The sequence below is a fragment of the Ochotona princeps genome, chromosome 2 (assembly GCF_030435755.1).
Source record: "Ochotona princeps isolate mOchPri1 chromosome 2, mOchPri1.hap1, whole genome shotgun sequence".
Classification (NCBI taxonomy): domain Eukaryota; kingdom Metazoa; phylum Chordata; class Mammalia; order Lagomorpha; family Ochotonidae; genus Ochotona; species Ochotona princeps.
The window spans coordinates 65494583-65566671 of NC_080833.1; the positions used below are offsets into that span (position 1 = coordinate 65494583).

The window sequence follows — 72089 nt, forward strand, 5'->3', positions numbered from 1 at the left end:
CCTATTAGTATCAGTAATGAAAGGAAATGAATTTTTTTAGAATATTCCTAATAGTCAACATATGGGATCAATCAAAGTGAGAACAGATAAATTGATAGAAGAAATTGTGGTACATACATACAATAGTATACTATTCAACAATAGCAAGAATGAAATTTTATCATTTGTGGCAAAAGGAATGAAAGTGGAAAGCTTTATGCTAAGTAAAATAAATCAGGCATGGACAGACAAGTATGATATAGCCTTGATCATATGTGAAAACTAAAATGTTGATTTCAAAGAAGAGAATAGAATAGTGCTTATTAGAGGCTTGGAAGAAAAGGTTGGTGAAATAATTAGTAGGAAAATATCTTTAGATAGGATTAAATTTTGATTTTTGATAGCACGTTAGGCTGACTACTCTTTACAGGTGTGGGAGACATTTTTACGCCAACGGTCATAATTATTAATTTATAGTTTAATGTGATTCAGACTTAATGAATTTCTAGTCCTCTCTGTGGTTACTTTGGCAGGACCAAATTGAATGATTTTATGGTCGCTATATGGCTCATTAAGCAGATGTTCTCCATTTCTGGTATAGCAACCATTTTAGATTTTATGAAGAGCTAGTTAAGAAGAGTTTGATGGCTACAAACACGAAGAAATGGTAAGTGTATCAGGAAATAGTGAAATGGAAAAGGTACTTATCCTGACTTGCTCATTATTCACTGCATACATGTATTGAATTACTATAGTGTATTCCATAAATACTTGTGGCTATTATGTGTGCCTAAGAAAAAGTAAAATAGAAATTTGAACTAGTTATCTTCTACTGTCTCTTAACTCTTGAAAGAGTGATTTTTATGAAAGAATGATTTAGAATGGGGATAAAGATGAAATGATTGCATAATAAAGTAATAACTTTCAATGATAATGTTTAATGTAATAGCTTTCTAAACTTAATAATTTATGTTACAAATATATATGTTATCATTTTATGAACTGAGGCTCTAGAAAATCTGCTTAAAAAAGTGATAAGAAATGCAAAGCTATTTCAGAGCTGTGAGCTGGGGCGCACCATAACTATACTTGTGTTTTCATAAACATACAATAGTATCTGCCACATAAAGAACTTCAGACATTCCTCAAAGCAATAAGCTAATTCCCATAACAAATCTGTGATATAGGTAGTATTATTTTGAAAATTATTGGAATGAGGAAACCAAGACACAAAGAAATCAGATAATTTTGTAAAGTTGCTTCATTTCAACTAGGTCTTCCTATTAGGGTATCTATAATTAACTGGTTAATCTGACTGTTTTGAAGAATGGATTGGAGTCCAATAAGACAGGGAACAATGAGGAAGAAGTTGCTGCTGTAATTCAGGTGAGAGATGAAGTCCACTTAGATTTCATCCATTTGTTTACAGGATTAACTAAACATGATTAAAATTCTAAGTACAATTTTTACAATAGGGTAGATAGTCAACAAGTGATAGTTTTCCCTTGCATATATGGAAATTGATTTATGAAAGAAGAATGTTCCAGATTGGTGAAGAAAGAAGCACATATAATTTCCAGAATTGGCCATACAAAATATCACAATTAGTTGAACTGAACAGCTAAAATTTGTTGTCTCATGATCTTCAGACCGAGTTTTGAAATTAACATGTTGACATCTTGCCATCTTCTGAAGGCTATGAAACAAGGGTGTGTTCTAAGCTTCTCTTTTCAGCTTGTTGTTGCCCACATTCCTGTTTACACTGAGTTCTTCCCTTATGAATATCTGTTTGCAAATCCCCCCTCTCTAATAGGCTGTAGTCATGTTGAAGATATCAGTGATCTTATTTGTACTTGATTACTCCTGAAAGAACCTGCCTTCAAGTAATGTTTCATTATGAGGTCCTGGGAATTAGTACTTCAGTATATGAATCTTGGAGGACGAAACCAATCCATGCTGAAGGATCAATAACAGATTAATTTTATTTATCTAAAAGGCAGAGTTTGAGTGAGAGAGAAAGAGATTCCATCCTCTGTTCACTCTGCAGATAGCCACAATAGATTGGACTTGACCAAGAGACTGAAACTGTACCCATCTCTCACATGGGTATCAGGGACTGGAACACTTGGCTCATCTTCAGCTGCTTTCTCAGGTGCATTCTTAGGAACCTGGATCAGCAGTGAAGCAATGAGGCTCTAACAGACAGCAGCCCAACCTATAGTGTCACAATGATGGCACTCATAGTATACATTATCAATATGGAGGCTCCTACCCCACACTGCATTAAAAAAATAGTTATATGAAGTATTACAACTTAAATGTGAATGGTGAAATGCTCAAATATTCAAGGGTTGTATAGTAGGATACCTTTGTAACACGGAATTTGAAACAACTTTAAACTTGCAACATTAAAAATGCAGCCCATATGAGGCTTCAGGGAAAATTGCCCTGCATTGTGGAAGCTACATACCAGACTAGGGACAAGTGGAAAGAGGGGACCATTGAGGGCCATGTGAGCTATTCAGATGGTGGCTAAGGGCTTTCACAGAACAGTTGACTATACTTGCCTGTGAGTGAGAGAGCTCAGGTGGGAGATGGATTGGAAGGAGGAGCAGAGGATCTCTCAAGGTCATCCTACCACACCCATCAATAGATACAGAAATTAGGTTTGAGGGCAAGCCAGTTAAGGGTATCTGGAGGATCTCTCTGAGCTGGGTGGTTGTACCTGCCAGTGTGTGGGAGTGCTGGGGTTTGAAAGCCAAACTGGTAGTGGTTCTGGTAGGTGGTTCCAACTAGGACAGTGTACCTGCTGGTGAACATAAGAGCTAGGTATAGAAGTGGATTAGGCCAGGCCCCAGTACTTCCTGCTACTGAAGCGTATAAGTGCCAGGTCTGGGCACTGCCTGAGCCAGGCTGCAGACAATACCAGTGCTTCTGAAAGATGGATTTGGGGAATGGCCTAGCAGGGAGTTAAGGAGTTTTCTCTGACTGGCCTCTGCACCTATTGGTGTGTATGAGATAGGACTAGGGGTAGGCCAGGCCAGCACACTGGAACTGCTGGTCAAGTGAGTGCAGGGTCTGGGGGCTGACACAGTCAAGCCAATGTACCCAACTGCTAAACTTGGGGGAACTGGAGCTGGGTGTCAACCTTGTAGGGGTTCTGGAGGAACCCTGTGGCCAGGCAGACACATCTGCATGGATTAAGCTGCAGCACTTGCCACAGATCAGAAGTGGGCTCCCTAAATTCCTTTAATGCTTCAGATCTACAAGATCCTAAATCTCAGGGAACATCCTATAGTCATGCAGTGCACCAGGGGAATAAATGTTGTAAGAACAATACACTACATTGCTGGCTCTCATGAAACAATGAAAAATATACCAAGCTACACATGAGAAAGACAGCCTGCTCCTCTAATCCAAAAGAAGGCCTCAAGTACCTCTTTAAAAGGCGGAAAGAAAAGCAAGTGGCACAATACCTCAGGTCAATTTCAAAAGAAAATATATTTAAGCCAGTGAACATTCTGAGGCAGACATGGGCAACCAATAGTTTACAGAACTTACGCAGAAACCCCTGTGAAGACAAAGGAATAGGTCATCTCTTATGCAATGCAGTCAACAACATCTTGGAACAAGTAAGTGATATGTGGAACATGGCCATAGCCTCTAAACGGGAAACTTCTACCAAGTGATAAAAATCCGTGAGACGAGGGTCAGGATCAGGATAATTAGGCAGTAAGCTTAGGGCCACAAGCCAGAAGTCACATCAGACAACCCAATGAAACTATGAACAAAAGAGGTGAACAGATACACCATAAAAGAAACATGAATACAAGGTGAAATGTAATTTAAGCATACCATGTGACATCGCTTTGCAGCCACCTGGTTGGCAAAAATTCAAGTCTAAGCATTATCATGAATGTGGATGAAGCAAACTCACACACCCTGATTAAAGGAATGCCAGTTGGTACTAACATTCTTGCACAATCTTACAAAGTTGGAATTCTCATGTCAGATCCTAACTAAGACTCTAGGATTCAGTCAGAGGTGGACACAGCAGCAGAAACAGGATCCGGAACAGTGTATTCTGTTGTGCTCCTGTTTCAAAGAACGCTCCAGAGAAGCTTATCTTGCCACATTGCACCCAGGAGACCAAACCACTACAGACAAAGAAAATGGTAAGAAAGTCGCCTGAGTCAGATTGTAGGACAAATAGCTATGAAGACATTTGATGCATGAACAGGAAGAACTGTCTCCACCTTTTCCATATCCTGGACACTCCTCTAAACCTCGATTTAAAAAGCCTGGCAAAATGCCTTAGAGGAGGCAATTTCTTCAGGGAATTACCCCTTCTTTGGCTTGTCAAATGTGAAGAAAACTTTTCTATGAACAAGTTTTGCTTGAGACCAAATTACACTCCAAGTACACCATGTTACACTCTGAGTGAACACTAATACTGTGTTATGCTAACTACATTCTAATTATATTCTAATTATATTGCATTCTACATATACATGGGTATATACCTTTGAGAAATTTCTTTAACAGATATTTTCATCTTTCAAAAATGTTTTTATCTTTTTATTATTTTATGATACAATTCCATAAGCTCTAGGATTTCTCCTTTCCTAAATCCCCTCCCTCACTGATTTCTCCTATGTTATTACAATAGTATAGTCCTTCAAAAACAGTCATAAGCCCATCATTTTATTTAACAGTATCCTGTTATTGTAGGTATAGAGAATAGTATAAAGCCCAGCACTCTAGTGTCAAGCTATGTTTAACAGTCTCATTGGGAGTCCGTCTTTCGTTTGGAAATACAGAAGGATACTGATTTCCATCTTCAAATCTTGATATGATAGTCTCTATTATACAGTTCCTCTAGATGGCTATATATATATGTATCTTTATATCTTTACCTATATATCTATTGATCTTTTATTTTGCATGAAGGCTGTCTCATATCAGAGAGAACATTTGGTATTTATCCTTTTGAGATTGGCTTATTTTACTGAGCAAAATGGTTTCCTGCTGGGAACATTTTGTTGCAAATGGTAAGATTTCATTTGTTTTAAAGGCTAAGTAGTAAATCCTAGATGTTAGTCCTTTATTGGTTGTGTGGTGCACAATTTTCTCCCATTCTGTTGGTTGCTTCTTCAATTTGTCGATCATTTCCTGTTTCCTTTGGTGTATGAAAGCTGCTTAGTTTCACCTTTTTCTTTTTTTATCTTTCTTTCTTTCTTTTTTTTTTTTTTTTACTTTGCCTTTGCTTTTGGTGAATTTTCCACGAAGTCTTTGCTAATCCCTATATTTTGGGATTTTGGAAAGTGCTTCCTGTATTTTCCTCTAATAGTTTGATGGTTTCTGGGTGCAGATTTAGGTCCCTGATCCATTTAGAGCTGATTTTTCTGTAAGGTTATCTATAGGGGTTAACCCCCTATTCTTTTACTCACTTAGTCAGGTATTGGGTTTCTGCCTCACTTTGTTTTCCTTTGATTTCACTCTGGTGTCCTCACTGTCCAACAGGTAGTACTGCAACTCTAAGAGGCTCTGGAAAATTTCAACACCAGGCACTTGTTGGAGATTCTTACCCTTTTTTAAAGACAAAATGAAGCAGCATTCTTGTAAGTTGGGCATCCAGTTGGCTGTGTCCTTCAGCAAGAGAACTGTTTCCTGCTTTCTTTCCTGTTATGTTGTCCTCTGAGGGTAAGACTGGCACTTGGCTGGAAACTATGTTGACTTTGGGTTGGTATTAACAAGAAAGAATAACAGATCTGTTCAGCTTAGGTAAACACACAAATTTCTTTATGTTAAGATATATTCATTTAACCATAAAAAGATCATCAATAATAATAATAATAATAATAATAATAATAAAAAATACATTCATTTATTTGAAGCCAGAATTATGGGGAGAGATGGACAGAGATATTCCATCCACTGGTTGGCTAGTAGGTGGCCCCTTTCACTCTCACTTTCAATGGCCAGAACTGGGCTAGGTTAAAATCAGGATCAAGGAACTTCTTGCAGGTCTCCTACAAGGGTTATAGGGGACCAAGAATTTTGTGTTGGTTTTCCAGGACACAAGCAGGAAGCCTAATAGGAAGCAGAGCAGCTATGATTTTAAACAGTGTCCTTATGTGGTGCTGGCTTCATAGGTAACGACTTCACCTGCCAAAGTCACAATACTGGCTCTTAAAAACTCCTTTGTCAGATAATGAGGTACAGATCATTTAGAGTATAATATTTCACTAGAGGGCCCGGCGGCGTGGCCTAGTGGCTAGGGTCCTCGCCTCGAACGCCCAGGGATCCCATGTGGGCGCCGGTTCTAATCCCGGCAGCTCCACTTCCCATCCAGCTCCCTGCTTGTGGCCTGGGAAAAGCGGTCGAGGACGGCCCAACTGCACCCGCGTGGGAGACCTGGAGGAGGTTCCAGGTTCCTGGCATCGGATCTGCGCGCATTGGCCTGTGGCGGCTCACCTGGGGAGTGAATCATCGGACGGAAGATCTTCCTCTCTGTCTCTCCTCCTCTCTGTATATCTGACTTTGTAATTAAAATAAATCTTTAAAAAAATATTTCACTAGAACAAATAACTCGGGAAAATAATTGTAAGTTAACAGAATTTTAAAATTTGCATATCCAAATATTGGGATTATAGAATTTTATTAATAGAATACAACTGCATACCTCAATATGTATGAACTTTTAAAATGTTTGAAAAAAGCAAATGGCAACAGTATAAATTGTATATATTCCATTGTTAACTTGCTATTTAGGTGATAACACAAAATGTACAACAAAGATGATACACAATCTAGAATAGTTACTATCTATGTGAGGGATTTAGAGGAATGGGAACGGGAGAGAAGCACACAGATAGATGTAATATTGATAATGTTCTGGTGTAGTCCAACCCCGAATGCCCTGGTACCATGCCCTAAGCTCTGGTATCTCAAGATGCTTCCTTGTTCGGAAATAAGGCCTTTGCAGATGTAATTGCTTAGATCAGGTCCTTGATCCATTATGACTGAGGTCTTTATAAGAGAACTGCTAGGTGAGAATGAGACAGAGAGAACAAGATGTGAAAATGAAGGCAGGAATTGAAGTGCTGCATCCACTAGACAACAAAGGCCTGGGCTTGACAGTAAATCATCAGAAGCCAAGCAAGAGGCCTGTAAAGACATCTTTCTTACAATTAAGGAACCTGGTTCTCTGACACCTTGATTTCAGACTCCTAAGCTCCAAACTGTTAGTTTATATGACTTAAACGGTGGAGTGTGTGGTACTTCATTACAATAGCCCTAGGGAAACTAATGTAGTCCTTAAATCTGGGCGTAGATTCATGGGTGTTCATAATTCATGAATCACAAATGTATTCATGAATTAATTTTATCAAATAGTTACATATATAACTATTACATGTTAGTCGTGGTATCTCTATCTCAAGATGATGAAATGTAGGTGTTTTAAAATTCTATTTAATACTCAGATAAAATGTGTCTTGATTAAGGAACAAATTTTGAAAGAATTCTAATACATGCAAAGTAGATTTTTTAAAGTAGAGTTTATGTGGAAAATTTGAAAAAGGACGTGTTGCTTTGAATATACTACATAATGAATGCTATGGTTTGACAATTCATTAGTGTCAAAGGGGTCCCCAGTTCCCCCCTTTCAGCTCAGTAACTAGAGCAGCTTATGCTGTTAAGATGCTCCACTGAGAGTTTTCATGATCCTGAGCTCTCAAGCTGGAAATGCTGACTGAGCATTCAATAAGTCAGACCAGAGGCAGCCATTGTCTTAGGTAACAGAAAGACCAGCATGACCTCTGTAAGAATTCATTTCATGGGTGAGACATGAAGAAATGATAACTGCAACGCAATACGGTTAAGTGCTATTATTAAAGGAAAGAGTAATGCTGTGTATAGTTCATGATCAGCGTGGCTTACTGCACGTTTTTATTTTTGGGGGGTGGGTGGTGGGATGACACACAGACACAACATTTGTCTGGCAAGCAAAATATTGAATTCCCTGACCACACCTGAGTAACCTTAATCATTTTGAAGTCCCTTGCCATCTGCCACTGGCAAAAACTGCATAGCCATTCTTTTCTTCCTCCAATAGCCAACTTATTTTGCCTAACTTTTGCATGTGGTGATCTTTTCCAATTTCTAGGAATGTAGAGACCGCTTCTGATTCTAGAATGGAGAATTGGGCTTTATTTTTGAGTAGCACTTTCTCAGATATAGCAACAAATTACTACAATAAAAAAAACTAGTGATAGATTTATTTGTATTTAAATGGAAGAACACATGATGACTAGATACAAGTGAAAGTAATATTGGCAAAATGCAACTGCTAGGAGGCTGGATGTTTCACATAATAATTTCGAATGCAAAAGTGAGATTATCATAAAATGATCTCTACACAATCTTTCCCATGGACAACCCTCTGGGCATACATACGCTAGCAATCCTTTTACCAGCTTGCACCAAAGCTTCTTCATGCTTTGTTTGCTGGTTTCACATTTGTATCCCTCCACCCTTCCCCTTCTCACGTTTTGAAAGCTGGAAACAAAACAAAACAAAACAAACAAACAGCAAAGGTCTGTCCTCTGCGATGGCCAACCGCAGAGCTATGGCCTTTTCTATTCCCAGCATCTGGCTTTGAATACCTGTTTTGAACTCCCTGCAGGTGTCCACCACGAAGTCCTCCCTGAGATACACCAGTTCTTTCTAAGGTTTTGTATCCTTCTGGAGTAGGACTTGGATTGAATGAGTTCAGAGAAGCAAACTTCCACCTGACATTCCCATCCCCCTCAGGCCTCTGCGCTCCTGACTTGTACGTTCAGAGACAGACTCTTGCACTTGAAATTGAGTTTTTTTGTTTTTTTTTTATTTCTTCTTTTTTTTTTTTTTATTATTTAACTTCAGTAATTACATTGTATTATGTGACACAATTACATAGATACTTGGGTTCTCCCCACCTCTCCCCAAACCCTCCCACCATGTGGATTCCTCCACCTTGTTGCATAACCACAGCTCAAGTTCAGTTGAGATTCCCCCATTGCAAGCGTATACCAAACATAGAATCCAGCATCTTATTGTCCAGTCAAGTTCAACGGCTTCTTAGGTATACCCTCTCTGATCTGAAGACAGAGCCAGCAGAGTATCATCCCAGTCAATTGAAAGCTCCAACATACCATCAGCAAAAATTTACATCATTATGGAATTAATTGACATAGTAATGAGTAACCAATATGTTAAAAGTAAATGCGAGTTCCCAGTCACCTTCTGTGACCACATCACCTATACTTCAATTTTAGTTTATACACAACATATAACATTCAAAACATAACATGTTATACATAACATCATATCATCTTAAATTAAGGCAAACATGTGGTATTTAACCTTTTGGGATTGGCTCATTTCCCTTAGCATTATGGTTTCCAGTTTGGCCCATTTGGCCACAAAGAACTGCATTTTGTTTTTTTTAAATCAAGTTTCCCTTGCTGTCCTGGCGGCCGTTGGCAGCTGGGTTGCTGAAGGGGTGCCTTGGTCTGGCTCTGGGGCAGTGGAAAAGGGGGCGGAGAGGAGAGAGAAGAGGAAAGGGCGGAGGGTACCCACGCCCTCCACCCCGCCCCGGCTGAAACGCCCTTAGGTGCAGACCAACCGGAGCTGCGGAGCGCGCCCGCCAGGTTCCGAGCTAGGGGAGCGCGCGGCGGGACAAGCGGAGAGCCTCCAGCGGGAGCCCTAGCAGGGGCGCGGTGCTGAGCTCCGGGAGAACTGCGGAGGCGGTGCGACCCGGTGCGCCATGGCGAACCGAGCGCTGGACTCCTCTGCTCACTGGAGTGCCCAGCCGGCGAATGCCAAGGTAAGCGACTTATCCAGGGGTCAGATTCCCATGCGTCAGCCTCCGAGTACTCTACCAGAGCCGGATCCTTTGGACGGTAACTGCAGCCGGCGGCCACTGGCAGCAAGTTTGGACCAGTTTCCCAGACTGGAGAGACCCAGGGAAGGAGAAAGGCGCTCGGCTGAGCTGTCATCCGAGCTGCGCTGATGCCTGGGGAGAAGGGATCTCAGAGAAGGGTGATAGGCATATAGAGATGCCCTTCTCATTTCCTTTCCTGGGGTCTTCTGCGGGCAATGCTTGGAGTAACAGAGTATGGCTGGCATAGACCTTGGGCGCCCTCCAGGGTGGGAAGAAAAACAACCCTCTGGCGTTTGAGCAACTGTAAAAAGTTTGAGCAAGTTAATAGGTTTAAGGAGGATGTTGCAAGCAGAGGCCTGGGGGCAAAAGTAGTGGTGGTAACCGGTGAAAGTCAACCTGTGAGTAAGGCCTGGAGGAAGCTGATGCCCTAGGGTCAGCTCAAGCGTCCCTAAGTCTGGCTGGTCCCAGGAAAGGCTGGCTCCGAAATCCCCAGCATCCCGGAAAGCGGCTAGGGAAAACGCTGATCAAATTAGTTCAGTCGGGGTGGCTGTGGTCATTGTGTATCCAGCGTCTGTGACTCAGGCTGCAACGCCTAAGGAAGGAGCGAGCGACAACTAAAAACTTTGCCTTGGATGTTGCTACTCGGGAGTTGTGAGCTAAACTCTACGTGCGCAGCTGTACACAGAAGGTTCGCCACCTGCCTTCACCTTCATTTCGCGAAGTGACTTCAGTGTAGGTGGTTAGCTGCATCCTCGCAGTGATTCACCCCTCAGTCTCCCCACGGTCTGTGAATGTAGGATTTGCTATTATTTGAGGTTTTAGAAGCATAGTCATAAAAACACCATTTAGCACCAGTGAGCTCCCTCGTTCCCCTCCCGAAATTTTGAAAGATTGTTAGCTCTGCCTGACCAAACAGGTGCAATAATCTGCAGTCCACGGCCACACCCATCACAGAGGAAATGGCAGTAACTTTGAAAGCTTGGTTGCTTAAAAGCTTTAATATGCTTCAGAAATCCTTATTAGGTGAGAATCTAAAGCTTGTCCACAAACTTGTGAATTTTACAAGTTTTGAGGTCCCTGGTTTCAAAAGGGCGTTTGGAGGGCACCTGTTTGCAGAGGGGACAGAAAGGTCAACTAAGGGGTCTAGGGTGTGGCAGCTTCTTTACCCTCCAAATGAATATAGAACCACAGGCAATGGGTACTGCCTTCAGTATGATGCAACCTTGCTCATGATAGGCTAGATGCATTGAGCCCCACCACAGGATACTGGGGGCACTTCAGTTTTAAATGTCAGATGAGCAGAAGTGTGGTGTTTATAATTCCTTTCTCTTTATGCTACAGATGTCTGGACTGCAAGCCTGCACAGTTTTGAGAGGGAAATGACTGGAGTGTCCAGCTTTTATCTTCACGACAATGTCCATGAACAATTCCAAACAGTCAATATCTCCTGCAGTCGGGCTCCTCTCAAACTCAACCTGCCAGACGGAAAACAGAATCTCAGTATTTTTTTCAATAATCTTCATGTCAGTGGGCATCTTATCAAACAGCCTTGCCATTGCCATTCTCATGAAAGCCTATCAGAGATTTAGACAGAAATCCAAGGCATCATTTCTGCTCTTGGCCAGTGGTCTGGTAATCACAGACTTCTTCGGACATCTCATCAATGGAACTATAGCAGTGTTTGTGTATGCATCTGACATGGACTGGACCCACTTTGATCAATCAAATGTCCTCTGCAGTGTTTTTGGTATCTGCATGGTATTCTCTGGCCTGTGCCCACTTTTTCTAGGCAGTGTGATGGCTATTGAACGCTGTATTGGAGTCACCAAGCCAATATTTCATTCCACGAAAATTACATCCAAGCATGTGAAAATAGCATTGAGTGCCGTGTGCTTGTTTGCTATCTTTATAGCTTTGCTGCCCATCCTTGGGCATCGAGACTATAAAATTCAAACATCAAGAACCTGGTGTTTCTACAACACTGAACATGTCGAAGACTGGGAAGACAGATTTTATCTTCTACTTTTTTCGTTTCTGGGGTTCCTAGCCCTGGGTGTTTCATTCTTGTGCAATGCCATCACAGGAATTACACTTCTAAGGGTTAAATTTAAGAGTCAGCAGCACAGACAAGGCAGGTCTCATCATTTAGAAATGGTCATCCAACTCCTGGCTATAATGTGTGTCTCCTGCATTTGCTGGAGTCCATTTCTGGTAAGAATCTAAAGTTTTGACATTTCTTCTTCCTTGGGTTTCTCAGTGTTCAGTATCATCTGTTGTCTGTTTTGGCATTATTGGTCATGTAGTTTTTTAGCCATCATCTCTAGCTGAAGATGAAAGCTATATATGACACATATGATGCTTTTTTTCCTTACAAGCCCTAAATTGAAATACGTGTGGTGAACAATAGTTTTAAACACAGTTATTTGCTTTGCTATAGTGAAGTTTTATTTGACATATATCTTCACTGTATTGTATATGATTAGTTTATGAGAGAGGGAGGGGGAAGGTGACCTACATTAGGATAGATTCTAGTACATTTTGGTAGAAAGTCACACAGACTTAATCTGTAGACATGCCAGGTTAGTTATTGGATTATGAGCTTGTAATGATTCAGTTTTGACTCACAGATTGGCAATGGATTGAGATGCTTGACTAGTTCCAGTGTACTGTATGGGTAGTTGAAATGAGAAAACCACTAGTTCTCCAATCTAGGAATCATGCAGGGAGAAGTATGATTTCAAGGAGTTCTGGAATTCTTTCCTTTTGTCTTCATTTCTTTTTTAAAAACTTAATTTTTTTTAATATTTTGCTTTTCATGATATGGTTCCTGAGGCTCAGAGATTTCCCCTTCTACCCTCTCCAAACCCTTCTGTGCCACCGTTTGCTGCTATATTGTAACAATAGTTTAGTCTCCCAACAAGTCACAAGTCCATCATTCTACTTTTTAAATGTATCCTGACATTGTAGGTATAGAGGATGGTGTAACGTGTAACAGTTAACTCTATCTTGACACTAGAATGCTGATCTTTTCATTCCTTTTTTTTTTAAAATCATCATAGCTTTATTTGGAAGCAAAGGCCAAGGTTAATGAAATAACAACAAATACAAGTTATATTGCCCTCTAGATAGAAAACAAAACAAAATAAAAATGATACTTACAATGGATTTTAATTTATGATGGAGACATTTGACTTGATGATGGAAAGAGTGACAACATGCTATGAAAGAAGAAAAAATCTTTCTGCATCAAATGTAAATGACAGCAAACTTGGATTTCATGCCTTTTCCTTAACCGTGGGGAAGTAGGCTTGTCTCCAGACATGGTGATACAGGTGTTACAAAGGTAGAAGCTGGCAGAAGTAGGCATGCTGACCAAGGTCAGAGTCATGACTTACATGACCAAATGAGGGTAGTTTTACTAATGAATTTTTTCTTGCCCCCTAAAATCACTTTTTTCCTAAAAATTGTAGTCTGTTCAGTTTTAAAAAGCAATCTGAATGATTTTGAGACATATAAAGTTAATGAAAGTTGATGCAACAATTGGATTCTGTTAGAGATGATTTGATAAAGAATTTCAGCTTTTCCAATGTCGCTTTATGTTTTTGCTTCATAGTTAAGATTTAGCTTCATGTTTAGACTTATTTTGTATTGTTCTCCACAGGGAGAATGATGCTGCCAATAGCAATTTATCTTTTTGAGATTTGCTTGTCTAAACCCAAGCAAAAGACTGCTCTGTGCTTGTAGGATAGATATTTGAACTGGGTACCAGGGACCAATTCTGACAGTTGGAAGCACTTCAGTGTTCATTTTTGAAGACTTTCATTTCTCCAACTTGAAAAAAAAAAGGAATTTTCAGAGAGAAATGCGTCTTTGCTTTTTTTTAGTGAAGTTTTGAAGTAAAACAGTTCTTAAAAAAAAAGCGAGTCTGAATGAATTGAAGTTAATATGGAAATTGTGAATGGATTACAAAGAATGAGAAAAAAGAGGTGGCTAAACATATTTAAAGAAACTTTTAATGAAAGTCACATCTTTGCAGCATGCTTTAAAACAGTGATGTAATATAACAAAACAAACCAAATAAGCAGTCTGGGCACCTGGGATAGTCACTTGCATTTTGATTTTTTATTTTGTTTGAGACGTTTATTCAGTTCTGAATTTTAACTTTGGTGGACCACCTACTGTAGGATGATGGAAGGAAGCAGAATATCAGAATATTGCTTTGGATATTTTGAATTTATGTTTTTCTCTAATTTCCTTTTCTGACCTTTTGGTCTCTTGCACTGTTAGAATGGATATTATGATCTAATTTACATTTTGAACTTCCCAGCAGAAACATAGTTTTATTTTTATGAAGCATCTTCTGAGATCTACTTTATCTACTTTGCTTTTACAAATTACTGATTTTCTTCTCATACCAGTGTATGAATATTTCTATAATACTTTTAAATGTAAGAAGTTTTCTGTAGTAGCTACATAGTAGATGTGCCACAGATATTCCTTGCTGCATTAATTTTTTGAGTTGTTTTAAACCTTCTTTCTATTCCTGGGTTCATTTGTGGAGACTTGAGTCTTTGTGGTAGTTTTTGAACAAAGGATTTACAACTTGTGCGGTTTGGATACAATTCCCTTGATGATTAAGTTAAGATCATGGGACAGCATAAAAGGAATGCTAGTTAAAACAAAATACCAAGCTTGAGAACACCAGTGTAACACCCAACACCAACTTCTCTGTTGGAATATTTCTTTTCTTTATATAGGAGAATTTACATAGATGTTGATGACTGTGTTCTTTCCTATCTTGTTTGTTAAAAATCTTCCTGCTTTACAAAATTCCCTGAAACTCGTGGAATATGGTTTAGATGTCCTCTAATGGGGAAAGATTCCAGATCAATCCCTGCATTATCCTATGTGCTTTTTTCTGTGATTAATGAGACTGAATTGTTTGTTCTGCAATTTGAATGATTATCTATCTGCACACAGAGATCAGTATCTAATGTCATTTTCAAGTCTCAAGCTGGAACAAAGGTAAAGGTACCTACACCACAGGAGGAAGTAGATAGGGTACAGTTGATGACCTCTCTGCTTGATTCGCATTGCAGGACAACACTTATCAATAGTGGTATACAGTTCTGAATTACTTAAATTTATAGGTGATGTTGAATGACTTTTGAAGTATCTTGTACAAAGCTAAAATGATAGACATTTTTGTTTATTTAGTAGAGATTTTAAAAAGATGTTTTAAGTTAAAAAAAAAATAAACACAGTGGCAAGTGCAGGGAGCTCACATCCACCCTTTTACTTTCAGTTATCTTTAAGGTTTACATCTTGCCTTGAAGTGGCAGATTTGTTGCAACTGATGTGCAAATGACCTTGCATTGTCATTAATTAAAGCCTACAGTTTACATTAGGGCTCTTTCTCTTTGCTGGGTGTTCTGTGGGTTTTAGTCTCTGTGTGATGACATGTACTCACCACTACAGTGTGAAAAGAATACTTTCATTGCCCTAACATTCTGCTGTGGTGTTTGAAGAATTTAATGTATTTTATTTTTCCAAAGGAGAAAGATGTGATCCGTGCATTGCCACCCATCCAGCTGTTGAGGTTTAGATGTGTATTACATACATTATATTTATTTAAAATATAATTTGCTAATGACTTCCTTTTAAGCTTAACAAATACCTGGGCTTTAAAGTTGTAAATGTGACTAAATCATAGAAACTCATTTCATTACAGTCCCAGGAGAAAAATGTAAGAAACTTCAACAGGCATTTGTGAGCTTATAGCTTCAATTTACCAACGAGTTAATTCCAAAAATCTTTGAAAGTCAAACCACTGCTCATGGAGTGGTCTCCTGTGCTTCTGGAGTGAGCCTCTTTTTCTTCATAACTAAGTATTGGTGACATTCTATTGATTTTTCTTTTGGGAAGGAAGAAAGGTTGCTTCTCAGAACTTTGAAGTAACCTTTATTTCATATTTTTTCTATCTTTTTATGGGTAATATTTCCTTCTCAATGCTTCATTTCAAGAATATGTAACCTTAAAGGAATTTATTATTTTTGCTAAGCATATTTTGCCAAATTGGTACAGCAATAAATACTTGTTGACTGGTTGACTGTAACTTAAGCAGTATGAATGTCAAGAGATTGGAAATGATTGACCAGATGCAGATTCTGAGTTTCCTAGGTAAGAACTAAGCAGATATGAAATTAAATGGTAATTTTTAATTCAGTCTTTGAATCAACCACTAAATACTTACCACAACATTGTTAACTTTCGCTTCTGTTTTACTAGAAGGCCATATGTGTGTTCTGTCATTCTTTTGGGATGGAAGACCTTTTGTGCTTGAAAAAGAGGCATAGAGTACAGGAAGGGTAAAGCGATTTCTTATGTATATGAGTTTACTCAGGTGATATCCTCTTCTGTTTATGTAGAATCTGAGCTGAATTTTCTGATATTGTTTCTCTTAGGCCAATAGTTCTAGCCTATGTAGTTAAATATCACCTGGCTACTAAAGTGTTTGTCAGATACAGATCAAAGAACTGATTGGCTAGTAGAACTCTGACTTAAATTCCTAAAGGTACTGATAGTGTAACAGTTAGCTCTGAAGAGGGCTAAAGGCAGGAGATAGGGCAATACATAGTATAGCACATTCTATTTGAGTGATATAAGCACTTTGCTATGTATTTGCCTTAAGCACTTTGCTTTACACAAAAAAGTTGTTAAGCAGATGTATGTTATGTGTTTTAAATAAAAAATATGGAAAATTAGCATAAATGTATATAAGCACACATATGTAAAAATCATTTCAAACGATTCATCAAAATATTACACTGTCATTTAATTCTATTTTTCAAACTTTGAAACTCACTTGCAGTTATAGTATATGTACCTCTATATTCTATGGTATATGTTATACATACATATAACTGTGTATACATCTCTTTATGTGTGTGTATATATGTAAATATATATAGACATGTACACACTCAGAAAAATAAACTGTTAAATTATTCCTTCAATTAAAAAAGTATTAATTAACCAATCTACTATTGCATCTGATTACAATAAACAAGAGGGCTTCTCAGGGAAGGGTGTTTAGATTTTATTAAGACACTTAAGTCTATGTCAGAGTACCTGGGTATAATTTCCAGCTCTGGGTTCTGAGTTTAGTTTTCTATTAATAGAGGCCCTGGGTGGCAGATTTGACGACTTAAGTAGCTGGGTTCATTCCACTTGTATGGGAGACCTGGATTGTATTTCCAATGCCTGTTTTTGACTCCCACCTAACCTCCGACCATTAGGTGTATTTTGGGCTTGAGTTAGCAGGTGAGATTGTGCTCACTTGCATGTTCTCTGTTTTTTACTATCTCCCTCACAAATACAAATTGTATTTTATTTCTTTTTCATTGTTATTTTAAGATTGATTACATGAGTGCGGGGGTTTCAGACCTATCTCTGTTTAGGGTGGATGGGGTTGGAATTGGGCAAAAGTTAAGATAAATATTTCAGTCTTTTCTCATGTGTCTGAGGGAAGGGAGAAGGAGGTGTGCACTGCACTGATCCTTGCTGTCAAACTACATCAGTGTTTAGGGATAGAGATAGTCATTTGATGTCACTGTGGAGATTCTGATGTGGGAAAGAATGGTTGGGGGTGTTCTGAGTGGTCCTTATTGTTCTGAGAAGTTTTTGGCTTTGATACACTGGGGGTCAGAGGAGAGAAATTCTAAGGTCTGTTTGCTGGTTCTGTCTACCTCTGTGTGCCTACAGTTCTAGGAGCTTGCTGTGAAGCCTGATCTGGAGCGTTATTCAATCTGTCCTGCTTTCCATCTTTTGATGAGGTCCTCAACCCTGTATGGACTTAGATGAGCTGGCTATGTTGTCTTTCATAATCATCTGGGTATGCTCTGTATACTTGCACAAGAATCAGCAACCAACATGGCCAATTCCTGCTACTTGTACCCTGGTTTCAGAATACATGTCCTTGTGATTTTCCTGAGGTTAGAGTTTGAATACAGACATCCAGCTGAGGAGCCTCCTAAAATCCTCACTTGGGAGGTCCTCAGACCTGACTTTCATGTACACCAGATGGTGCAGGGTAAGGTTCAGCTATCTCCTGCACCAGCCAGTGCACATACCAGTGGGTGCATCTGCCTGGCTAATCCCACCCCAAACTCCAGCTATCATCTGAAACAGAGGATACTACAGCCCAATCCAGCTCAGCACATCCATGCCTGGTTCTTGCATGTACCAGCAGCTGCTAGATGCTGCAGCCCAGTCAAGATGACCTGAAAAACCCTCACTTGACCTGCTCTCAACCCTGGCTTTCCTGCTTTCCAGTAGGTGCAGTGGCTTAACTTGACCTGCTCCATCCCCAGCTGCAGTTCTATGCACTCGTGGGGAAATCCCAAATAACCTTCACCATGCCTACTCCCCAGGCCTGGTTTTTGTACATGTCTCTGGTGCTGCAACCTAGCCTGACTCAGTCCACTCCTTGTCCCAGCTTTTGCTGGTAAGTGCTTCTCCCAGTTTAGCCTTGCCCACCACATACCTAGTTCTAGCCTGTTTTGGTTGGCACTGCAGCCTTGCACGGCATGGCTTGCCTTCAGCCCTAGCTCTTGCACGCACTGGCAGGTAATAATCTAGTAGGAGTATCCCTGAAGATCCACTACCAGGCCCAACTCCAGTCCCAGTTCTTATGTGTGCTGACAGGTGTCCCTAGTGTCAGCTTTTGCTGGAGGGTACTGTGACCTATTCAAGCCCAGCCCATCTCCATAAGCATCTCTTGCATTTGGGTGGATGCTTTGATCTGACCCAGGTAGGTCCTCTGGATTCTCCCTTCTGATCTGCCCCATCTTAACTCTCTTGATTACCTCCAGTTTTAGTGACCTGGTTCATAGTAGCCCCTAGAACCAATTTCTGTACATGTCAAACAAAGTCTCAGTTCTTGTTCTGATCTGCTGCCAGATCCCCTTCTCCAGGCAATGCACTCCTCTGTTCCCCAAACTCCCATGGTGCACCTCTGGCTGGGGCACAGGACGGGCAAGTGATGTGGCACCCAGACTCCAAAAAAATTAAAAGAGCTAAAAGCAGGTAAACTAATGGTTTGTATTCTTAAACACGAAATAGGCTCTTTAGAAATGTAGTTTTTTGAGGTTGGGTGAACATAGAGTAAGTAATGGTATGTCAGTGACTGACTACCTGGTGGAGGAGAGGATCTGAGAGATTTGAAAGCACATTGTTGTCTAAAGCACACACAAATTCTTCCCACACTTCCTGGGACTTTCTTTTTTCTTTCCTTTTTGGTTATTTGGAGATCACCTTCTCTATTTAGACTGTGTTCAAACTATGCTTCCTCCTCTCCTTTCTCCTCCTTTTTTTTGCTTTAACTGTTTGTAGAATCTAATGGTAAAGTATGCATTTCTTCATTTGTCTGGTTTAGTGTTGATTGGTTTTCACCCTAGCATGCAAGGTCCTTGAGGAAGGAGACTTTTCTGATAGCCATTCCTGTCACATAGTTGGGTCTGTACATGTTTGCAGAGTACCTTTCGCATTAGATGGCTCAGCTGTCTTCTGTACTTTTTTGTAGACTACTGATCAAGTTGGGACGTAGTTAGAATGCCCCATAGATAACTCTAATACATCTTTTCAAATTTTTATTAATGTAAAGAGAATTGATTTCAATACATTTCATAGAGTTCTAGGAAGATAACCATATTTCCCTCCTTCTCCCTTAAAACCTTTTCCTTCGACTTTTTCCTTTTTGTTTTACCATAATATAGTTTGAGTTACTTTATAATCACAGGCAAAATGCCCCACTAACCATAATGCTTAACAAATAAAAAGTGGAGATACTGTTCCACAGAAGCATAGACAAGAGCTACAAATAATAATGAAATCATAAGATATCAATTTTATTCTTATATAGTGGTGGTTTTCTTTTTTTTGTAGTTTACATTAACTACTGTGTAACACAGAAACATAATATTTTTGTCATTCTGGGACTGGCTTATTCCACCAAGCATAATGGTTTCCAGTTATATTCATAAATTTCCAAAGATGGGATTTCATTCTTTTTTAGTGGCCCAGTAGTATTTCATAGTTTATATATACCCCATTTTATTCTATCTAGTCATAGTTGATGAGTATCTGGGTTGATTCCATATTTTTGTTATTGGGATAACTGTTGTAAACATGAGGGATACAAATGATGTTTTCATATGTTGATTTAATTTTGATTGGAAAAATTCCCAGAAGTAGGTTGGCTGGGTCGTATGGTAGATCTATTTTCAGATTTCTGAGGAATCTCAATACTGTCTTCCATAACGGTTACAGTAATTTACATTTCAACCAGTAGTGCATAAGTAGTCTATGGAGGGTCTGTTTCCCCATAGCGTTGCTGTCTTTTGTTATTTTTTCACCTTTTGGATAATAATGCTTCCAGCTGCAGTGAAGAGAATTCTCATGTTTTTTTTTTTTTCCATGTTCCCTAGTGGCCAGTGGTCCTGAGCATTTTTCTCATTTGTTATTTGGATTACAGAAGTCTGAAGTTGGAAAGTCAGGAAGGCATCTCTTCAGAGATCCCATAAGTCAGCTTCATTTGGAAGCAGGCCTGGAGAATCCTGGATATTCAGGAGTTCACATCTCAGGCTAGAACTTATGAATGTTGCCAACATGTTCAGAACTTTCATGGGTAGATTAATTGGCATTTTATTTATGTGATATTACAATGATTTATTTAAACATTTCCTTTGTTAATCTCAATGATTTTTAGTGGCTGGGATCTATGTTAATATTTTGTATTTAATTTTTAAAAATAGTAGACTATCAATAAACATTTATTAAGTTAACAAATCCGTAACCATTGATTGAATGGGAAGCACTGAGGGCAAACAAAAAGTTTAGGTATTTGGATGATTTTTGCCTTAGCCTTTAATAATGTTGTTTCCTCGTCCATAACACTATAAAGACACACTTCTCCCCACCTACCATTAATGTCTTTAGCTTTATTGGTGCTTTCTATTAAAAGCTTACTGACAGGATCAAGAGGAAGAAGTTACTTTGAATAAAGACATTGCATATTTGTTGTCATAAATGAAATCTGTGAGATGTTGAATTTAATCTGAAAATGGATTTTCTTTTGTAATGTCTCTACCAACCACTTGAGTAAATATGTATACTTCATTTTGTACTGCTACTCAGAATGAAAGATAGTTTTTGTATTTACAGAGGAGTTATTCTCAGAAAACCAAAGAAACATTTTTTTGTGATTACCAGGACACTCCATGTAGATCCCCATTCAGATGTATCTTGCTCTGAGAATATTCTTTCAGCTGAAGGCAGCTGCCTTGTGTGTGATATGTTCCCAGCTCTTGGGTCATTCTGCATGCAAGATCCAGTCGATGTAAGGGTACCGAGCACTTGACCTCTTGACTGCTTTGCTTCTTCTTGGAAGAGCCAGTCACATTCAGAACTTGTTGAGCCATCCGCTGGGGCCTGCCCTTTCTTCTGCCTAGTCCTCCTTCCGTTTCATACTCTTCAGAAAAATTCCTACATGCAGATAATTATCTTAAAGTTTGTTTTTGCAGTATCTATCTTAGGACAATCTTCCAGAAGCCTTTTGGTTTATAGCTCATCTGCATAGAAAATTTATTGAGCCATGTATAGGCAATGTAGGTAGACTTAAACTCCCTCCATGGAAGTTTATGATGTACTATTGGCCCAGCAAAAGTCAATCAGTAAAAGAAAGGCACTGTTTTTAGAATTCACACAAAAATCTGCTGCTTTGGATGAGCATGGTGGTCTGGAAGACTTTGTTATTTTAAATTCATTGACTCTTGGGCAAAACCCGACTTCCTGTTTTTGAGGGAAAAGACTTATAAAATTGCCCAAAGATATTATAGACATGAAGACAACACTTAAAAAACGTTACTGGAATGATTTATGTGTAAATGAACCAAAAACATGTGAATTCAATTTATACCCTCATGGATATAAAAATCTTCTGGTGTAACATGCTTTGGACTTTTAATTACTCTGTTACCATTAAAAGAACAATTTAAAATTTGCTATTGCCCCAAATCCTCTGGGTTGCCAGTTTAAACTTTATTTGCATGAGCCTAATCTTTTAGGCATTTATTATGCCTAAATATTCAGTTTGAGCTGATATATCAATGTCATATATTTCTATCCATGAAATCTTCACTAAATAGGAGCATTTTGTCTTTTGAGATTTGGATGTCTTTCAAGGCCTGTGTAAGGATTTGTTTCTGTCTGTCCAGTTGCTGGGTGTAAGGGTGTGAATGCCACAGAGGAATGGATACAGTTGTGGCTTCCACAGACAGGGAGGTAGTTTTCCACACCCCTCTTCAGCTATTGAATTCCCAAATAAATTCAGACTGTAGAATGCTGAGATGAAGTGTAACTGTGGTGTGATGGCAAAAGAGACAATTTTGGATCATGAAAAACCAATCATTTTAGTATTTTGTCCATAGTCTCAAGTCATGCATTGCCTTGAGAATAAAGTAGTTATTCAGAATACATGACATGAGTTAATCTCACTTCCTCTTCACTGTGACCTTGGGTTACTCTAAGCTAATTCTGCAGCCTTTGAATTGATAACAGTATTTACTCAGAGGTACTACTGTCAGTTTAGTTTAACCTCTCTATTAAATTTCATAACCAAGCAAATGACAATACCAAAGATACAATAAAATCTTAAAATGCTCCAAAACTCTAGTATTGCTGCCTGCTTATCATCTCGGTTTAGTTCTTGTGCTTTCCATCCTCTCCTTTTCCTTGTGATGTTTGGGATCCGGTCAGGAAGTTAATTGCTTAGTGAAAGTGAAGGTACACAAGCAGAGCCCAAAAGTTTTTCAAGAAGATCTAAATAATCACATTCCTATTGCAGCAACACCAGCAGCCAACAGTGGTGGTGTTTGCTTTTATTATTACATACTCCTGTATTCCAATTGCATTTATGCTAACAGCAGAGGAACAGAAGCTAAAAGGAAAAGTAAAAATCATTGGAGACACAGAAGGTAGGAGTTGGGGAAGAGAAGAGGCACAGTGATGAATGTTGCAAAAATACTGGCTGTGTAAATTGGAGAGAGGCACTCTCATATTTTAGGAACTGGAAAAATGAACTTTATTTCCAGTAATATTTCTTTTCATTGTGGAATATTGAATTTCATATATTACGAGTTATTTGAAAAGGCACAATGTTTTGTTTAGCTGTAAAACTTCATCATAAAAAATACAAAAAATTTAAAGAACTTACAAATTCTTTCCAGACATAACCACTCTTAGCATTCAAGTTACTATTTTTTCTTCATTCAAAAGGGAAAGATATTATTTTAATTATTTGGATGATATAGTAGGTAAAATGTTTTTCTTTTATTCATTGGACATTTATCTCCTTTTTTGTTGTATAAATACTTACATCTTTCTAAATGATTTTCAAGATGCTTCATTTATGAAAGAACAATGTTGATATATAAAATAACTAAGACCAGTTTTTATAAAAGCAACAGTTTCTCCAAATTCAATATTTTTCTTTTAATTTTTAGAAGTAGTAAACCAATCAGGGTTCTTTCTTGGAACTACTTTTTCATTTTTAAGAAGTATTTTTTTCAGGCTGCGATGATGTTAGTATTGTCTGTTGCTGTTCTACCACTTTTATCCTTTAATTTTCTGTGTCTCCATTTTTACTACTTTTATAATTTACTTTGGTTTGATTTTTAAGTTTTTAATCTAAATTTTCTTTTGAATACTTAACTGGTTGCTCCAAAATAATTTATTGAATGATCTTTCTGCACCTGTTTAAATCCCTGCCTTTACTACATAAGAAACTCTGACGTGTGTTTGAGTCTTTCTGGTTTCCTTATTCCATCCAATTGATTTATCTCCAGTTTTATGTATAATTAGAAATCCTTTGAACTTACTTAGGTATTTGTGTAATTTATCAATTATGAGTGATCCTTTCTGAAAAATGGTTTATGTTTTCTATAATCAAAATAATATTTTTAATAAAATTTAGTTTCTTTATGATATATTATGCCACTTTTATTCCAAGATACTGAAATTTCTTCTTAGTATGAATAAAACATTACTTTCTTTTATTTTTCATAAAATTATATAGGAAAGCAATGAAAAAGTTATTATAGAAAAAGTCACGTCATGTAACTTTTAAAATATTTTTTTAGATTTATTTTATTTTTATTACAAAGTCAGATATACAAAGAGGAGAGACAGAGAGGAAGTGGAGCTGTGGGGATTAGAACCGGTGACCATATGGGATCCTGGCACGTTCAAGGCAAGGACCTTAGCCACTAGACCACGCCGCCAGGCCCACATCGTGTAACTTTCACTGTTAGAGTATAAAATCCAGTGACCGTTCAATGTATGTGCAATGCTATGAAACTATAACCTGTTTGCACAAAATAATTTCATCACATAAAACGAAAATTCATACACATTGTGTTTAGTGAAATAAGCCAGTACCAAAAGGAAAAATAACCTGTGTTCTCTTTGATACAACACAGTCTTAAGGCAAGTTACAAAATAAATAGATACGGACAATCTAGTATGCACATATATCCTCACTGATATAATGGAGACCTGCATACTGGAAAGTAAAGTTATATTGCAGTATGTGTCTCTACTCCTGAATAAAAGTGGAATTCCCATTTTGAAACATGTAAATATATACTTACAGTATGATACTATATTTTCTACTTTTACTTATACCTTCCACATTATGATACATTTAAATATCAGAAAGTTAATCTTGTAACTGTCAAACGTACTATACTACTATGATAATTCAGGGAATAATATAAAGGGAGGGAGAATGTGGAGAAAGGAAAGAGAGGCGGAAGGAAGAACCACTATACCATGAGAGTGTATCATGGCAAATAATAAATGAATAACTATATAAATATACGGGTTTCTCTTTTTATTTTTTCAAAAGGAAAGCTCATAGTCATTAAACAGTAATTCCAAATTCTGCTCTGTCTTATCAACCACTATTGGATGTCTCTGAATTTTATTGTTCTGGATATTTTGCACAGCTTACACAAATGTGACCTTTTGTGTCTCATTTCACTTAATGTAATGTGTCCAAAGTTTGTCCACATTACTGCCTATGTTAATAAATCATTACCTTTTGTGGTAGAATACTAGTCATTTGTACGGTCATTTGTGTTGTTTGGCATTGGGGGTCCTGTGATAATGCTACTATGAATATTCATGAACATGTTTTTGTTTGAGTACCTGTTCTCAACTCTTTTGAATACATAGTCATGAATGGAAGTGATGGGTCACACAGTTGTTCAACATTTTTTGAGGAATTGTCAACGTTTTTTCACAGTGGTTGCACTATTTTGCATTCCTAAGGAAATTTGTTAAAGTTTAATTACATTTTCAGCAACACATTCTTGTTTCAGCTTTTTAAACTGCTTCAAAGGATATCAAATGGTAACACGTAGCTTGACTTGTTTTTAAAAAGTATTCTTGATATTAAGTATCTTTTTATGTGTCTCTTAGTCATTCATGTATTTTATTTGAAATATATTTTTGTGTTTAAAAGTTTATATTGTCCTATCATATCTTGGTTTTACTTTCTTTTTTCTTTTAGAGCTATTTATTTATTTTATGTAAATGGAAAAGATTTCATGTACTTCATATATACAGTTTTAAAAACTTAGTAACTAGTCTCCCATTTTTAATACTAGAATTATATCAATTTCAAAAAAGCAGGAAATTTTTTATTATGCATCTGAATAGTTCAACTAAGTTGCATGTTAGCTCTTTTGTGATGATTTGACATCATTTCAATATAGGGCTTTGGACAGTTTTATTGTTTTCTGCTTATTGATTCATTTGCACTTTCTGTACTGTTAAACTCTCGTTTTGTTTGGGACGGCTCAAGACAAATGGCTTAGGAAAATCTTCCAAGAATATTTCTATAACCCAGTATATCCTCTGGATTTGCTGAAATCAGAAATTCATGGTTTGGGAAAAGCTAGAATTGCATATGAAGGAAAGAACTGTGTGAGTGAGTTCTTGTTTCTCATTTCTTAGTATAAATGTTTATTTCCAAATTTTAATGTAAAATAGACTAATATGTCTACTGTCAGATCAATCTGTTGTGAACAGAGAATTCATTTTTGATATATTAATCTTTCTATGCTTCTACATATGTTGTAACTGTTAATTTCAAAGTTTTCTCATGTACTGTGTGCCAAATAATTGTTAAAAGCCATACTTTTTAATCACTTTGATGGTCTTTATAAACTTTAGTAGTTTTTAAGTTACTAGAGGACTGTGGTTAGTCTTTTCTCCATTGACATTCTTAAGACAGCTAGGGCAAACTCTTAATTCTCTCTCTCTTTCTCTCTCTGTTAAACATATATTTAACCAACAAAACTCAAGGTTTTAAAAATCTTTTGAAAATTTTTTGATGCTTTCCATAATACAGTTTTGTAGGTATAGGGATTCATCCCCTCTTCCTTTGTCCATTTCCCCTCCTGCTAATATAATGAATAAATATACATGTACGTTAAATATAAAGATGTTCTGCTGCTAGAAAGAAAGAAACAGCAAACAGAGATCTGTCTTTTAAGAGTATCTCTAAATTTCTTGGCAGGCTGCTCTATGATATGGATGTCTGCTTGCTTAGTTTTGGATTGTGTGGGTTTCCACCTGGTTGATTTAACAAACCATTTGAAGTTGGCTATAAAGATGAATGGATAACTTGTTTATCTATATTCAGGTTCTTCCTGAATAAACATTGACATTAAAATGTAATAATTATCATAATGCCCATTAAGATGCACAACTTTTTTTTAGACATCTTGGTTTGTTTTACTTGGTTGTCTAAAACAAATTCCAATCAATACAACTCATCCAGACCCGATTTACCTGCTGAATAGCATAAAGAGGCCAGCATCTCGTTAATTACAATGACTAAACCAGTTAAATTCATTGATTATAATGGACAAAGTAAAAAACCTCAGAAATGCTGACAATTGTCTGGTACCACCTAACCCCTGTAGGTCAATGCATTCCTGAAATGTTTTAGAATCAAGGATGATGGTCTCTCTGTTGGAATTATCCCTGGTTTTTCTGATTTCTGGAAGTTTCTGAGATCTGTGAGCAGCAGTCAGAAGCCTTCTTTGTGGTGGGTGGAGGGAAAACACTTGGTTTTGTGTTCCCTACTGGGTGACAGGCTGTGCCACCCAGCTTGAAGAAGGACATGGGGATTACTGTGCTTTCAGGTTCACAGGAACAGTGAGTTGCAGTTCACCACATCTTTTGCAGTTATAATTGGAATACTTACATATGGATTCCAGTTACTAGACATTTTTTTCTTTCCACAATTGCTTAAAGAAAATCCAATGTTTTATAAATAAAATTCCAAAATTGCATGGCTTAAATGAAGTATAGTTAAATGTATGTGTCATTGGTGGCTAAAAAGAATTTTATGTTGCTATAGTATAGTATACTGACTTACTGATTCAGTTCTGATACTCTTTTAAATAGGCGATTAAAATTCTGAAAGTCTTCTTTTTTTTCTTTATTTATGTTTGTATTATTCTCAAAGAAAGCTGTACTATTATTCTAGTTCTTTTAATATCTCCCTACTGTGGATAAAATGTAGATCTAATTCTGTCTTCACTCAGAGTTTATGCTATTTGTTTTATTATCTCAATTAATCAGAGAATTCTTTTTGTTGTCAAATCCTGTGTATTGACTCTATTTCATGTGGTGCTTGGTACATTGCTTCAAAACTTTCAAGGAAAGTGAAGTTCTTCCTTTAGATTCCTTCTATCGGAAGTGAAATTAGTGAAAAAAACAGCACCCCACAATTATCACATAGAGTTTTATCTTTTAAATATCACTTTATAAGAAAAGGATCAAAGAGTTTCAAAATATAAACTGTAATTGCCTCTGTGCAGCTGTTAATATATGTCAGATTGGGTTTGTAGTGCTTTTTGGGTGTTATTACATTTTCTCATATATTTCCTCAGACATGGAAAATGTTTATGTGTGTGCAGATTTAGAAGGTTTATAAAAAGGTTACTAACAAAAACACTTCCCTGTATTTGGCATCATGAACACTTATCCAAGGCGAGTGGTTAATATATGTGAAATTTCACTTAAAATGATGGTATCGTCAGAGCTAGGTTGAGGTTATGAGAAAGATTGACAGGAAGGCAACACAGAGATATTAGATTGACTAATATGTGAAAAAAGAGAAGTATAATTGAAAGGAGAATTATTTTTGTATTCTGTTGTGCTGATTATAGGCTCAAATGAAAGTAGTCTTTGAATAAATTTAAAAGGGCCACATTTTTTTTCAAAGAATAAATTCTGGTTCTCTTCTTTCCAGGGCATTGATGAAACCCATAGTTGCTTTCCTGCTTTGTCTTTGACCTACTTAGGTCCTAATTCATCTGAGTAAATTGGAACATTTCAATCTAAAAAATAAAACATAGAATAAAACAGCTTCATTAATTAGCAGAGCATGAAAAATAATTTAGATTTTGTAGAGATTTTTCTGTTTAGCCATGGAGTAGTGATGTTGCCCTTCTGTCCTTGAAAGGTTAAGATGCCATTCCCAGGACAGAGGCCAGTGCCTGCTGGGTTGGGTTGGGTTGTGGGGGATGGAACAGGGAGGAGGGCAGTTAGACTTTGATGGAGACCAGAGAGTTCAATGAGCAGCCAGTTGCTGGAATCTGATAACAAAGCAGACTTGAATCTTGCGAATGTGTTCATCTCTCATCCAATAACCTATTTATTATCCTCAGTGTCTTACAGAATTTGATGACTTTGTTACAGGAATACTACTACCTATTATTATGCCCACGCATATTGGCAGTCAGAGGATACCACAGTTCTTGTTTCTTATTTTTTTTTTCACAGCCTAGGATACGACCTTAGCAAGAATTCACTTTAAAAAAAAAGCACTTAATGCCACCACTAGTAACATCAAGGTTTATTTGTGTCAGTGCTTTGCATGTGCAAGCTACTGCTCTAGGTAGTGACAAGGTTTTGGGATAATTTGAGGAGGGGATAAATAATAGGAACACAAGCAGATGCACAAGACGTTATAGGTGCAACAACTCAGCATAGTGAGACTATTTTAGGATTGAAAGTGGAGGATTGGGGCCATTGCTGTTCTCAACAGGCTAATCTCCGCTTGTTGACCCTGACATCCCATCACAACGTAACTTCTCTGCTGTTGTAACAGTGGAGATTTTAGTGGACATTTATTTAGTTAAGACAATGTAGTTACCTAGCTTCATTTTTCTTTTATTCTAAGTAGTGTGTGTGTATGTGTATACCGTATCTGATATACCATTTATTTGAAGTTTAGGCATTTTTGGAATAAAAAACCCACATTTTTAACTATTGATTTTAATACCATAATTCCTATCATTTGAGCTGTGTAAAATATGTACAGGACCTGTTTTTTGTTTTGTAGTATTTTTCTGTAAGGCCTATTTTAAAATTTGAGTGATTATTTCCAGGAAAAAAAAAGATAAATGGCTGAGCTTTAAGTAGCCTAGGCAGATGTTGACTTGAGAAGTAGTTGTGCTTTCTCAGTCAAGGTACATCACTGTTGTCAAGATTCTGGAACAAGCAAGGAAGTGCCATCATCCATTCCCCAGTGAACAGGATTCCTTTATAGCTGTTCATTTATCTACCAGTTATTTATCATTCACCTACTATATGGAAAGACACCTTGATTTCCATTGGCTGTGTCAATGAACCTCATCATCACTGGTGTGTTCACAACACTGATCATGTTGAAACCCTTCTGTTCTGGAACCTGTGTTTCTAATTAGGTTCCTATATCCTACTGTATCCAGAAATTTCTTAGCACTTGAGTTTAAAAATGCTGGTCATGTGGTCTTTGGCAAATTATTAAGGACATCTGTGAGCTTCCAGCTTTAACTTCTGGAAGATATGTGTAATAAAGTGACTACAGTGTAGATTACATCAAATGATGCATTTTCACCTGATGTCTGGTAAGCATCTAATGAAAGGTATAGTTTAAGTATTATTATTCTCATCACAATTTTGTCCTTTATTAAAACTCAGTAGGAATTTTAAAAAGCAGCTATAATAAACCACCGACGTGACACATGGGCTGCATGGATATATAAACATAACTAAGTTTGCATCCAAACCTGAAAAGCATTAGTGGTTTATTTGAGAAGTATGAAGAACACCAGATCTATTACAAATAACAACAACAACAACAACAACAACAAAACTTGTGAGCAAGTGCCCATGGGTTTTAGATGAACACCCTTGCTGAGAAACCCATCTCTGCTCATCCTATGTGGAGCAACCAAGGGCTCTTGAGCACAGCCCCTGAGTTCTGGTTCATTGCGGTCTCTGGAAGTATTTGAATTTAGTGGAGCAGTCATTCCTTTCTAGCAATGCAACTGTACTTGGATTTAACTATTGAGTTATACATTTATTTTTTCCCCTGATTTCTTTGCTTAAGTTACCACATCCTTTTCTCACACTTGTTTCTTCTCCATGAGTTTATAATCAGTTTTAGACTTGTCCTACCTCCTTTCTTTTCACAATGTGTTTTTTAATATAAACATGTTTAATAAGGTCAGTTCTTCTCTAGGATACCAACTAGACATGATTGCCTTTTAGGATTTGTGGCTTTTGAAGTTCAGCATTAAAGGGATTTTAGAGTTTTCATTTCACACTGGTTACACAGCTGGGGAAATCTGAAAGTTTGTTCAGCCCGTCTTATTTATGTTGAAAATTTACCTGAGTGAAAAGCCTCATTATTTGTTGGTTACTTGCATTACACCATCTCTTGCTTATTTCTGGGAAAAGTTATGTTCTTCTAAATGAGGCCAATTCTGTGGTATGATTTGCAAAACCTCTGATGGATACAATATCTTCCATATAACTACAGAGGAAGGTTTTGGGTTTTGAGTATTGCACATACCACGAAACTTGGTAGTTGGATGGAAAAAAACAACAGAGAATTTATATACTGGAAAGGGGATAGTGGCTTTGGAGCTCTAGGTTTACAAGTAGTGCAAGAAAGAAATTTCCTGAGCCTTTGCTGACAAGCTAGTAAGGACATCAACAGAGCCCTCAATGGTCATTTTCAGACACAGCTTTAGGATTATTTAAGATCTCATTTTAGTGGTTTGAGTGGATTGTTGGTCACCGTTGGTGATGATTTTCTTTCAGTTTGAGACTGATTATGACCACAAAACGCATCTCCAGTGTCTACTTGATCAGTGTTCATGAAGTGAAAATCATCTGACATTTTAAGCTGCTTTAAAAAGTTTTTAATTTACTTTTTATTCACTTGAAAGAAGATAAAGTGAGAAAGAGAGAGAGAGAGAGACAGAAAGAATGATATTATGTTTTAGTGTCAGTCTCTAAATATCCTCAACAGCCAACAAGGCTGGGGCGTGGTTAAAGCCAGCCCAGGAATTCAATCTGAATCTCCCATGTGGGTGGCAGATACTCAAGTGCTAGAGTTATTACTTGTTGCCTCCCAGGATTCCTTTTAGGCTGCTGGAATATGAAACGTAGCTGGGATTCAAACCTAGGCATTCCAAGATGGGATGCAGGCACCTGGGATGACCTGCACATTGCAATGCCTATCCATAAGCTTTTTTTCTTTAAATAATAAACTGACATACTATGCAGGTAAACTTTGTTAGAGTTTTTATTATCTTTACTTCTCTTTTTGCTTGTCCCACAGACAACACAGGATGGTCAGTCTTCTAGGTGTGGGATAGCCATGCAAGATGGCTTTTTAAAATTTTCCGTTCTTAAACTATACAGGCAAGGTTTTCGTTCCTCTATGCTACCTGTGGTGCTTGCTCCTTTCAATATTTTATTTTGTATTTTCCTTTCTTATGTTTTATTTTTAACAGGTACATAAAAATTGTACATGGATATGGGATATGATGTGACTTACTACACGTGTATATATAAGATGATATTTGAATCAGGATAAATGCATCTATCTCATCAAACATTATCACTTCTTTGCAGTGAAAACAAAATTCTTTCTTCCAATTTTAAAAAATCCACATATTTTAATGTTATCTGTACTCTTTCTACTATGCAATGAAAACCCAGATTTCCTTTCTCTTATTTGACTACAATTTAGCACTCACTAATCAACCTTTGGCCTTCAATTCCTTGGCCCTACTTTCCCTAGTCTGTGGTAACCACTATTGCACATTAAAATCCTAAGGTCAAAAGTTTTAGATTCTGTTTATAGTTGAGGTCATGTGATACATTTTCTTCTACGTCTGCTTTAGTTCACTCACATAATGACCTCCAGCTGCATCCATGTTGTTGCAAGTAATAGGATTTCAAATGCTTTTATGGGTGAATAATAGTCCCATGTGTATATGTACCACACTTTATTTATGTATCAGTTGATTAGGACTAGGTTGTTTCCATTTTTTGGCTGTTGTGAATAGTGTGGCAATAAACGTGGAGTGCTGACCACTCTTTGGCAGATGGAATTCATTTTCTTTGGGAGCACACCAGCAGTGGGATTGCTACTACTAGTGGTAGTTGTATGGAACCTCCATACTGTTTTCCACAGTGGCTGTGGTAATGTGAATTCCCAGCACTGGTAGGCAAAGGTTTCCTTTTCTCTATCTCTGTATCAACAATTATTATCTCTTGTCTCTTTAAAAAGAGTAAAGCAGCATTACACATAGAAGGAGAGACAGAGAGAGAAAGAGAGCTCTATCTTTTGTTTCACCCTCCAAAAGACTTCGATAGCTAGGACTGGAGCAGGCTGTAATCATGAGCCTGCAACTCCATGCTAGTCTTCCATGTGTGTGACAGGCCCAAACACTTGGGCCATGCTTTGCTGCTTACTTAACCAGGAACTGTATCAAAAGTAGAGTAGCTTAGACTGGCTTGGTGCTTCCACATAGAATGCAGGTGCTGCAAGTGTTAGCTTAACCTATTGTACCACAGCATTGGCTCAACCCCTTTTTTGTCCTTTTGATAATAGGCCTATCTAACTGAAGTGAGGTGAATATCATTGTGGTTTTGTTTTGTACTTTCTGAATGATTAGAGATGTTCACTATTTTTGCTTTCCATGTGCCAGTAGACTATTTTTATGTCTTTCTATGAAATGTCTGATTTGTTGCCCAATTTCTAATTGTATTTTTTTCTATTGACTTGCTTTGGTTTCTTAATTATATTTAAAGATTTTTTTAATTTTTAATTTTTATTTGAAAGGCAGGCTTGCAGGGAGTAGGAATGACATAGAGGCCTTAAATCTACAGGTCCAATCTCTAAATGGCCACAATAGCTTGGGTGAGTCAGTCTGAGGTCAGGGGCCAGGTGCTTCCTTAGGGTCTCCCAAATGGGTGCAGGGACCAAGAAGTTGAGACATCCTCCAGTGCTTTCCAAGTTCATAAGCAGAGAGCTGGATAGTAAGTGGAACAGTCAGGACACGAACTGGTGCCCATATGGGATGCCCACACTAGAAGGTGAAGTATTAGCCTATTGAGCCATGGTATAAGAACCTCGAGTTCCTTATGTCTTCTGATTACTAACCCCTTTAAAGACAGATAGTTTGCAAATATTTTCTCCCATTTTTTTTTAAACCTTCGCTCTTTTACAGTTTTCTTTGCAGAAAATTCTTTGTTTGAGGAAATGCCATTTGTCTTAATTTGCTCTTGGGATTTGCTCATTCCGAAGTCTTGAAGCACATCCCCTGTGTTTTCATCTTGAGGTTTTGTGTTTATTATTGATACTTTTAATCCATTTTTAGTTAATTTTTGTATATGATGAGAAATAGGTGTTGAGGTACAATTCTTCTGCATGTAGGCATCCAATTTCCTTAGTAAAGAGAATGTTCTTTGTCCAGTGTATTCTTTCAACTGCTTTGTCAGAGAAACAAAAGTATAGAATCTCTACATTTTATTGAAAGGCCAGTTACATACAGAGTGAAGAGAAGAGGAGGAGGAAGAGGATTAGGGGGTGGGGTAGGGAGAGAGAGAGCTCTTCCACTGGTTCATGCTCCAAATGGCTGCAGTGGCTGAGGCTGGGCCAGGTTGAGGCGAGGGACCTCATCCAGGTGCTTCACATAGGTGTCAGGCACTCAAGTCCTTGGGTAAATCTCTTGCTTTGATTTGGAAATGGAACAGTCAGGCCTCTAACCTGTACCCCTATGGGTTGCAGGAGGTAACTTGGTGTGCTATGCCACAATACAGCCCCCCACCCCATTGCTTTTTTGTGTGTTTTATGACAATACAATACTCTTTTAATTAGTATAATTTGAAATACATCAAGATTGCTTTCAATGAGGTTTTCACCAGTCTCCAGTTGCATAGACAAGCTTTTTTATCTGTTTTATGTTAGCTGTGTTTTACTTTTGAAATATTTTAAAAACATTAACTTGCAACTTAAAGTGTGCTAATTCCTTTTTATCTGACTACAGAAAAAAATAATTCAGGGCCCGGCGGCGTGGCCTAGCGGCTAAAGTCCTCGCCTTCAATGCCCCGGGATCCCATATGGGCGCCGGTTCTTATCCCGGCAGCTCCACTTCCCATCCAGCTCCCTGCTTGTGGCCTGGGAAAACAGTCGAGGATGGACCAAAGCTTTGGGACCCTGCACCCCCGTGGGAGACCCGGAGGAGGTTCCTGGTTCCCAGCATCGGATCGGCGCGCTCCGGCCCGTCGAGGCTCACTTGGGGAGTGAAACATCGGATGGAAGATCTTCCTCTCTGTCTCTCCTCCCCTCTGTATATCCGGCTTTCCAATAATAATAAAAAAAATCTTAAAAAAAAAATAATTCAATGAGCGAAAATCCTCATGAGAAAGTGGAAGTCTAAGTTTTGTCCTGATTTCCAGTAATACCAAAGCAAGCAATATAATAACCACTTAGCCACAGTAAAGTGCTAGGTTTTTGTTAAGTTCTTGTTGCTTACCTGTGCCATTCTAATTGATTGATGTGATATTCAATTATTTTAAATATCATCATTGATACAGTATATTATTAGAAAGTAATATATTTGTTACAAAAATTCAAAAATACGTAAATAAAATTCAAGTCCCTTTTTAAAGTCTTATCTGTTGATTAAGTAAATTTCTGAGTAATTTGTAATTGGTATAGTATTTGAATGTCAATGTATTCTAAAGTTGGCTTGCTGGTATAGAATAGTGATTTCTATTTTTCTAAGCAGGTTATGCATTCAGCAAGTTGTTATTTTGTTGACTTTAATCATTTTATTAATTTTTAAGTAACTAAAGTTACTGTCTTGTTATGATTCTCATACACTTTTCATTTTAGCATTGAAAAAGACTAAAGCACTGTATAAAATGGAGGAATAAGAGTGGGAAATTGTCTGATTTTAATTTTTCATATCTGCAAAAGTTTCTCCATTTTTCGTAATGACTGTAGATTTCTGATATAGAAAGTTTGTTCTTTCTTAGTTTCAAGTTCCTCATGGTGCCATATTAGTTTTCTGCTGCTGTATAACTGATTCCTACAAACTTCGCAGCATGAAAGAATTATTTTTTGTTTGTCATTAAAATACAACCTTAATGGTACCTATTGCAAAAAAATTGTAATAATTGTGAATAATATTTAGCTATTTTAGTAATTATTATATGAATAAAATTTAAATAATACCATTTTATAATCTTTTTAAATTCTTTTAATTATGCTGCAAATATGTAGATATTTTCTCTCGCCTATAAGCATTTGTAGCATTTTAATAGTTGCAAACTACTTCAATGTTTTTGTATAGTATAATCTATTTCAATAAGTTTATAATTATTATGGAGGTTATTTTTATTTTTCCATTTTATGAACAACTCTGAGACAAACACCCAATGGATTTTCTTAAACTATTCTTATTTAACTGGCATAGAATTGGTAGTTTTGAAACAATTTATGTTTTGATATATATATATGTTTATGTATAAAGATATACATGCATGTGTATGAATGTGTGTGTGCGTGTACATATATATGTGTGTATATATATATATATATATATATATAGAGAGAGAGAGAGAGAGACAGAGAGAGAAATAATTTATTAGCCTCGGAAATCCATTCACTTTTTTTTTTAGGTTTTATTTATTAATTTCATTTTATGACACCGTTTCGTACACTCTGGGATTCCCCAAACCCCTCGCCATACCCTCCTCCCATGCTGGATTCCTCCACATTGTTGTAGTAGTACAGTTCGAATCCAGTCATGGTTCCTTCATTGCAAGCATGTACCACGCATAGAGTCCAGCATCTTATTGTCCAGATAAATTCAACAGTTTCTTGGGGAGATCATCTCTGGTCTGAAAGTAGAGCTGGCAGAATATCATCCCATCCAATGAAAAGCCACAGCATAACATCAACAACAATTTACAACATTATGGAGTTAATTGACAATGATATTGAGTGACCAATATTTAAGAAAATGCGAATTCTTTTTTTTTTTTTTTTTTTAATATATAATCCATTTTATTGTATTGTTGTTGACAATCTTTACATAGTTAACTATAGTTGAAGGAAAATCAAGAAAGAGAAGGAAAAAAAAAAAAAAAAAGGTTCAGGGGGATAGGGAGGTGGGCAATGCTATTATGTCCATATTGTTTCCATCATGTATCTGAGGTAAAAGGGGGTATTGAGGGAGAAGCCCCACCCGGTTTCCCGCCCACCCCAAGTCCCATATGTGGGGCATGCTCTGAGATATGTGCTCAAGTGGAGTTAATAGTTCTCCAGTTATGAGTCACTGCCAGTTTCGCTCGATGAGGTGGTCCACTGATTGATATGGTCCATCATGAAGTCTCCATTTGTCCCATATTTCGCTGCCAACATGTAGCTGAGATGAATGATTGTCCTATTCTGTCTTCTGTCTTTTCTTGGTTAGAATTCTGAGTCCAGCAGTTCAAGTGGGGAGATCTCCAAAGATACTTTGAGGTATTCCCAGACCAGATTCTTGTATGTTCTAGCAAGCACAGGGCCCGGCACAGTCCATCACCCTGATCAGCTGGTGGTTGCAATTGCTGTGTTGGTTCTGTTTTCAGTCCCGAGTTGCACTGGAACCAATGGGTGTTGCAGTCCAGTCTGGTTCGGCCCTTACATCAGCCAGTGGGAGCTGCAGCCTAGTCGGGGCGACCCACAATAACCCCCACCAAGCCTGCCCCCTACCCTGGTTTGCCAATTTGTGTAGCAGAAGACCAGTCTGTCCCCCATCCCATTTGGCTCTGGTACTTGTCAATGGGTATTAAAGCTTAGTTCTATCTAATCGACTCAACCATCCAGCCCTCACAGATGTTGTTGAGTGCCTCTGTCTAGCCATCCCAGCCCCCGTCCTAGTTTTCATGCCCTCCCACGGGAACAGTGACCCAAGAAGGGGGAACCCACTTTTTCCCTCCCAGGTCTCTCTGTCCCGGTTTATGCACTCTTTAGGTGGTCCTGTGATTTGACTCGACAGAATTAGTCCCCAGTGCCAGCTTCTGCCAGCTGATGCTGTGGCCCTGATCTTGTCCACATGCAGCGCACAGGTGTTGTAGCCTTGCTTAGTCGTGTCTGTCTCTATCCCAGCCAACACTCTCCAGAAAATGCGAATTCTTAACCACATCCTGTGACTACTTCATTGACATTTCAATTTTAGTTTATACACATCCGGCTGCTATACACCTTATACTGAACTTGCCGGATTTTAGGATACTCCCAACCGGCTTTTAACTCTAACTAGGCATATGTTAACAATTGAGGTGCAAAGCAGTTTTTAGCAGGGCTGTGCAGGGAAATCTTCAATACCTTAGTGAGGAGTAACTAATCTTTGTGTACTACTTAGTAAGGTATATGTGAGCTGAAGCTGACCGTTTTCTGTCTGGTTCTAAGCTTTCCTTATTCGTCTCTGCCTGTGTAATCTAATTTTAATTTTTTTGTGGGGGTGGGGGGCACCAGAGTAACCCTGATGGTCGTTGCAGGAGAAGGTGGAGATCCAAAGTTGGAACTACGTAAAAACCAGAGAAAGCTTCCCTCCGAGTCCGGAAGGAAGTTTACTGTTCTGTTCCTGAGGACCGCTCAGGGCTCCCTGCTGTTGTTCTTGACATTAGATCCTGTGAGGAAGGATCTGGGCATCTTCTATCCCATGTGGGAGATCTGAAATGGAGTGAATGACCTCAGAGTTCTTCCCCTATGAGGGCAGTCCAAGTCCCAGTGGTCTCCTTGGCAGGTGGGATATAGCCATTGGTACCCGTACTGATAGTTCTTGGTGAGGATCCGGGAGTCTCCAGGGTTGGGACACAAGCCTCCTCCTGTCCTCCTGCTCCACTCTGGGGTCCTCCCTGCTCTGTGTATATGACCTCCTGTTAATGGTTTTCAGGATCGCTCTTGATTCCCCCTGTATGTCTTCATAGTTTTGCTTATGTCTGATGCTGATTCGAGTCTGTTATCTATAAGTTACCTGTTATGTTCTTGATAGGTTGTACTTAATGTCTTCCTCACACATTCTAAGAAGGTGGAAGATTTCTTTGCTCTCCTGACCCATTAAGGAGTAACATAGGATATTGAAAGTATATTAGGTTTTACAATTCTTTGATGTAGATCATAAGCAATCTGACTCACATAATTTACACATTTCCTTCCCATTTGCCTCAGAAATCCATTCACTTTTAAAAAGGGTTTTTTACATTATCTAACTGTTCTTGGAGAATGAGTTCCAATTAGTCTGTACCTTGGAGCAGCAGGTGTAAATGGAAAAATAGTTTAATTCAAAACTCATATTGGTCATTAATGGAAGTTTGAGCTGCAGAGGTGGTTGTGAAGAAAGGATAACTTGAAGAACAAGTGTCAATACTTTTGGACTATCCAGACTTTACCATGAGCTGCAGACTCTAGCCACAGTTGCAGCAGATACAACCCAACTATGAACTTGTGAAAAGGCTTAATGAAGGCCTTCTTAAATAAAAATGTCTCTTAGTACTTTTCTCCAGAGAGAACATCAGCCTAATAATTGAATAAAGTTTTCTAAATTTGTGTTTTCATGTATAAGTTGTAAATTTTGTGATTTAAAAGTTGGGAGAATCTTCTTTTAGAAGAATGGCATAAAGGTAGTGCATTTTCATATTTCAGTAAAATTGTTTGAGTTTTAGATAGCGATTGATGACCTTTCTTAATTGATGACCATAAATTAAACAAACACAAACATTTATTCTAACTTTAAGTGTTATTATGCAAATATACCAGTAAATGGCAGGTTTTCTAAGTTCTAGTACAGTAATGATTAATGAGATGTAAAAATACCACTGTAATTACATCCCCTGAATCTTGTGAGAGCTGAAGCACTACATGTTTGTGCTGAACTTGGCAAAGCTCAAGTTTAACACTTTAATATTCAAGCTTTCTGTGCAAATGAGAATAAAAGATGCCCCTAGACCCTTGCAATCCACTAAATATTTTTCTACTGCCTGTTGAAGATAGCACTATCAGAAAATTGATGAATATTGCTTATTCACTTATTTATAGTAAGTTTGAGGCCATTGAAGCATGTTGGGATAGTTTTGTGCATTACAGTAAATGTTAAAAGCTAATTAACAATTAGATACCTACTATGTGCCCACAATAGTGTCAAAATAATTAAAATTCGTGGACTTCTATGTACCTTACCATTTCTTTCCATCCATACATTTATTCTTAACTTGGTGTTTACTGAATGTCAGTTGTATACCAAGTACTGAGCATGGCATATAGAATAAAGTTTTCAGCAAAGCAGTCTTTCTGTTGTTGCAGTGGATTGGTTAATTACACTATGCAATATTTTTTCTTCTCCTCCTTTTTTTTGTTTTAAATAAGACTTACATGCTTGAAAGGCAGAGGACACAGAGAAAGAGAAAGAGAGGAAGGGAGTGGCAGGGAAGGAGAGAGGAATACAGTGAAAGAGAAAGATCTTCCTTCTGCTGGTTCACTTCCCATGTGGCCACACAGCCAGGGTTGGGCTAGACTGATGGCTGAAGTCCAGGTCTCTCACATGTGTGGTGGCAGCCCAAGCACTTGGGCCATCTTTAGATGTTTCCTCAGGCATGTCAGGAAGGAGCTGAATGGGAAGCATTAGAATAGGAGATGCCAGTGTCATACACAGAGACTTAACTTGTCATACACAGAGACATACCAGTCTCAAAGCATTCACTTCTGAGTTGGTGGAAAGTAAGTGCCGTATAACAAAGTGGCATACGAACAAATCGTATGTGTTGGATGGGGTAACCATGGCATTGTGGACCTTCCACCTGCTGCTTCACTCTCCAGGTAGCCACAATGATCAAAGTTAAGCCTACCAGAAACCAGGAGCCAAGAGCTTTTTCAGGTTTTCTACAGGGGTGTCAGGGACTGAAGCATTCAGGTTTTTCTGATGTTTTCCCAGGTTCATTTGAAGAATGGTAAAGTATCAGAATTGGAGTAGTTGAACATTATTGGCTCTCACATTTCTTGATGAAGGTGAAAATGTGTTATTCATCTATCATTGCACTCATAAAAAAGGTAAAACCAGTATTTTTATAATTGTGGATTTATTTTAGATCAGTGTAGCAAGGATTTACAATACTGTTACAATTGTAAATAAAAGTAAAATGACCCGAATTCTTTTTGTAATAAGATAGACTATGCAAGCTTACATACTTTCTTATTCATGCTATACTCATGCTTTATGCTTCTAATGCGTAAAATTTTTCCTAGTAATTTTGATTTCATTATTTCCAGAACAAAAATGATGAAATATGAACAACATTTAGATGAATGCGTAAGGTTGGCCAAGAGGAAAGAGACTACTAGAATGAAAATCATGCTGTTCATCATGGAGCAAAAAAACAAGGAGATTCTGAGTGTTTTCTTATTTTATCATTCTAATCTGTTAGTACATTTAAAATTTGTCTTTCCATTTCAGTGTAGTTAGCTCTTCTCTTACTCTTTTTGATGCCATTCTTCTTAAGGACATCTGTTATGTGGCACTGGATTCACAAGATTTCATGTGTTGTAATAATAATTTGTGCAAGAACTTTGGGCCAAAATATTTATTAACATATGTTTCTGACTTTAAGAAAAAATGCTAGTAGAGTGTACTTGTCACCGCTGCCCAGAAGCAGCGACACTAAAACGACGAGGCACGCTCTTGTGGGTCCGGGAAAAGCTGGAACTGCAACCGGACCCTTCACTGCCAAAAGCGGCTGTGTTTAAATCCTTATCTCTGCTGCTCCTGTCCCCTTTGGTCTAAGCTTTCCTCCGCTTCTCCTCTCCGGCACCCCTCCTCCCACCTGTCCTCCTTCTCCCTCATCCCGTCTTTCTCCGTCCGTCGTCCCAGTTCGTCTGTCGTCCGTCTGTCGTTCATCTGTCCTTCGTTGTCCCAGTCCAACCCGCCTAGCATTTACCGGCTACTTTTATATCGTTCTCCACCCATCACTTCTCCCCGTGGGTCCAATTGGCACTACGTGATAGGCCAGTAATCACAGCAAGGGCATTAGCCTATCCCTGTGACTTCCTGTTTACCTGCTGGCAAGACCAACTCTGCCTCCTGGCCCTGGGCCAGCCGCCATCTTGCAACAGCCCCTACCAATCCCATGAGTGGCTTTAGCACCCCGCTCCCCACATGTACTAATAGAAAAGCTTCAGCCTCTGCATCTTAAAACAGGGATAATATTACTTCCCTCAAAATTTTCAAGGTTAAATAAAGTATGAAGTATTAAAACAATGTCTGGAGTATAATATATACTCATACAATGCTGGCTATTATGTTCTTATTACTGGGAATGGCATAGTAAAACTTTAGAGACTTTGAAGTCAGTTATATTTGAGTTTAAGTTTTGCTTCTGTCACTTTTCAGGAGTGTGAACATGGGTAACATCTCTGCTATTTGGTTTTCTTATGGGAATATCACAAAAAAGTGACAGCTACTCCTGGTAGTTTTGTGTTGATGAATGAGTTAAAATGTACAAAGTGCTAGCATGAGTTTTCTGGTTTCTCAGCTCCCCTGTAGATGCATTTAGGTAAAATATTTCCCACTGCTCATTTTACACATGATTTCTTTAGCTGCTGTGAGACTGAGATGCATATAAAGTTTTGTGAATTTATATTATCTTGTTACAAAGAGTATTCTATCTCTATGGTGTGTCCTGACTTCTCATTTTTTCCAAAACTTTGACAGAGCAAGACTGTGCTAGCAATCGGGTCATTAACCTCTATCAACAAATCAAGCAAAACAAAAATTAATCTTTATACATGCTTGTATTTTACAGTACTAATGTATATGAGAACTTCAAAAGGCTCACAGAAAAAAAAAAGGAATTATTTTTTCCTATGAGTTTGGAGAGCCTGTTGTCTCAACTTTCCAAAAGCACAATGAGCTATATGAAGTTGTGAGCTGGGCCATATCCATATCTCCCATGTGGGTGACAGGAATCCAGTCCTGGGGTCATTACCATTGCTCCTGATGCTCACTAGCAGAGGGCAGTGGAGCTGGGCACTGAATACAGGCAGTAGACAAGAAGTTTACTTTGGGCAAAAATTTTTGAAATTTATATATAATTTCGTCATCGCGTATGTTTTCTGTGGACTTTTTGAAGATCCATACTTTGCAAATGGGCAGCATTTCACAGCTATTTTAGAGATGTACTGTAAGAAATAGCACTAAGTCTGCTTGTGATGTTTCTGTCTTTGAATCATTCACTATATGAAATAACCTTTATGTTAAAGAATATCCAATAAGTGAGAAATTATTGTGATATTATTATTTGACATATCTATAGTCCAATGTGTTTTAAATAGCATATTATTCTTGAATTAGAGTAATGTTACTGTTGCAAAGACAAAACATTTTCAAGAAAAAAGGCAGAGTGATATCACCATGAAAATATTAATACTAAAAATAACAAAATTGAGTTACAGTTAGTGTTTTATGTAATATTCTTTTTCTAAATTTACCATTAAAATTCAGTTAAAAGGAAATGCCTTATTTCCAAATGCTTATAGGTGCTGTGACATTTCAAAAATTCATGTTCACTAGGTATCCAATTAATGGATAGATTAAACTCTCCAACCTTAGAGATCTCATGGAATAGTTCCTTGGAAAACTTTCAGGTGAATCTTTTATATTACACAATATGGCTGTGACATTTAAGAAATTCTTTGTTCACTAAGAATCCAACTTAATGCACAGATTAAATTCCCTGACCATGAAGACCTCTTAGAATAGTTCCTTGGCAAGCTTTCAGGTGAAGCTTTTTATTATAAAGTGAGGCTGGGTTGTAATTATAGAACCATTATTAAAACTCTGCTTCTGTGGTAATATAAGTACCAAATTTAAAGAATAATCTCAGCAAAATATAGGTATAGAGGTCAAATAAATTGCAAATCAATGATTTGTGTTTCTGTACTTTGTTCCTTGAAGAATTTGATGCTGAGCTAGTATTCCTCAATGTTTACAGAAAGGAGGAAATGAATATTCTACTTTTGGGTGGAATTGTGTGTGAAAATAACTGACTCAGTGACTAGATGGAGACCATGTTTGATTTTCATAGATATTATTTACATGAAAACAGATATTGGTAAAGTTCTAGAAATTGGGGGACAGCTGTTTTGGCATAGCAGGTAAAGCCACTGCCTGTGATGCCAGTATTACATACATGATGATTCCTGTCCTGGCTGTTAGGACAGGAATCTCCCTGCTAATGCACTTGGGAAAGCAGCAGCAGATTGTCTAAGAGCTTTGGACACTATTGCCTGTGTGAAAAACCTGGATGAATCACCAGGTTTTGGTCTGGCTCAGATCTGGCCTTGGCAGCCACTTGGAGGATAAACCAGTAGAGTGAAGATTTCTGTATCACTCCTGTCTCTGTAATTATGCTTTTCAAATAAATAAACAAATCTTTAAAAAGAAGTTTTAGAAAGTGACCTGGTAGCCACAAAAGATGGATATTTCACTGTAAAGTGCTTTGTTTATTATTCATTTAAATTGTTTTGAAAAAATAGTACAGGGGGGAAAATTGAGTAAACTACAGTAGAACCATGGGGAAAAAATCAAGTAAACTATGGCAGAATCATCATGAATCTAAAAGACAGGTATGAAAGACTAAGCTTTGCATGTACCACAAAACTTAGAATACTTGTGCATCCTTAGGGTAGCTGAGATGATGGGCCGTGAATTGGTGTGTCTGCAGTGCCTTTAATTGCTCTTTATTAGGTAATATGCAATAATGTAGCTGTTCGCTTTGTTTTGGTCTCTCCTCATGGGGACTTCATTCATTCAGCTTGTTCCAGCAAATGTTGATTGCCCTACTGCATTTTAAGTGCTTTGATACTTGGGAGAATCAATAGCATCAAAATATTTAATTTCAAGAAAGTCAAAAATTAAAATAAAAATGTAAATAAGAAAACTATTATGTTATATTTCTGTAAATGTTCATCTTTGCATTATTAACAGCTAATATAATGCTTAGACACAGTAGATACCCAAAAACTACTCACTGCTGTATTAATTTTTTTCTTGTGAATATTCAGAGTATCAGAAGCATAATTCTTGACTTTTACCATTGCTTTTGATTTTAAGTAGCCTTTGAAGTTGGAGTCCTGATTCTGGCCAATGGAAATGTAGACATGGGAGCAGGATTATGGAGTATACCTTCCAAAACAAAACTTTAGCAAAGGTAGATTTGTTATTTTTGAATAAAGTAGCCTGGCAGATTAGTAATTTTGTTTACTTTAACAGTTATGGCCCAAATGAATGGCTGTTTTTTTTTATTATATAATCTGTATCTTCAGCTTTTCGCAACTTGGCATTGAACATAAATTTTCCTTCCAATACGCTTCTTGATCTAGTTGTATGTCTCTTAATGTTGATTGTCTTAGAAACATAAGGTTAGTTGGTGTTTTTCCCATGAAATATCAAACATTTAGTCTTATCTGTTTCTTAGACTGCTGGTTATTAACAAAGATGAATCGCTGAAGTGTGTCAAGAAGGAGGGAAAATAGTTTAGAAAACAGTGTATAGTCTTTGAATTCCATGTTCTGGGTCGTTCTCAGAACCCAAATGAAAAGCTGTGTGATGAGAATCACACAGCTGTTTTGAATGTGTGTTTGGGTGGGTCGATCAGTGCAGAATTCTCTCAAGGCTTGTGATGACTGTCACTAGTGTCTAGCAGTAAGTTTGTCTGAGTCAGACTGGGTTTGTCTGCCCAGACATTCCTAATTCTGACATCATCTTCCACACATCTCCTGCCAGTTTTATCACAGCCCACGTTTTCCAGGCAATTTTTTGACATCTTTAGTTCTGTCTCACTGACATACGTGTAGGCATGCATAAGTAATCCCTATGACTTTTAACTATTAGTAAAATAATATACTTCAACAAATACTTTGGGGAAATGTACAACTTACAAAATAAATTCATGATCCCTCTAGAAAAGTAATAAGTTAGACAGAAACCAAAAATAAAACCAAAATTCTCTGTAGAGTGACTGTTAGAGCTAGCCAGTGAAGACATTATTAGACACTTCTCATTTTTCTGCTCTCTAAAAAATTAACTAGAGAATCATTACAATTGAGTGACTCAGTTTTTTAAAAGCTAGTACTGAATTATGAACATGGATACCTGTGCATTTTTCTTCATGTGGGATTACCATATTTTCTTTTTTATTAAATACTTAGGTTGTTCTGGATTATTAATAATATACTATAAAGCACTTGTAATCAGTCATATGCTAGTGATATTTTTGTACAGAAATTTCCAGCCTTTTTATTGGTGGTTAAATAGTGCTTGTTCCAAAGCAGGCCATGCTGCGGTTTTTCTTCAAGGCTGCTGCTGGTGGTTAAAAGATGGAGAGAGTAATTATGATTGGCAAGGCACTTGCCTGTCGTTCTGGAGGAGGACCTGGTTCCGAGTTTCCAAACTCAGGACTCAGTATCTTTTCACAGCAGGTGACCAAACTAATATTTCCAAGGGTGAGAGGAGAATCAGATGTGCATGGCATTAACATCAAATCCATTGTTGTATATTTTGAAATTTATGTATGTATTTTATTTGTTTGAAAGGGAGTGAGCTCCTCTAACTGCTGGTTCTTTCCTCAAATGCCCACAACTGAAGGTGAACTAGGCTGAAGCGGGGAGGCAGAACACCAGCTGGGTCTCTGGCATCATGAGTGACAAGAAACCAAGTACTCAGTACTATCTGCTGACTTCCCAGTGTGTGCATTGGCAGGCAGCTGGATGTGAAGCAAAGGAGCTTCAACTCAAAGCAGACGCTTATATATGGGAGGGAGGGCGGGCATCCCAAATAAGGACCTAATTGCTGTGTCACTTTATCTAATCCAAGTCAGGCACTGAATTTGTGTATCTCCAAAGGCTAGCTGTTCTGTGTCATGCTATGTTGTCATTTGCATTTTTAGTGTCTTGTCTGGCATGGGATTTCTCAAAATAACATGATCAATAATAGGAAATACATATATTTAGTAATCGTGAGGCAAAGGAGCTATTTATTCATTAGTCCTTGAAAGAGAAAGAACTGCTAAGTTCCACAAGGCATACACAGTCTGCTTTATTCACTGTTAGCACATTGCTGACACAACACAATTAATCAGTAAATAATTAGTAATGAAAAATAATAAAAGTTAAAATATCTTAATCTAAAAGTCAAACAGTTCTTAGCCTTGCTTTCTTCAATACGGAACTGAATCCGCAGATGCATTTTATTTCAGTCATGTTGTAAAATTCGGAAGGCAATAATACGAGAATCTGTATCTGATACAGGTAGTATTGTGCAAAATAGTTTGATTTTTTTATTTTGTTTTTATTTAGTCAACAACATTTAGGTGTGTATTTGATGCATTATTTCCCCAGGGAATGAAATTTAAGGGAACCCTTAAAAACCTCATTCCCAAGGGATCTGCATGGATTTCAAAATCTTTTTCTTGTTAAAGTTTCAACAAATAACTTGGAATCCTTCATTAGTACATATTATTGCATTAAAACTTTTTGAATTGAGACTCAAAATACAGACTTCGGTGGTGCACAGCTTGATATTTCTCTGATAATTAAATGTTGTATCTCTAGAAATAGCCTCAAGGAATAAAATTCTGGTGGCACAGTGGTCTAAGTATTACTTAGTTTCGTGTTTTGTTAATTTGCTATTTACTTTTGTTTTTAAAAATTCATGGCAGGATGAGAGAAAGAGAGAGACTGAACGAACCGGGACACAGAGGAGGACTTGTGGCTTGTGTCTATTGGTTCATTCTTGCAACAGCTGCGTCTGGGTCAGGTCGAAGCCAGGAGCCAGGAACCCAATCCAGGTCTTTCAAGTGGGTGGAAGGAACCCAGTCATTTGACCAAGTCATTAGTGCTTCCTCCCAGTGTGTATATTAGTAAGAACCTGGAATTAAAAGCCAAGGATGTGTGTTGAACTCAAGCACTCTGATAAAGAATACAGTGTCTTTCTTAACCTGTAGACTAAAGGTTCACTCTTCTTATTTTTATATTTAAAATACCTTAAAAGTCCACTTATTTGTCTGTACTACCACTCTCTGTGCAAGTCAGAACTAGGCTCAGTGATTTTTAGCATTTAACTGGGCCTGTTTGTGGAACTAATCATACAAAATGATCTTTAGACTCATGAGTGGTCAGGAAATGGACACATGCTATCAAAATATGGATTCTTATGATTAAGTCACAAAGTATCCTCACAGCATTTATAGAATTTCATTGCATACCATTGGGGACATTTTTGACAAGGCTATTCTGAGAAAGGTAAAAGAAGGTGTATGAAATTGAAGGCACTGATATCACTGTAGTTGAGCAGAAAATTCTAAAACTGATGTTCTAGAACAATAATATATACTGTGTGCAAATTAACACCAGATGTATTAAATTTACTTGTAAATTAACTTTTTAATGGCTTCTTCATCCTACTTTATTTTCCACTGAAATACATGAATATGTGCCTTGAAATTAATATTCCCAAAGTATGAGAATGTCAATGATTGTTCTTCTTTGGGTCGTTCTGTTCATGCACCTTTTACTTACTATGGATGTTATAATTTGTGAAGTTCTGAAGTGAACCTGATGTCAGATTAATGCTCCCACTATTATTGATTTGTTTCTGTCAGTGAAATAACAGTACTTTGTTTAAGGGACATAGATATCATGTATATAGGTAGTTGAGTTAAAAAACAAAAGACAAACAAAAAATAAAACCTAAAGGATTGAAAAATGTCTGTCTCAATTGATTTCCTTGTTCTGTGTATTTTCCAGGTAACAATGGCCAACATAGGAATAAATGGAGATAATTCTCAAGAGACCTGTGAGACGATACTCTTTGCTCTTCGAATGGCGACATGGAATCAAATCTTTGATCCTTGGGTGTATATTCTTCTACGGAAGGCTGTCCTTAAGAATCTCTATAAGCTTGCCAGGCATTGTTGTGGGGTGCATGTCATCAGCTTGCATATTTGGGAACTTAGTTCCATTAAAAATTCCTTAAAGGTTGCTGCTATTTCTGAGTCGCCAGTTGTAGAGAAAATGAATCAGCCAACTCCTAGTTTGATAGGTCAGTAATACAGTGTAGGGCTAGAACAAAAGAAAGGTTTTGGCAATATTTCTGTTAAATATATAAGTATATAAATTATATATATACTTAACAATATATATTACATATAGTATATATATTATATACTTAGTAATATATATATAATTATATATATATATATAATATTCTATATATATATATCCTAATTGGAAAATTCCAGCCTCAGCACACAGAGTGGAAGTACTTTTGTCAGATTCAGTTTTCTGATTTTGTTCAGTTAATTGAACAATTGAACATTTTCACTTGTTCTTGTCAACTGGAGGTAGATGGAGTGAATTAAGGCTGTGGGAGTTAAATGGATAATAGTTTTAAGCTTATCTGTATTTTTGAAGTGAGTAAATCTGTTATGCTAAAGTCTAATTCATATACCTTGCCTGCCGGCCAAAGAACCTCTTAATGCTACTTGTGCAGTGAAATGGTCATTTTGTGTTCGCTGTCCTGTGGCTATTAATTATAGAGAAGGCTTAAGGAACCAGAATACTTTCACTATTTGATGTGGTCTGTTTTATCGTTTACTGTTAGCCGTGATCATCACATCTGGGATTTACTATGGTTGATATAATGTCAACCACATATGCCAGGTCTGGCTGAGCCTGATCTTGCGAGACTTGAGAATGAGCTCATGCTTGCCACATTTACAAATATGGTCATTTGCATTTAATATGGTGAAGAACAATGATCGAATGGGATATTTTTTGGTGAAAAATGGACCTGTAGTTTCTAATTAATCCCCCTTTCTTCTGAAAATCAGGGATGCACAGTAATTTTTGGAGAAGCAAGGGCTGTATCTCTGCATACATCCATACTACCTACATTATAGCAGTTCCTAGGCTCGACTGTGGATAATTAAAAGAGCACACAGCCCCAGTGATAGATGAAAAGGACATTGGCATATTGGTTTACCTGAGCCATTATTAGTGTGTCAGAGAACAAAGAAACACAATAATACAATACTCAAGATTGTCTTCAGCTAGTGTATTTCTGCTACATGTATACCCCACAATCCTTGTACATTCATGCTTGTGAACATTGGACAATTCTGTTGATGAGCTTATTTAATCTGTAAGACAACATCATTAGCTCCCTCCTAGCACGGTGCGAGAAAGATTGGAAATCAGAAAGTCACTTGGAACCCATTATAAAGAATGACCAGGAAATCAAGTGACAACTTCTCTACAAATTTCCATTAACAGTTCATATTTTCTTTGCTTTTTTTTGTATAATCCATCCAAAATAATTTCAGAGCTACTTCAAAATGCTTTAGGTCCACTGTAGAGTGAGATAGGTAGTATATTGATTGTAGAGAAGTTTATATTAATGAAAAATTTTTGCTTTCATTGCCTTGTTCCATTTAAAATTAAATGGATACTGATTTCAGATTCTCTATGGTAAAATTTCTGTGTTTATAAATTTCTGCTTTAGCTTGATAGTTTACATTGGAAGCTATCAACATTTGTAGATTTTGGTAAATCATTATGAGTGAATTTAAACAATTAAGAAGCTTCATCAAGTATTGAAAAGTCATTTTCAGGTAGTTCAAATAAGAAAACATATTTTGATATGTGATTATCTTCATTTAAGTGTAGTAAGTGGTTAATGACATAAGTTTATGTTATTCTTATATATGGATCAAATAGCAAATGTTGGATACTTATTAAATTAAATTAAATCACAAACAAATTTCCTAATGCAAAATGAACATTGAATAGCTATTTTTTGCTTTTAATTTAAACTGACATATATTACTTATTGTGGTTTTTGTATATGTAAGTGTGTGTGCATATGTGGCTATGCATGTATATACTTATATGTATGTATGTTTTCTAGGAAAAAATTACAGTTTGTGATTGCTGTTACATTACATAAATTTTCTCAAGTGTTCAAAGAGCATTTAAAATCCTGAAGAGTTTTAGATGCTTCACTTACATTCAGAGGAGAACTGATTTTCTATAGCTACTTAAGAGAGTTTGTGTCCTGTGAGGCACAAGGGACCAGTCTCCAGCTGTCCTTATGAAATTGTGTACAAAGCTGCCCTAAACATTTTCATGAATTTTGACTGGGGACAAGCCCAGAGGAAAAAATCATTCAGAGGCTCTAGGCCTCCACCCCTGAGGCCTCTACTCCAATTGCACAATTTTTGCTCTTTTGCCACAGTGCCACCCTTGCCACAAGCATCTGCACCAAGGAGATCTTGCAATGTGATGAATTTGGGAATGCATGAACATGGCAGGCACTGGGGAAGGATGGGAAAGTGCATCAGCTTTGAATTTCCTGCAAGGTTGTCTTTATTACTTGAGTAAAGTCTAAGCAACTAAATTGGCCTTCAGATGTAGACATCAGAGTAGGCATCAGAGTAGAAAAAATAAGCAAAGTCATATGCATTTGCATAGATTTAGATTTTTCTTTCAAAGGAAAATGAAAGAAAGTAAATGCAATGATGTAATGTATGACTTTTGAAAAATTTTGCACTTAATTTAGCACTTTACTGTATAATGAATGATAAAATGGAGCACCTGTCAAATAACTTTTTAAAGTGAAAGTACATGTAATTCATATTCCTTGAAAGAGTACAAATGGCTCCAACAAGTTTAGCAATTTGTACGTTTAAAGTTATTTTTAAAATTCACAATCAGTCTAAAGGATTGTGGGGTTTTTTTGGTATTGGCAAGTGAGTATCCATGCAATTTCACTTTCTATTAAGGCATATATTTCTGGAAAATTACATATTCTGAACAAATTTCTAACATGTTTCTTATAGTTTATTGAATAATATCTGACTACCCTCCCCACATCCTACGAGTCTTTAGGGCATTTTCAATTATTTTCTAGAGATTGAAAAGTTAATTCTAATTGTCCATGTATAGCTAACATGGAAAATACCTAAGAGTTAATAAATGAACATATGAAGATTCATTTGTTATGTAACAAGTTATGTAACAAATGGTCTTGTTTGTATACTTTTAGATTTAGTTTGTGCCTAAATTGAGTTTAGAACCTATGGGAATATATTTCAAGTAGAATGGATGGACTTTCTGTGAAAATTGTCATTTGCTTCATCTGTGCACCATCATTAGCTATCCAGGATCAGAATATAAAGCAAGAAAATGTTCATTTTCTTACTTCTTCATCTGTGTGTTAGTTGCAGAATATTCTTTCTGACACCAATATGATATTAATTATTTGGTAGGTACCTTTTCTCTAGTATGTGTTAATAGTAGACAAAATATGCTTGCTTTTGTTATGTGAATAAATGTATTTTGTGCTCTTTGTGCTTGGATTGTAAATAGGTTTAACAGTGATATGTATATTTTGTTGCTTGCATGAATATGCAACTCATGTAGCTTTAGTATTTTGACTAGCTTGCAATGTCAAGAAATGATTTTATAATAAACTTGAACCAAAATACGTTGAGTGGTTATTTGTAGTATTGCCATCTAAAACTTGTAAGTCTTGAACCTGAACCCCCATTTTTATCTGCTATCAGGTGGGAAAAGTTTCCATTCACTTTCTAGTGTTACCCTTCCCCCTCTTTCCATGGCCACTGTTCTGTGATGTAGGTATTCTCCTTTTACCTATGCCTGCCTTGATGTAGGCACATCATAATTTAGACAGAAATTTAGTAGTCCCCCAAATCCTGTAGTTTGAGTGTATCATTCAGGACAGCTTCAGCATATCTTCTGATGGCAATAAACTCCCAAATACTTGGACAATAAGCCTCATAAAAATTTATATCTCAACCGTCACTTCTGCCAACTCAGAAGGGGAGTTCTGCTTACTCTTTGTTGCTCTGGTGACAAAATAGCTACCATCAAAAATAGCTAACATTATATATTACTATTCTAAAGTTAGTTTGGAAAAGCCAGCATGACAAGTCATGCACAGAATATTAGAACTTCCACCTGGAAAGAATACACATTGGCCAACAAATCTAACCAAACAAACACATAACCTTACTAACCGCATAAGAGGGTATGGAAAAAGCACAGGTAAGTTTAACGCCATGATATACCAGGAAGTAAATGGAAAGTAATTGTTGGCATTGTTATTATCTTGGCTTCTTAATAGCATTTAAACAAGGACCATTTTGTTTAAAAAAGTAGTGTGGAAACATTTTAGACTCACTATTTCTGAGGGCTGATAAACATGCTCTTGTAGTGTTTATAGATAAGGCAGAACGCACACCATACACACTTAATAATTCATGTGCAATGTAGAACAAACGGGAAACATTTGGCTCTTAAAATGCAGTGAGACATTTATGTACAATGTCCTGTGTTCAGCTGCAGCATTGTCTGAAATGACAGCAACTGAAAAGTCTCTTTTCCTTTGCACTTTTAATATCTTTTGATAAACTATGCTTACTTTTATATGTGTGGTACCACTACTAGAAGTAGTATAATAGTACTGGGGCAAGATTAAACTTCTTTTTGTTTCCACATAGAAATGATTTGTCTATTTATTTCAAATCCAAAGACAACAATGCACAAAATAAATCAGAAACTTGGCTACTATTACATCTTCAGAATTTTGAGGTGTAAATTCATATATAACAAGTTGTTCTAAGTTTTTAAGGAGACTTGCTGCTCAGAATTTCTGGAAGGCTGTGTGTGTGTGTGTGTTCTGTGTATAAACATTCAGTGAAAGAAAAAGAGACATGATATATAATTATGTAAAAAGTAGTCGGGTATATTTACAGTTAATCTAGACTTTTTAAAAGTAATAAAAATTTCATTTTATATCATTATGGTTAAGTAGAAAGTTATTGAAATCTAAAGGAACTGTATTTTACAATTGCAGTGTACTTTAAAAACCTCCACTTTAAAAAGCTTAAAAAGTTCTTGGGTTTCATTTTTCAATCATTTGAGTTTAGTGTCTGATTTACAAAACACAAAATTAACAAAACACGATCTATTGTTGCAGTGCCAACTTTCTCAGGTTAAATGAGACCAACTGAGCCTTGTAAATACCCATATACTGTCAAAAACTGAGATTGTACTAAACATGGAGCTTTGCTCTACAACTTTTCAGTTTCAGTACTCTACACCAATAACATACAGAATATTCTGACACCAAGATGATATCACATAAATATGCCCTGATTTTTCTACAAATGGACAGCTACTTTTCTTTCCAACCGTTTCCCTACTTCAAATAATGCTGCTTGATGTAGATGTCCCTATCTTTTATCTTTGTGTGTAGAGTCACATTTGAATGTCATTATATACTGCTGAAGTGTACAGTGTGTATTCCCACCCTCTCCTGAGAGAAAATACTCCATTTTGAGTTTCATTTACGATTTGTTTGGTTTCTGTTTTGGCAATCTGATTGGAAAAACAAATAGTCTTAAACCTGGTTTCTGTTATGTATACTTCCCAAAGCTAATGCATGTTTTCACACATTTATAAAAAAAGTTTAAATGAAAAGTATTTGGCAGTATTTATTGTAACATAAGTTGATATAAAAATAGTACATTTTCTCTGGATAGTCACGACATTCCAGATAACAAACGTGAGGGTGGCTCAGCAGGGACCATGGAGGATGGGGTAGAGTGAGGCTGTCACAAAAGGCAAAGGGAGAGCTCAGGGCTTTGCTTGGGACCTGTAAGCTTTCCCCAAACACAAGGTCCTAGAGGGTATGAAGGCAACCCTAGGAGACTGTCAAGTCCCAGATGAGACTGACAGGTTGGGATTATAACGCTGGCAAGGTGGCACAGTGGCTTAGGACATGCACATCTTGGTTTTAGTCCTGGCAATTCCACTTCTGGTCCAGTTTCCTGTTAATGCATCCTGGGAGGCAGCAGATAGTGGCTCATCAGCCACGCACATGGGAGGTCCTGACAGATCTGGCCTTCGGGCTTTAGATGAATTTTTTGTTCCTGAATTACAACCATTATAATCTTATTTTATCCTTATTGAGTTGCAGGAGGACTGCGTATATATTAAGGATATTGACCCTTTAGTTTCTACTTACTTTACACATTTGCTTTCTTTCCTCACCTAATTTTTTTTCTGAGTTGAAGGAGTGGTTCACTAAGGAAGAGTCTGACACTTTTAAGTCGACATGGGAAGACTAATCTTGTGGATTCTTGGGCTTATTTCTTGTTTAGAGCGATTTTCCCTCTTCCAAGATGATACATGTGCTCCCCCTTGTTATTTACTACAATTAGATATTATTTTTTTATATTTAGGTCTTCTAAAAAGCTGGAGTGGGCTCTGACCAAAACCAGGATCCCAAAACAATCCAGGCCTACAATATGAGTGATAGGAACCCAACTACCTGAGACCTCACTGCTATGTCCAGAGAATACCTATTAGTAAGAAACTGAAATTGGAAATGAAGCGGGATTCAAGGCCAGGCACTTCAATAAGGAATTCAGGAATATTGAGTGAGATGGACCACTTATCTTCCATGGCTGATATCATTGATTAACATCAGGAAATATCCATCTAGACTACAATAATAATAATAAATGGTACTAACCTTAATATTCAGCAATGACAGTAAGACCTGTCACTAGCTTTCCATTTAAAGAACATTGTTTTATTTAACATCATTTTTGTTTTTTGCCAGATGTCAGCTGTGACTAATACTACAGGTTTTTCCAAATGGGTTTAGTGAATCTGTGAGAAAGTGTATTAGTTTGTTATTGATGTAAAAATGGAGTACCGTGGAAAACCAAGGTTTAGAACAGCAGAAATGGAGGCCAGATATCTGAGATCAAGGTGTGGGTAGGGTTATTTTCTCCTGTTACCTGTCTCCTTGATTTATAGATAGCCATCTTGGTTTTGCCTCCAAATAGTCTTTCCTCTTTGGATGTCTGTGTCTGAAACTCCTCTTCTTCTTTTTCTTCTTCTTTTTTTAAAAGATTTTATTTATTTTTATTGAAAAGGCAGGTATACAGAGAGGAGGAGAGACAGAGAGGAAGATCTTCCATCCACTAATTCACTCTCTAAGTGGCCATAATGGCCAGAGCTGTGCCATTCTGGAGCCAGGAGCCCTGAACCTCTTCTAGATCTCCCACATGGGTACAAGGTCCCAAAGCTCCTGCCACTTAGAGACACTGACTCCTCCAGTGGACCACAGCTCCCTCTGGTGAGCACGTGGTTCAGGCCTGGGTGTTGGGCAGGCTGGGCAGGGTAGCTCCATCTGTTGGCATGTGTGTGAGTTGGTTTTGGAAGGGGCCACACCATACAGAACAGGAAACCTTGTCCCATCAGCAAGTGCAGAAACCATGACTGAGTGAACATCATGCTGGGCTAGGTTATCACAAGGACTGGATTGCATGAGCCAGGGAGGAGAGCAGATTGAGCAGGGCCAGTTTGCAGCACCGCCAGTGAGAATTGGGACTAGGGGCCAGCTGGGTCAAGCCAGGTTGCAGCATCCAAAGGCAAACACCAAAACAGGTGAGGGGCTATGCCAAGCTGGGTCAGAGCAACCACTGGCATGGGCAAGATCTGCGGCTGGGTATAGGCCTGGCTGGGGAGCTAAGGGGATTCCCTGGCTGAGTTATGATTTTCATTGGTGAGTGCCAGGCACCACTGAGTTCCTTCAGAGATAAAGTTAACCTGGGGTTTGGTCCCAACCTAGGGTAGCCACTCTGCTCCATTTTGGATGCTTCCTTTTTTAAGACAGAGGTTATCATCTTGTTTGCAGTGACCAGCTGTTTTTTTGTTTGATTCTACTCCAAACCCAGGTCTCTGGCCTTTGACAAAGAAATGACAATGCCTCAGCCTATTGTTCCCAAGCCTGAAGATAGAGAATGAGTCAGTGCTACTGGGATTGGAAATCACTCACTGGTTGGAAGGCTTCTCTAGCAATGTGGCAATTAAAGTAATTGACCTTCCCTGGCAGCCCAGCTTCCCATCCAGCTCCCTGTTTGTGACCTGGGAAAGCAGTCGAGGATGGCTCAAAGCCTTTGGACTCTGCACCTGCACAGAAGATGCAGAAGAGGTTCTTGGCCAGCCCCCGATCTTGGCCCTAATGCAAACTGACTGGTATTGAGGACTGAGCTGGCATGAGCCACACACCATTCTGGTTCTTGGATTTTCCAGCAGGTTATACGAACTGGCCCATAGTGGCTCGCCCCAGAACTGAGCCAAAAGTGTGCTGGTGGGTACCGTAACCTGACCTGGTCTGGGCTGCTCCAAAGTTTGGTTCTAATGCTCATGTGCAGGGGCTGTCTCCTGACAGAGCAGTTTCCCAAGCTCCTCCATCAGAATCTCTCCCAATGCCAGATCTTGCTCACCTATCGGTGGGTCCATGGGCCAACCTTACTTAGTCCACCTCCTGTCCTACCAGGAACAGTAGCCTTTCCTGAATCGCCTTTACCCAATTCGGTTTTTACTATTGGGTGCTACTGCCCAGCCAAAACTGGTCTACACCCAGACAGAGCTCACACATGGCTCAGCAGGAGCAGAGACCTAGCCTAGCCTCTCCTATACCCACCCTGGTTTTCACAAGCACAAGTGGGTGCTTCAGTCTAGCCCAGTCTGGCACACCCTAGACCCAGCTCACATCCATGCTGAGGGACATGCAGTAATGTCCAGACCAGATCTCAGTCCTGACTCTGGCCTACGCATTCACCAGTGAAAATCACAACCCAAACAGGGTATCCCCTTTGCTCCCCAACTAGGCCTGATCCCAGTCAAAGATTTCAATTTCCCCTGATAGGTCCACTCCAAGACCCAGATCTCATGCATGCCAGCAGGTGCTAGGCCCTTACCCAGCATAGCCTGTCCTCTCTGTCCTGGCCTTTGTATGGACTGGTGGATAATGCAGTCTGGCCCACCCCACACCCTGTTTGAGGGTGTTCGTGTGGTGCTACACTCTGTTCCTAGCCTGTTCCCAGCCCCAGTATCATGTCAGCGGGTTCCATGGTCATGCCTAGCTCAGCCCATCACCACCCCAACTCTTAATTTAACCAGCGGGACTTGTAATTCCACAGGGTTAAGCCCACATATTCCCCCACATAATCTACCCCTGGACCTGATTCTCTCGAGTGTTGGTTAGTGTCATGGCCTAGCCTAAGTGACCTGTACCCTGTGTTTGTTTTTTTTGTTTGTTTGTTTATTTGTTTTTGTTTTTTGTTTTGCCAATTCTAACTTGGTCCTTACAGAACTGTTCCATATGTTTGGATCTCTCTGTTGTAGCTCCCATTGTTGATAATGGTCTGAAATGCCTCAGTAGGATCAATAAGTTGAGCTTAGGCCTTGGATCCAAGGTTATCCAGAATCACCAAGTGCTGGCCAGAAAGGATCCATACTGTCATCATCCGATTGTGTCTCCATGGTGTGAAGTACTGATTGCATAAAGTCATTTTGTTTGTCTGACCCCTGTTCTGACACTCACTGTCAGGAGCTGGAATCTAGCTTTGACAGACAGGTTCCCAGCCCTAGCTTTCATGTGGGCTGGTGTGTGGTGATCAGCAATGATCCATGCTAACAAGTCCAGCTCAGATCTCCCATGTGGCTGAAGCATCAATCTTACCCATGAAGGTCTTCCTATCTCTCCCCTCCAAAACACTAGGTCAGTTCCCTTGCTTAGGTGCAAGTACAGTGGACTTGTCATTGAGAGTCCCTCAGAAGTTAAGAAGGGAAGGATTTTTACAGCACTGTTAAACAAAATGGGTTTTATAATAATTTTAGATAGTTTATGATTTAAGGATTTCCATATATAGCATCACAAAGGCTTTTCCTGGCAGGGTAGCTGGTTTGTTACCCTGCTGAGAATTAAAACATTCTAGAAGAAGAGATGAGATGACTCCTTCACAAGCTCCCAGCTTATGAATTCTACTGCTTTTCATGAGTAGAACAGTAATGCTAGTAAAGGCCAGTTGTGGACATCACTTTCTCAGGGAACTGACTGATAAACATGACTGACTCTCTTGCAAGCAGCAAGGACAGCTTTGTACTTGTGACTGGGGCTAGACAGGAGTGATATACTAAATTCAATCTGCCAAACCACCTTAGAGTTTCCCATTCCACCCTCACCGGCTCCCACCTGTGTTTCACCAAGAATTCTGCTGACAATTGATTACTACCTCTGTCCCTCCTACAACAGAGCAGTCTTCCATGCCCTGTCACAGAGACCCTCTCTGTAGCTTTATCCTGTCAAGCGCTGCACTATACCATGGAGAATATGCTCAGAGAATTCTCCAACCCAAATTGGACCCAGAAAGGTCAGATACACTGAAAGGTCTCATTTTAAAACCAAACTCTTCCAGCATCTGTGGCATGGGAAGTGGAGCAACTGGGATAAGTGTTGGTGCCCAAATGGGATACCAGTGTGTGCAGGGTGAGGGTGTTAGCTGCAAGGTTACATGCCAGCCTGAATCTCCTCTTCTTAGAAGAGATGTCACTCATGTTGGGCTATGGAGCTTTCTGATGACCTTCTTTACTTTAATTACCCTTATTAAGTCCCACCTTTAAAACCAGTCACATTCTGAGGAACTGAGGAGTAGGACTTGAATATAAGAACTTTGGAGAGATGAAAGTGTAATGAGAGTAGTACAGTTGAAGATGTTGAAATAGCTCTACAGTGGCTCACACAGGGATTGAGTCTGTTCATTGAATTCTCAAAACATAATCATTTTTGTAAGATGGATTCAATAAATCTAAGCTTGAGAGTAGAGAATACACCTTTTTTAAAATTCATTAATTACATTGTATTATGTGACACAGTTACATAGGTACTGGGATTCTCCCCACACCCTCCCCCCATGGTGGATTACTTCACCTTGTTGCATAACCATAGTTCAAGTTCAGTTGAGATTCCCTCTTTGCAAGCATAAACTAAACATAGAGTCCAGCATCTTATAGGACAGTCAAGTTCCTCGGCTTCTTAGGGAGACCCCGTCTGGTTTGAGGGCTGAACCAGCAGAGTACCATCCTGGTCAATTAAAAACTCCAACATACCATCAGCAACAGTTAACTTCATTGTGGAATTAATTGATATAGTAATGAGTAACCACTATGTTAAAAATAAATGCGAGTTCTTAACCACCTTCTGTGACCACCTCATTGACATTTCAATTTTAGTTTATACACAACATATAACATAACATACATAACATAACATGTTTTACATAACATCATATCATCTTAAATTAAGTCAAACATGTGGTATCTAACCTTTTGGGATTGACTCATTTCCCTTAGCATTGTGGTTTCCAGTTTGGCCCATTTGGCCACAAAGAACTGCATTTTGTTTTTTTTTAATAGCTGAGTAATATTCCATGGAGTAGATGAACCATAGCTTTCTTATCCAGTCCTCTACTGATGGGCATTTTGGTTGATTCCATGTTTTTGCAATTACTGATTGTGCTGCTATGAACATAGGGATGCATGTTGGTTTCTCATAAAACAGGTGTTTTGGATATATTCCTAAGAGTGCTATTGCTGGATCACACGGTATGTTGATTTTGAGTTGTTTGAATGTTCTCCATACTGATTTCCATAGAGGCTGTACCAGCCTGCAGCCCCACCAGCAGTGGAGTAGGGTTCCCTTTTCCCCACAACCTCGCCAACAAGTGTTGTTGGTGCTTTTTTCATGTGGGCCAATCTTACTGGCATCAGGTGGTACCTCATTGATGTTTTAATTTGGATTTCCCTTATTGCCAGGGAACTTGAGCATTTTTTCATGTTTATTTGCCATTTGGGTTTGTTCCTTTGTGAAATGTCTGCCCATTTCCCGTGCCCATTTCTTGAGTGGCTTGTTTGTTTTGGCATTTTGCTTGTTTTGTAGTTCTTTGTATATTCTGGAGATTAGCTCTCTATCAGCTACGTAGTGCGCGAAGATCTTCTCCCATTCTGTGGGTTGCTTTTCTACTTTGTTGATTGAGAATACACCTTTATAGTAAGGTCCCAGACACACACTTTGAGGACCACTGGCTGAATTAACTAGTCTAACTGGCTATATGATATGAGATGTAACTACTCCACCCCCACCCTGCTCAGAAAAAAATCATATAACTTTTTGACAATGCAAAAAATTGCATCACAGTTCAAACATAGATAGTTTTATTGTTTTTCTATTTTTTCCTTCAACCACAAGCTAATTTGAACTGAAAAATGTAAAAGTTGGGCTCAAATGGGTGTAAGACTATGGGATAGTACAAACACTGACAATTTTATCGCAAAACCAAAGTAGCCACAGGTGAGTTACCTTTTAGCTGGCTTCAGATTTCTTACCCAGTTTCCAAAGTATTTTCTTGTCACCCAATGGACAGACAAAAGTTCCCAGTACTAGAACAGGGAATATTTTTAAAGTTTGTCATTTGACCAAACCTTTTGCTTTTTTCTTAAGGAAAAAGCTCTAGGCCATTTGGAATGATGTCATGTTTTCCTTCTTACATGCTCAGTGTTTATAATCTTTCTCGTGTCAGTTTGTACTTTTGTTTGAGTTCAATAAACTTTAAAATAATTTTTTACTGCAGTAAAATGAATCTTTAGTCAATTATTAGCTTTCCAGAGGGAACATTGGTACATTTTTCCAAATAAAATATAACACTAACACTTTCTTTTCTGGGACTAAAAATTATCATAAGTGGTTTTGCTCAAAATAATTAGAATGACAGTTGGGAATAAATAATTCAAAACCAAATACAAATACCTGACTGCAGAGTACTGTCATAATGACATTAAAAATTCAGCACAATGGCTCAATTGGCTAATTGCTCACCTCCAAGCACCAAGTTTATATATGGGGACTGGTGTGACCTGGTTGCTCCAGTTCCCATCCAGCTCCCTGTTTGTGTCTTGGGAAAATAGAGGAGAATGACCCAAAGCCTTGGGACCCTGCATCTACGTGGGAGACCCTGAGGTGGCTCCTGGTTTCAGATGGTTCAGCTCCAGTTATTGCGGCCATTGGAAGAGTGAAACAGAGGATGGGGGAGGGCCCAGCAGCATGGCCTAGCAGCTAAAGTCCTCACTTTGAAAGCCCCAGGATCCCATATGGGCACCGGTTCTAATCCCAGCAGCTCCACTTCCCATCCAGCTCCCTGCTTGTGGCCTGGGAAAACAGTCCAGGACGGCCCAAAGCTTTGGGACCCTGCACCCGCGTGGGAGACCCGGAAGAGGTTCCTGGTTCCCGGCATCGGATCAGTGTGCACCGGCCCATTGCGGCTCACTTGGGGAGTGAATCATCGGATGGAAGATCTTCCTCTCTGTCTCTCCTCCTCTCTGTATATCTGGTTTTCCAATAATAATATTAAAACTTTAAAAAAAAATAAAACAGAGGATGGGAAATCTTTCTCTGTGCTTATCCTTCTTTCTGCAAATGCGCATTTTTAAAAAATGAAAATAGCAATTCAGGATCTCATATGCACTCCATAAGATTAGTGTTGCTAAGGGAAGAAAAGAATCAGGAAGGAAAATATGAAGAAAGAAAACAAGCTACAGAAGCAAAATCCTAAGCTGTGCATTTCCCAGACACAACCAAACCCAGAAAAGTCCTTTTCACTCCTCACAAGAATATATCATTGCTCTTCTGAGACAGAGTATGAAACATGTATTAAACATAGACACAAATAAGCATATTTTGAGTAGTAGCTTTTTCAACTACTTCATTCTGAAACTTCAACGCCAAACGCATGAATCTTCAAAGCTCTAATTATCAAAAGAGTTAAAAATAGCAATAGGATATAGTTTTCTATGGATTGTGACTTTTTAAATTTCATAATATACATAAAAAAATATAACCAACTAGTCATTGCTTCTTGGGTGTCCAAAAGGTGAGACACCTAGCAAAGCAGATTGCTGTTTTTCTATTTATTGATTCTTTTTGATATAAGTTGTGGTGGCTGATATGCAACTGAAGTGTTAGCATAGTATGTATCAACTTGCCTTTGAAAAAGAAGAATAAGAATAGGAAGGGGAAGGGAAAGGAGAAAAGAAGGAAGGAAGAAAGAGAAAGAAAGAAAGAAAGGAGAAAAGAGAGAAAAGAAAAGAAAAAGAAAGAAATCTATCACAGTTTAATACATTCTAAACTAACCAAACTTATCCACTTAGCCTGTAGGCTCGTGTTGCTAACATTCATCTTATTTAGAAAGTTTCCTGACTCCTGACTTGGCCAGGAGGGTGAGTATAAAAAAGGGAGGAGAAGGATTTCTGCCTGAAGGATCAGAAGAAATATCTGCAGATTTCAAAAACGGAAGACAATCTATCATTACAGCATAATTGTTGGAAATCATTAATCTCTCATAAGAATTATCAGCAATTCTGCTCAAGATCATGAATATATGCTGAAATTAAACATTTCAGTTATTTTTATGAGAAAATTTTGTAAGTGGGTAGGAATGTCATCTAATTTTTAAATATTGATACCATTTGGGAAATAGCCTTTTGATTAGACCTCTCTTGGGCTAATGACATTTAATAAAATACAGATCCAAACCATTTTTTGCTAGCGTGGTTAAAACATGCTAGATGCTTGTGGAGTCCTAACAATGTAAGCTTCTTATCATCACTTTTCATTGAACTGCCTATCGCAGATCAAGTACTATTACATTTTACTTGATATTTAGAAGCCTACCTCTTCATTCCCCAAAGTGTCATTTGTTTGACTCCTCACATAGAATTTTGAGTTTTCTTCTGAAAAATAGTTATGGATATTTTTACTTAATTGCTTTCAGATTATTTTAATTCTTCATAGCTAATGCAATCAGGTTCAAAGTCTCTCACACTAACAAACAAATTGCTTTATTATTTTTCTTCAGTGGATTCTTTCTAGAGAATCTGATCAGCCTACAAGACATCCTTCGATCTTCTCAGATTTCTCATATTTCATCTCATCTCATTTTTCATACTATGCTTGTGCTAATATTAATGGGATTTTACCATGATTAGGTTTCATCAAGTTTGTGAAAATGAGATTCTGCTGCCTGGGATTTTAGATTCAAAAACTTACCATTTCATCTAATTTGGCCTTTATTGTGGTTGTATCATCAAATTATTGTGTTATTTAAAATAGATAAAAATTATAGCTTGGTAAAGCTATTTTCTTACTTACACAAGAAAGAATTGCAGCTCACTTTCTCATATACAGATTCCATTTCCTTTGGATATATTCCCAGAAGTGGGATGATTGGGTCATATGGCAGATCAATTTTGAATTTTCTTATCACTTCACATTCTGACCTCCACAGTGATTCTACTAGCCTAGACTTGCACTAACAGTGGGTTTGGGTGCCTTTCACCGCACATCCAGGCCAGCAGCTGTTGTTAGTAGAGTTCTGAATGTAGACCAATCTCACTGTAGTTACATGTAACCTCAATGTGGTTTTTATTTATATTGTCCTGATAGCTTGGGAGCTGAACATTTTTTCATGTGTCTATTAGCCATTTGAATTTGTTATTTTGAAAAATGATTGTTCATTTCCTTAGTCTGTTTCTTCACAGAATTATTGTTTTTGCTGTTGTTGAATTTCTGAAACTCTGTAAATCCTGGATATTAGTCGCCTACTGGTTTTGTAGTATATAAAGATTTTCTTGCATTTTGTTAGTTGTTTCCTCACTTTGTTAATCATTTCCTTTGCTGCACTGAAGCTTTTTAGTTTGATGTAGTCCCATTTGTTTATTTTGGTTTGATTGCCTGTGCTTTTGATGACTTTTCCAAGAAGTCTTTATATTGCAGAGTATTTGCTATATTTTCCTCTAATAGTCTGATAGTTTCTGTGTGCAGATTTAGGTCCTTCATCCATTTAGCGAATGGTGTCTGTCTTGCTTCTTGCTTCTGTAGGCTGCTATCCAGCATATGTTGAAGAGATCAGACTTCCTCCTTGGATTATTTTCAGTTCTCTTGTTGAAGATTAATCTGCTGTACATGCATGGGCTTCATTCTGGGGTTTCTGTTCTATTCTAATTATCTCTTCTGTTTCTGTTTCTGTACCAGGAGCAAACTGTTTTGATGGCCACTTCCCTGTAGTATATATTGAGATATGAGCTTGTGATTCCTCCAGCTTGATTTTTATTCTTCAAGATAGCTTTGGCTATTCATGGTTTCTTGTGTTTCCAGATGAAATTTTGCATCATTCTTTTTTTTCTGAGAAAAATGCTGTTGGGATTTTGATTGAGATTGTTTTAAATCTGTATATTGCTTTTGGTAATATGGGAGATTTGATGATGTTGAACCTGCCAATCTAGGAACATGATAAGTTTCTCTTTCTTTTAATCTCTTTTTCTATTTCTTTTTGTAATGTTTTGAGGTTTTCATAATAGAGGTCTTCCACACCATTGGTTAGGTTAATTCCAAGGTGTTGAAGATTCTTCTCTGCTATTTCACAGGGGACTATATTTACAATTTCTTTCTCAACTATGGAATTATTAGTGTATACTAGCACTATGGATTTATGTTTATTAATTTTGTCTCCTACAATATTGTGAAACTCTCTTATGAGTTTTATAATCTCTTTATTAAATCTTTTGGTTCTCCTATGTAGAAATCATGTCATCTGCAACAGATAATTTTAATTTCTCATTTCCAATTTGAATTCCTTTAATTTATTTCTCTTATCTAATAACTCTAGCAAGGACTTCAAATACTATATTGAATAACAATGGTTAAAATACACATCCTTGTCTAGCTCCAGATCTTAATGGAAACACTTCCAGTCTTCCTATATGATGTTGGTGTTGGGTTTTCCATAAATTTCTTTGATTGCATTATAGAATGTTCCTTCTGTGCCTATCTTGATTAGGATTTTTAGCGTGAAATAGTGTTGAATTTTATCAAATGCCTTCACAGCATCTATTGAGATGATCATATGGTTTTTATTTTTCAATTTGTCTATGTGGTGTATTACATTTATCAACTTGGGTATGTTAGGCAATTAACATCCAGGCTTCGCTCCTGCTCCCTCTTTCTCTCTCTCTCTCTAGCATGTATATGTTTTTATTCATAGATTTTAATATACATATGTATGTACATATATAGGTAAACCTATGCATACATACATATATTTACACAGTATGGCAGAAAGTCATTTTTCTACCCTAATTTACAGTGCAGGATTAGAATTATTGTTGAGTACCATTTGCATAGAGTTATTTCAAACTGATTAAAGGATTATATGTTTAGTATATATACACCAAATATTATTCATTAATTTTTGTTGTTTATCCATAAATATGCTAAATCAATTTCATTTTTTATTTTAAATATATTTAATCAATGAATAATCAGGACTGATGCCCATTTTTAACATCATCTAAGGAGAACATAGTTTTGATATTCCTGACTGCACTTTGTGACCCTTTTTTGAGATGTACTACCTTAGATAATTATGTAAGAAAACTTCTAATGAAGGAACCAACTCAATAAAAAAAATTCAAAGTGCCAACAGTGCCACTGTGCATGTCTGAAAGAATAAGAAAATTTATTGATTGCTATACATCCAGGTTCATCTTGAAAAAGGATCAAATGAAGGGCTGGATGAAGAAATGCTGGTTATTATTGCTTTATTTCTTAGTGTTTATATTGTTGTCCTTTAGCGTAAATTCTTATCATGTTTTCCTCTCGTACTCCAAAGATGTGTTTGATGTGTTTCATCCTTGACTGTCTGGAGTAAGTATTAATTAGATGAGAAGGTTTTAAGTGAAAACTGAGACAGGACATGCTATCGCTCCCTGCCACAGATTTAAATTTTCTTCTGTTTTGTAGGAAAACTTTTATCAGTACTGTATTTGGCCTGTTTATGGCTTTATCTTACACAATAATTCTTCCATTTGCCTTTTTTTTCTGTAGAAAATTGAGTAGACTCAAGCACCGACTGTTAGAAAAATATGTGGAATTAGCTTACAAAACCAAGAAATTAGGTTTTCAGGATTAATAATTACCAAGGGTAGCCAGTGGGAAGAGGGTCTGTGTATTGAAGGTGTGTTTTACCCATAAAGAAGAAAAAAAAATAAATAACGTGATGAATAAAATAGGTGCACAATGTATTTCCCTTAGGATGACTGGCTGTTTCTCTAAGATACTTGTTTTGTTTCCATTAATTTTGAGTTCTTTCAGAATACAAGACCTTGGGGATGTTTGAATGTTGCATTCTTTTAGGATACAAGACCTTGGGGATGTTTGGATGTTACAATCATGTAGATCTTCACCACAAGCATAATGTTACAGCTATGATGCCTCATTTTATTCTGTTAGTTGTACAAGTAGAATGGCCAATCGCAGCCTATTACATGATTTAAGGAGTTTGAAAGCCCAAAGTATTACAGTGTTTGTTGGCAATGTCACTTCTCTTTATGACTTTTTGCTTTACCCAATATTGACATTGTGAGACAAGGGTCACACTGAATTTTGTGGGAATAGCAAACTTATGAACTTAGCACAGAAACTTTAAAACATAATTTAACCCAAGTTTTATACATCAGTTTAAACTAGATGCATGTCTGGTTAGCAGAGTTTAGGTCATCTATAACGGTAATCTTAATTCTGGTATTGACTTAGGAATTCACAAGGAGAATTAGCAGGGACAAAATGTGTTTGATAAAATCAAATATATACAAAATCAAATATATATATATATATATATATATATATATATATATATCCTTTAAATGAAAGAATGACTCACAGGAGTTGTGATTTACCATATTGTTCCTATGACTATGATATTAATAGACATTCTATAAAGGATAAAATAAATACAAATTCTGAAATGATTTGAAGGTGATAGGTTTTTAGGCAAAAATAGTAACATAGATTTAGAAGAAGATTAAGTAGCATTCATTGCATTAATCGACTTTTTGTTTCCTAGAAAGAAGTGATATTGGTAAACTCATCTACCAAAGGAATGCTTTTACAGAATTCAAATGTTTCATTTTCCACAATGTATTCAATAACAACAAAGATATTCATACATTTAATAAAAACTCCAATACTTGTGAAAAATGCTAGGAAAACCACAGTGACATAAGGGGAATAGAAGAAATAGTAAATTTACTATAAAAGCAGTGTGAGAAAGACTCTGTGAGTGGGAGATTACTGGAATGACGCAGAGCCACAGTGAGGTGGGCTGAGCCTTGTGCTCCAATCTTGCTCCTTTCTTGGTGACCTTGGTTGGTTTATTGTCAATTCTGGATATCCTCCTCCAGCTTTTCTTTCCAGTCTTTTAACAAACCAGAAATGCTACTTTCTTCTTTTGTTTTCCTTTTTTTCCCCGTTGCCATTATTTTTCCTAAAATATCTCTAATCAGTTTTTAAAAAATATATTTGTTTATTAATCTTTGTTTTTTAAAGAAGATAGCAGAGAGAAACATTTGGAGACTTTCCATCTGTTGGGCTTACTCCCTCCAAAGCCTACAAAAGCTAGAAGGCTGTATCCCCCAGGAACCTGAAACTCCTTTTGCATCTGCCACAATGATTGCAGTGTTTCAAGTGACTGAATCATCATCTTCCACCTCCGCGGATGCACATCAGTGAGAAGCTTGATAGGAAATTGAGGACCTGGGACTCCAACTTAAACTGCTCACATTTTGATGTGAATGGGAATCTTAAATGGGAATTTAAATGACATGGCGAACTCTGCACATTTGCATTCTGATGTGGGATTGGATATCCCAGGTGGCAATTTAGGCAATGCCATCACACACCCAACACTCTAAAATCTTCTTATTTGCTCTATGTTCAGTTTTCAGATAATTTGTATTGTTAAAAGAAAAAAAACGAGGCTAAAAATATGTTACTTTTCTACTCCACAGCACTCTCTTTGCAAAGGAACATCCGAGACCTCTTTGTTCTTACAGATTTTATCACTACTTTACAAATCAACTTTTTTCATCAAACGCTTCTGGCAAATTTAAGATTTTTTTCTGCATTCAGTAACTGTACAAATAAAATCCATTATGCAAGAGCTCTTGCTAAAGATTGTTTTTTTATCACTAACTACTCAGAACGCTAAGCTCCTGAATGCTTCAGCAGTGTATCTTTTCATTTACTTTTTGAAAAATATTTTGGAGATGACTATTCCTGTGTTGTGAAGACGTTTAAAAATATCAGAGTCCCAGAAGGTCTATCTCTCAGAGTATTCAAGAACAATAGTCACAAATAAAATGAACCCTATCTATAGCTCTGATCCTCTTCAATATCAATTAATCAACACAGTGCATTACAGAAATCACTAGGTGAAGAACATTGTGCTGGATGACTTGAAAATCAATGAAGAAACCTTAGAGAGGGAATGAAGACATCAGTAAGTGTACCCAGAGAAAAAGTCTATTTGAAATATGCCTTTTTATTTGCAAGTCAGAAAAGTGCTGTGTTATATTTACTGAATACATTAGATCAAGATGGTGTGATAAACTCGAGTTTTTTGATTAAGGAAAGATTTATTAACTGAAGTTATGATTTAAAATCTTGAATCTATAAAACTAGAACTGAAGCTACTCATATTTTTGGTGTGAATGGAATTCTATCAAATTAAGCAACTTTGAGAATTCCGTACATTAACCAGATTAAGCACTTTGATATTTCTCTTTCTGGGAGGCCAACATGACCTCTGGCAGCAACGGCCAGGATGCTCCCATCAAGGCTGGTTAAAGAAGGCAAGAACAGTGGAACATGAAGCAGAGGAGGGTGCTTCATTTCCATTCATTGCAGGTGAAAATGCTAAAGAATAGTTTCTGCCAAATTGTGTGATACTTTGGCCTGCAATGCAATGGAGGGGAAATCACAAGAATGAGGAACGTGATATGTGGATATCTTGGCCTTCAGAACTTCAAAATTTGCTCACATTTTGAAACAGGGACATGGCAGTGAAAATTAGTATAATTAGTATGTTAGCATTTAAACACTTACAGTTAGTTACAAGATATTTAAGTAGTGACAGGTATCTTCTTGGGATGCCCTCATGTAATTCTCTTTCTGTAACAATCACAGACACAAGTAAACACACCCCCAAGCTGGTGTTTATGATATGAGGTAAGAAGCTTATCCGAGAAACTTCTTTCTAATTTCCGGCTAATGAATGTCAAACTTACTAGCCTGCTTGGCATTCCAGAGACAGAATATGTAACTGGGCTGGGAATTACGGTTCCTTTTTAGATAGTGGGATGTCCTGTATCTATATTACATCCACATCACATCAGATCTGTTGCTAATAACATCTGAAAGAGAGGTCATTTGTACTGCCAACAAAACAAACCTTTATATTCTTAGATTGTGTTAAATGCTTCAAGATAATAAATACCACTCGCCCTTATATTTCTTTGCTTACAACTTTGATGTTAGAAAGCTGACTTAACTCAGTTTCTGTTTTCAAAGTTTTAAACAAGCATGAGATCTATTCTAACCTTTAAAAATATTTAAAAAGCTTGGATTTTAATGTTGTAAATGACCTTTCAAAAACTAAGGTTTAGCAACATGAAAAGCTATATGCACTGCGCTTTTTACTTTTTTATGTTATTTATTTATGTTTTATGTTGTTTATTTATGTTTTATGTTATTTATTTATATTTTTATTTATATTTTATTTATTTATGTTCTGAGGCTTTGTAGGAGAAAAATAAGTTTGTAAAATATAGCAGAAAGATTTTGGAATCAAAGTGAGTTTGAATCCAGCCTCATTATTGGTGTTACTATATTGGTTATTTCCTTAACGATTAGAACCCCAACTATCTGACACTGTACAAGCAATGTTGGGGCACACTTAAATAAGAGACTGATGGAATTATGACTCTTTATGAAGGACTATACTATTTTAACAATATGGGGAATATCTGTCGGGGGTGGGGGTTTAGGGGGATCCCAAATAAAATAAAAAAAACTAAAAAAGAAAATAAAGAAGAAAATTTAGGCATAGGTGATTGTCTATACTTTTCATTAATAAAATCAATTAAAAGTGAAAATGAAATCTACAAGTTCTATTATCAGCCACATTACCAGAGAAAGTCTTTCATATATGCCTAGAGGTATAATAAAAATAAGAATGATTGTTATGGAAATAGTGAGGAATTACCAATAACCACATGATTAAAAAGGGGAATGCGTTAATAAAAGGTTCTATGATGGGACACTATGCAATTTTATTTTATTTATTTAGAATTTAAAAAATTTGGAAATGCAAATCAGGTTTATGGAGAGACGGAGAGGCAGAGAGAAAGATCTTCCATTTGCTGGTTCCCTCCCTAAATAGTGGCAACAGCTGGAGCTGATCTGATCTGAAAGCCAGGAGCCAGAGCCAGGTCTTCTGCATTGGTTCAGGGTCCCAAGGCTTTGAACCATCCTCTGCTGCTTTCCCAGACCACAAACAGGGAGCTGGATAGAAAATGGACCAGCGAGGACAATAACTGGTGCCCATATGAAATCCAGGAGAATGCAAGGTGAAGAGTATAACCATTGAGCCATTGCACTGGGCCATGACACTATATAATTATAAAGAGATGCAATAGATCTTCATACTTAAAACTAGTGGATTACATGTATGTAACTTAAGTTTTGAGGAAAAACAAATGCATGCCACTAGATACCTACCGGGAAGTGGAGAAATAGATGAAGAAAGTTTGAGTGGAGGGTTCAGTAAAAGAGGCTAAAAAATGATGGTGCAAGCTTGGATCAGTATTTACAAATGTGCTTTTAATTGCATATAATAGATGCTATCAGTTTTATTAGGTTTACTAAGGACTAATGAAATAAATGAAACAGTATCAACAGTAGGCAATATTACATTGTTTCTATTCCTCCAAATGTATGAGTTTAGATTGAAACAATTTAGGGATATTGAAAAAGTAAGAAAGACACACCTCCTTAAGCTTTTTTCCTTCCAGTTGGTTCAACTGAACACAATGGGATGCAAAGACAGGTGCCTCCACTGTGGCTTGCTCTTATAGGAGTCCTCTTTGGTCTTTGAGAACACTGAGAAAGCTTTGCCTCTGATAACTCCTGCTTAATTTTAGCAGCCAGTAGGTCTTTTTTATCCCAAATTTCCAGTTAGGATTCCCTTTTTTTAAAGGCATCATGCCTCATTACATTGCATTCCCATAACTGCAAAGAAAAAATGCTGGACAAGTCTCGTAAAGAGTATCTCATTATTGACGAGGGAAGAAGAAGGCTGTCTTCTGTGGGGAAGCCGGGACATAAAGCCTAGGTCTCTCCAATGAAATCTATTCTCCACAATTTCTCTCTTCCTTTTTTTTTTTTAAAGATTTATTATTATTGGAAAGCTGGATATACAGAGAGGAGGAGAGACAGAAAGGAAGATCTTCCATCTGATGTTTCACTCCCCAAGTGAGCCGCAACGGGCCGGTGCGCACCGATCCGAAGCCGGGAACCAGGAACCTCTTCCGGGTCTCACGCGGGTGCAGGGTCCCAAAGCTTTGGGCCTTCCTCGACTGCTTTCCCAGGCCACAAGCAGGGAGCTGGATGGGAAGTGGAGCTGCCGGAATTAGAACTGGCGCCCATCTGGGATCCCGGGGCGTTCAAGGTGAGGACTTTAGCCGCTAGGCCACGCCGCCGGGCCCGACAATTTATTTCTTGATTCTCTAATCATTCAGTCTTTATATACTCAAGTGGGTGAAGTGGTAAAGACTTTGACACTTTCCACATTCATTTGGTGCCTTCTTCAGCATCTGTGTTCC

At 37.6% G+C, this 72089-nt stretch overlaps 1 protein-coding gene across 1 annotated transcript; it reads left to right on the top strand.

Annotated features, from left to right (window-relative positions):
- The first annotated feature begins 9769 nt into the window (after window positions 1–9769).
- PTGFR (prostaglandin F receptor) lies at window positions 9770–48538 on the top strand. Its single transcript, XM_058660878.1, has 3 exons — window positions 9770–9850; window positions 11249–12118; window positions 48183–48538. Exons 2-3 carry the CDS (start codon window positions 11321–11323, stop codon window positions 48483–48485), a joined length of 1101 nt encoding a protein of 366 aa, XP_058516861.1. The 5' UTR covers window positions 9770–9850; window positions 11249–11320; the 3' UTR covers window positions 48486–48538.
- The last annotated feature ends 23551 nt before the right edge of the window (window positions 48539–72089 follow it).

Bases quoted from the DNA above. Each gene is read 5' to 3' on its own strand.
- PTGFR (XM_058660878.1), top strand. From the start codon at position 11,321: ATGTCCATGAACAATTCCAAACAGTCAATATCTCCTGCAGTCGGGCTC. The intron at 12,119-48,182 runs GTAAGAATCTAA...TGTATTTTCCAG, and splicing joins TTTGCTGGAGTCCATTTCTG to GTAACAATGGCCAACATAGG.